A 72,089-nucleotide genomic window follows, 5' to 3' on the forward strand; every position below is an offset into this window, starting at 1 on the left:
GAAAAGATAGGACATGTCCTATCTTTTTCCCGGGTACGGAACGGTACGGTGCCGCACGTGTGCTGCACCGTACCGCTCCCGTAGGGTGCCGTGCGCCCATAGAAGTGTATGGGGGACGTATATCGGACGTATATACGTCGGCCGTATATACGTCCCCCATACGTTAGTGTGAATGTAGCCTTAGACAGTTTCTGCATACTCCTCCCCTCTCAGTAGACTTCTATCTTCCGTATATACTTGAGTATAAGCCGGGGTACCCAATTTTACCGTCAAAAACTGGGAAAACCTATTGATTCAAGAATAAGCCGAGGGTGGGAAATGCATTGGATACAGCCTCCCAGTGTATAGTCAGCAAGCCCTTGTAGTATATAGCCTGCCAGCCCCCTGTGGTATATAGCCAGCCAGACCCCTGTGGAATATAGCCAGACAGCCCCCTGTGGTATACAGCCAGTCAGCCCCCTGTGGTATACAGCCAGTCAGCCCCCTGTGGTATACAGCCAGACAGCCCCCTGTGGTATACAGCCAGACAGCCCCCTGTGGTATACAGCCAGACAGCCTCCTGTGGTATACAGCCAGACCGCTCCCTGTGGCATACAGCCAGACAGCCCCCTGTGGCATACAGCCAGACAGCCCCCTGTGGCATACAGCCAGACAGCTCCCTGTGGCATACAGCCAGACAGCCCCCTGTGGCATACAGCCAGACAGCCCCCTGTGGTATACAGCCAGACAGCCCCCTGTGGTATACAGCCAGACAGCCCCCTGTGGTACACAGCCAGACAGCCCCCTGTGGTATATAGTCAGACAGCCCCCTGTGGTATATAGCCAGACAGTCCCCTGTGGTATATAGCCAGACAGTCCCCTGTGGTATATAGCCAGACAGCCCCCTGTGGTATATAGCCAGACAGCCCCCTGTGGTATATAGCCAGACAGCCCCCTGTGGTATATAGCCAGACAGCCCCCTCTGGTACATTGCCAGACAGGCCCCTGTTTGCCCAGCACATAAAAAGTAAACGTACATACTGACCTTCCGTTGCCCCCGATGCTCCAGTCCCCGCGGCTCCCCTTCTCTCTTTTGTAACAGCCGGCAGAGGCGCGGCCATGCACTGTGCCAGCCGGCACAGAGTGCATGGCCGCGGTTCTGCCGGCTGTTAAGGCAGAGAGAAGAGGAGCCGTGGGGACCGGAGCATCGTGCCTGAAAGTGAGTATGTACTTTTTATTTTAGACCCGTGGTGGTGTCCTTCAGTACATTTTATGTGCTGAAAAACTCGGCTTATACACGAGTATATAATAATCTGATGTCGTAGAATGTAGAAAAGTGGAGATGGATGGGCTCCAAGGTGCAAATTTAATCCAATCTGCTCAGACTCCGATTGAGCAGATATTTCACAGTAAATGTCAGCTTTGCAGGAAAGAGGGAAAATCCTGATGAGAGGGTTCTGATGACAGTTTGTTATATTTACTGATTTATGCAAAACTTGTAGACAAGTTAGTAACTAAAAAAAAGGTTCTATATTGGATAACCTTCAATCTTGTGTCATTGCCCGTAAGGGCAATTTGGGGCAGTAAGCCAACCAAAGGTTCTTATGGACCAGTGGTTTTGTGTCCCAAATTGCGCTGTATTTTTCCCTTTGTGCATGGAGGGAACCTAAATACTTACCTTGGTCTGGAGCTCTTGGTTCCTGCGTAGTGTTTCAATGAAACTGATGTAGATCACCTCAGCTTCACTGCACATGCAATATAGACATGGCGCATGCGCAATGACGCTGGGTTGTATGATACCGGCTTCACTGAACCATCTCACTGGCACCAAGAGCACCAGGGATAAGACTAATGCACCTTATACTCTTTTCTAGGTAAGAATATCAGTTTATTTTTTCGTAACAGCCACAGTCCGGAATGTAACAGCGATTCAAGACACTCACCCAAGGCCCACAAGGACCTGTACTTGGTTTTGTCAGAGGTAGTTGGACCCTCTGTAGCACCGGGGATGATGGCACCCAGTTTTCACCAGAGCCCACCGCAAAGCTGGTTGGACTTGCGACTGTCCGCGGTGGCGGCCAAGGCGAGGTACAGAGTCGTGAGACAGTATTGTGGTCGAGGACAGGCAGGAGGTCAAGACAGACGGCACAGGATTGGAGTCAGATGCAAGGCGGGTTGGATTTGCTGCGGCGTGGTACTACCAGGTCGCTCCACAGACACGACTTTGTCCACAGTGGGGGCCAAGGCAAAGTACAGAGACTTTGAGCAGAATCGTAGTCAGGGACAGGCAGAAGGTCAGGACAGGCAGCACAGGATCAGAGTCAGGGATGGAATCGAGTTCACAACGGGAATTCAGAACACGAGCACAGGACATCAGGAACAAAGCTTTCTCTGAGGCACAACGCACAAAGATCAGGCAGAGAATAAGGGAAGAGGGTTGCTATTTATTAAGTACCAGGTGGCCATCACCAATTAGCCTTTAAACTCTACATAGCTGGCGCGCGCGCCTTAGGAGGCTGGACGCATCCGCTGAGCCGCGGGAGAAGCCGCTGGAGCACAAAGAGGTGAGTCAGACTGCAGCCTGCACGGAGGGGCTCACGGGTCACATGGGTAGCTTGAGCACCCTGACAGGTTTAGTGTCCCAAATCACCCTGACACTTTCTCTTTAAATTGTTCTTGAGCTCAAATATATATATATTATGTGTTACCACATATAACCGCACCAAGTTCTGATACAAGACTCTCTTGGGAGAACGCTTGGGGGTTAAAACGACATGTCATCAGCAAGACATTTTTCAGGATCATTTCAAACTCCTGCATCTTGCTCGGGGCCACTCGCTGAGTTAGTAACATATCCTGGGTACATTTTGGCAGGGCTAATGGAGTGAGCTACTGTATTATGGCGATTGTAAAACAACACTACTGTTCACCTCTTCCTAATTTACTGAAACGCCTATTCATCAACTTCTGTCAACACCTGATGAGCGACACAACCTAGAGCACTGAGCACGAAGAAAACTCTGCTCAATCACCAAGATGTGCTCCGGCAGAGGATATTCTGGCCACAGGGAAAGTACTGAATTCGTGGCAATCAACAAGATCACCGAGTGCGCCTGCCGTTACATGGAGCTCCATGAATCAGTAGGACCAGGACGTGTGAGGATGTAAGACCTTCCGCAATATCCTAAATGGAGAAAGTGACATTTGCCTGGTCCTACAGATCATGTATATTCTTTTCCCTGTCTGTAGGCTTTATGTAGATGTTCAAAAATTTTAGTAAATAGAGGAGAATAAAGAAGAGAATGGAGGCGCATCTGCACTATTTCACTAACTAACTCTTGGGTTGTAAAACAGCTTTGCCTATTATCTTTGTTACCTATATCCAGCAGTTTCATTGCTATACCCCTCAGATTACCTCAGTGCTGCAGGAGTGGCTTCCAAGAAAATGTTTGGTACTATCAACCGCGACAACCCAAAACAAAAAAGTTGCAGTATAGTAAAAGTGGCAAATAAATGCCAAAAACAAAATTTTCCGTGCACACCTAGAAAAAAAAATAATTTCAATTACTGTATATACTCGAGTATAAGCCAAGTTTTTCAGCACAAAAAAATGCTTATATTCGAGTCAAGAAACGCCTTCCGACGCCCGAGCAGCGTGTGGCTGATGTCACGATGCCTGAAACGGACCACATGGGGACACAGAGCCGATGCCGGAGCATCGCTGTGTAGAAGAGGACCTTTCAGGGGGACGTCGGAAGATGAGTACACATTTAGTTTTCTTCCTACAGGCATTATATTGGGGGCAGGGGCTGGCAGGTTATATACTGGGGAGGCAGGGGCTGGCAGGCAACATACTGGGGGGCAGGGGCTGCCAGGCTACATACTGGGGGGCAGGGGCTGGCAGGCTACATACTGGGGGGGCAGGGGCTGCCAGGCTACATACTGAGGGTTAGGGGCTTGCAGGCTATTTATTGGGGGGCAGGGGCTGCAGTTTAGCTGGCTTGCTATATACTACAGGGGACTGGCAGGCTACATACTACAGGGGCTTGCAGGATACATACTGGGGGCTGTGACCAATGCATTTCCCACCCTAGGCTTATACTGGAGTCAATAGGTTTTTCCAGTTTTTTGTGTTAAAATTAAAGGTCTCAGCTTGTACTCGAGTATATACGGTAATACAAAAGTAGTATAGATAAAAACACGGTCCTAATCAATTATACCCAATAACAATGAGGAATGGATATGTAGCTATAGGGCTGGAAATTGGAGGAACCAGGTACCGAAAACTATTACCCTGCCTGGGGCTACATTTGTCATAATCGGATTCTGAATGAACATGTCCTTCCTGTTACGCTACCTACATTTACATTATGTGCTAATTCACCTGTATGATCAGGTCCTGCGTCTAATATTACTTGCTATACCCCTCAGATTACCTCAGTGCTGCAGGAGTGGCTTCCAAGAAAATGTTTGGTACTATCAACCGCGACAACCCAAAACAAAAAAGTTGCAGTATAGTAAAAGTGGCAAATAAATGCCAAAAACAAAATTTTCCGTGCACGCCTAGAAAAAAAAATAATTTCAATTACTGTATATACTCGAGTATAAGCCAAGTTTTTCAGCACAAAAAAATGCTTATATTCGAGTCAAGAAACGCCTTCCGACGCCCGAGCAGCGTGTGGCTGATGTCACGATGCCTGAAACGGACCACGTGGGGACACAGAGCCGATGCCGGAGCATCGCTGTGTAGAAGAGGACCTTTCAGGGGGACGTCGGAAGATGAGTACACATTTAGTTTTCTTCCTACAGGCATTATATTGGGGGCAGGGGCTGGCAGGTTATATACTGGGGAGGCAGGGGCTGGCAGGCAACATACTGGGGGGCAGGGGCTGCCAGGCTACATACTGGGGGGCAGGGGCTGGCAGGCTACATACTGGGGGGGCAGGGGCTGCCAGGCTACATACTGGGGGTTAGGGGCTTGCAGGCTATTTATTGGGGGGCAGGGGCTGCAGTTTAGCTGGCTTGCTATATACTACAGGGGACTGGCAGGCTACATACTACAGGGGCTTGCAGGATACATACTGGGGGCTGTGACCAATGCATTTCCCACCCTAGGCTTATACTGGAGTCAATAGGTTTTTCCAGTTTTTTGTGTTAAAATTAAAGGTCTCAGCTTGTACTCGAGTATATACGGTAATACAAAAGTAGTATAGATAAAAACACGGTCCTAATCAATTATACCCAATAACAATGAGGAATGGATATGTAGCTATAGGGCTGGAAATTGGAGGAACCAGGTACCGAAAACTATTACCCTGCCTGGGGCTACATTTGTCATAATCGGATTCTGAATGAACATGTCCTTCCTGTTACGCTACCTACATTTACATTATGTGCTAATTCACCTGTATGATCAGGTCCTGCGTCTAATATTACTCAGCAGTGACATCTGGGATAGGTGAACGTGTGTCACTTCCCAAGTTTGTGCTCCTCCAGAGTTAGATACGCCTGATGCTTTATCACCCTCAAGTTCTACAGACTTATTATTATAGACCTAGTCAATCACTGAACTCTATGCCAAGGCATAAAGCCACTCGCTGCTCTTTTATGTATATATTTTGGCTCGTTGCGATGCACGGTTGGTGTATATGACTGTCTATTAGACGATTTATATGGCCTTTTAATATTTTACGTTAAAATCCCACTTCCTCGCAGGCTTGAAATTTCAAAAAGCCGTCAGCAAACCAGGAACCGTCAAAACTAATTGCAGAAATGTAGAATGTAATTAATTGAATCAGTGAAATGACATAGGAGAACACCTAATAAAACGTGGCTTTCTATAAATTCTCCCGTAATTTGTACCGACCTGTAGTAATAAAAACTGTTTAAAAAATTTACCAATTAAGAAAAAAATAAAAAACAATTTATAAAAGAAAAAAAAAGTAAATATACATTGATAACAGTAAGTCAATGTGTAAAAAGTCAATGTTTGATGTTCACTTATTTTTTCTCTTCCCTATTTAGGATTATGCCCAAACTGTTGGCAATATTCAAGTCATGAAATCTTTTTTCCTATCAATATAAATTTTGCCAGTAGAAAATTACACCTTCTTCAATCCACTTCTTACGTGCCATAAGTCCTGAGACCGCGATGATCAAAGGGAACCTGTCAGTTAATCTAACCCACTCTAACTAAACATATCCTTGAAAATTGCAATTACAGCACTACAACTATCCCTGTATTGTTCCTCCCTATGCCTATAAAGCTCAGTTTGTAAAGTTGACTTACTATCTATGCAAATGACCTTCCGGCATACACATGACATTCTTTCCTAGCCGCACCTCCAGCTCATACCCCTCCTCCCTCAGGAATGAGAGAGACACTGGCTGTGTGTGACTCGCTGAAGAGAATTCCTGAGGGATGTGTGAATAAGAGAGCTTATTTCTCTTCTGCGAGTCACACAGAGTGTCTTTTTTTATTCCTAAGGAAGGGCTGAAATGAGTTACACTCAGCTGAAGAGAAAGCAGGCCCCTAGTCAAAGAAGAAGCTAAAGGTGTGGCTGAGCTAAAAGAACATGAATATGCATAGATGGTGAGTACACGGTACAAACAGGCTGCAGAGCTTTACAGGCATTGGAATGAACAACATAGGGATAGTTGCACCCGCAGTCTTGAGAAAATGTGCGTTAGTATAACTGACAGGTTCACTTTAAAAAGTTAGAAGACAAAAACCATCAGTCGTATTTTGTATCTATTGTCAAAACATCACCTCCCCGCAGTTGGGCCTAACAACTACCAAAACTTCCTAATGACCCAACCAAACTGCCTACTCCACAGGGATTCTACCTTTGTAGTTTGCATTGTTACTGGGAGCCACATTGCTGCCTCTTCGTAGCCAGACAAAGCTCCATACATGTAATAAAATACTAGACACGGCTATTAATCAGGAACGGCACAGCCTCTGGACAAAAAACAGACTCTTCTAATTTCAGACTCCTTAAAGTCAACTCTAGTCTATTACATACTTATTCTTTTGTATTTTTCATTATTGTTTTAGTTTCTAAAACTCCCTTATCCTCTCGTTCAAAGACGGGACCATTTCTCGGTGGTTTTACTCTGCTTGGAGTCTGTCCATGTGGTTTTTCCTGTCTGACATGCAAAGCTCCCCTCCTTTACATCTAAATGTCTTCCAATCTTCTTTACATGTATTTTTATACTTCTCGAAATCTTCAGTTCACATCTGTTCTGTGTTTTTTTTCCCCCCACCTTTCCCTATGGTTTATCATTTTATTTTTTTCACACAGCCCACACATTAATACGTTGATTTAGGGTATTTTTGGGACTTTCGATATTTCCAATGGTCCACGAGGTCTTTCCTCTGTGCTACCCTGTTCTTGGCGTCCTTTTGAATATCTCTTGGGGGTTTCTCGTTTGGTTGTTTCTCATATACTTTGCGTTTTCTCTCTCACAACTACTCATGTTGAACGGGTCCTCTCTCAAAGCTCCACCTCTCGTTTTCTCTCTCCCTCTCACCACCATTTCCTCTGCCTCTGGATCGCTGCCATATATCTTAGTCTCTCAGTGGTGGATGCCAGTCGCACACACTGAGTTGCTATATATAGTTGCTGGAGGTTTATGAATTAATAACTGATTTCTTTACCCTCCAACAGAAATTAGTCACTTTAGAATGTCTCCCAGATTCTGAGAAGCAGACACGGGGTTGGCACGACTCCGTCTCACAGCTCCATGAATACATTACAGAGCAGCTTGGGTCCCAACACGAAGTTTAGGGAACAAACTACAGGGCAGGGTCACGGGCTATCCACATATGATGGGCAACCTTAGAACAAATGTTTTTGCTCAAGATGAACAAAAAGATTGAGTAGTTCTAGGTGAAGATATGGAAGTACATGTTTATCAAAGATAATAAACCACCTATGTCATAGGAAATTAAATTACCCAAAATAAGCTGATGGACCACATACTCTGTAAGGCACATTTCCTGTGGTGTTGGTGACCTCTCATGCAACTTTTCGTTAAAATGAGTCAAAATAATAAAAGGAGAGGAATAAGTATCAAGACATATCTGCTCTTTCTATATCGGTGTCAGACATGGCAGCAGGATCTTATGCAGGGACGGGCACCTACCAGCAGGGCACGGGGTCAGGAGAGTAGCTACGGCCTCTAACCCGGCATGCCACCCCACTCCTGTCCCCACCGCAGTGGCGGTGCTAAGGCGGGTCAGCATGAGCACGTCATATTCGTGGGCCTTCTTTGCGGAGGAGCCGCTCGGACCAAAAGTCATTCCGAGATGGCTAGAGAACTCCCACGGAGGATCGGGAACAAGGAGGAGGCTATTGTTGAGCTAATTTGACCATGTAGAACGGGTCACAGGCTGGGTCTGACGGTTTTTCCCTTGACGGCAACAGGAGATCACATGCCACACATCCCCCTTATATCGCCGCCTCACCCCCCCCCCCAAGTCTGCTCTTACCAACCAAAATATTTACGAGACATAATAACGATTAGCACAGAATTTCATAGAATTGTGCCCTTTCAAGCCTGAACAGGCGCAGGCTACATTATGCACAGGAATGGAGCTGGAACACCCCACTCTCTACGCCCAATTGGCATGAAGGTGAAATCAAGTAAATAATCGCAATTCCTGCAACTTTCACAAGGATCTGTGATTATTTTAGGTCGGATACTGCTGTACAAGTCCTTATAAATCTCAGGATAAGACTGTATGCGATAATGTCAAACTTTTTTCTTTTTTTCTTCTTTTTCACCAGAAAAAAAAAATTCCATGGGATATAATGAAATTTGCATGTATCAGATTTTGTTCCATTGTGTGGTCACTCGCAACAACATTATTATCTATGAGGGTGAGTATCCTGTGCCAAACGTCTGCTCTTAATAGTAAACTCCCCAGAGCGTAGACTTAAAATTTGGTGAGTGGGTGTCTGCTCGTTACAAAAAAAGCAAATATCAGTCCTGAATGACTTGTTGGTAAATGTTAATAATAACAAATATCCAGTATACATACGAGTACACGGAAGGTGGAAAATAGCATCTACTATTAGTCTGTGGCGGAGAATTATAAGTATTCATTTCAGGATTTTGCAGCAGAGCAAACACACTGAGAATCCACAAAGTATTTCTTACCAGAGGCCTAACCTCAAAAAATCCCCCATATCAAACGTGTTTATAGATTATTTGGACATCAGTGGAGACACACAATCTGGGTTGGCCTTACCCTGGGTGGTATGACCTGCTGACTACCACACAATACTTATCTAGCAGAATGGTGCCTGAATATTGGACACAAGCACCAAAATAATCCCATGATATAGAAGCAAAAATAGCAATTTAGACATTGTACAGACCACGTAAGGCCTTCGTGGTATTTTCTCTGGTCTTCATAAAACACAGTAGACACCAGCAGATGACTTGAACCCCAAAGCATCATTGATTGTGGAAACCTCACACTAGACTTCAAACAACTTGGATTGTGCCTCTTCACTCTTCCTCCTGACTCTGGGACCACAAACTTCCCATGATTGTGTCACCTACTCAACCAGAATAAGGGACCTTTTGAAATGCTTTGTAAAAGTTTTTTCATGGCTGTAACCACAATCATCAACATTAAAAGGACCTCCAAAGTCTTCTGAAGATGTCCTCGCAATGTATTCTGACGCAAGATAGAACGATCTCGTGTCTGCGCAAGAATTCCAGACAGCCAGGTGATGTCATTGAATGTCTGGCCGGAGAGCCATGGGAGCGGTGCATTACAATGAGGCGTGCATAAATTAGGTATTGGAGGATCCAGGAGGTGCCTGTCGGACGGGACCCTGAGCACCTCATGCTCATTTGAATATATTTAAAGGCTTATTTTCTCGCTCTGACTGAGGCAACGAAAAAAGGCTTGGTCATCCCCTACCGGTAACAAGGGTGCGTTATGGGACAGTCTACCACCAAGAAAATTGTGGTAGATGTCATTTAAGAGAAATAAACACTCTGTTTGTATTGATTCTATAAAAATATGAGTTTCACTTTTTACATGAATTACTGAAAATAACTTTTTTCTGATATTCTCATTTATTGAAAAGCAGTTGTACGTTACATGATTTCTACAGAACTGAAATCCTACCTGCTTGTTCAGTGTCTGCACATGTTACGCGTATGTAACACTTCCTATAGAAAGCGACAGGGATGCGCTGGTGAACTGAGTGCTCCAGCCATTTATTATAATGAAAACAAGGATCCCCAAGTTCTATGTATGAATAACCCACTAATGGCCCGACAAGAAGTCCACACCATTAACTTCTAAAAGAGCTTTGCACGCAGCTATTTCGCTCAGTACTATGATTGATGTCAGGGCCGTGAGTCTGTGGACCCTCTGGTCCACTGCGGGAGGTGGTACTAGCCGACACCTGGGACTGTAGTCTAAGTGGTACCTGGTCTTCGCCAGAGCCCAAAGCAAAGCGGAATGGTCTTGCTGCAGCAAGGTACCACCAGGTCGTTCCACAGGTGCGACTAGCCCGCGTTGGCAGGCAAAGTAGTAGTGCAGGAGACAGTCTATACCCGGGGAGACAGCAGGAAGGCACACTAGGACTCACGTCAGGAACGCAGGAGCTGGCACACGGAACAGGAACACAAGAACGGACTGGCACACGGATCAGGAACGCACTGGCACCCGGGACAGCAGGATACACAGGAATGCAGGATACAGAGGAACGCAGGATACACAGGGGAGCTTTCTCTTCAGGGAATGGCTTGAAGATCCGGCAACGGTCACAGGAAGGGGCAGGAATCTATGTGGGAAGGCAGCAGGCCAGCGCCAATTACCGGCGTGCTGGCCCTTTAAATCTTTGCGAGCTGGCGCATGCGCGCCCTAGAAGGCGGGACGTGCGCGCCGCAGAAATCGCCGCTGGAGCCAGGAAAGGCGAGTTCAGCTGGGCTCCGGGGGCACACAGAGGGACACGGGTGCGCCTGCAATCCGAGACAGGAATCGCGGGAGCACCCGTGACAATTGATTCTTTTATTTATATAGTGCACACAGATTATGCAGCGCTGCACAGAGTTTGCCAAATCAGTCCATGTCCCCAATGCGGCTCACAATCTAATCAACCAACCAGTATGTTTTGGAGTGTGGGAGGCAAGCGGAGGACCCGGAAGAAACCCACACAAACACAGAGAGAACATACAAACTCTTTGACCCTGGAACTTGAACCCAGGTCCCCAGCATCTCCAACATTTCACCAGTCAGGCCGCCCAGTTGTTAATAGGAAAATCCTCTTAATGTTATAAGTAGTGGCTCTGTGGACAAGCGTGTTGTTCCTAGTAACAACCAGCAGAACTATGATTGCAGCTCTGGAATATGCAACTACGGATTAAGTCAGTAATTGAATAAAATTATAAAATGACTCATGCAAACTTGAAACTGGTATCCCGAGTCATGCCAGCATACGCTATGAGTAACGCTACATTGTATCAGGGCCCCCTGTGTACCATTACTAGTCCTCAGCATTTGTCTCCCTCGGATGACCTTTGTCTGTAAGGAACAAGTAGAGTCCTGGCCAAGGCTGATGTACTATGACATTAAACCTGCCGCCAGCTAATACAGGGAGGACAAGACTATTGAGCTGTTACCGCGTACAATATGAAGTGTGAGCCCTCACCTTCACCCTGGCGCAGCCAAATAAACTCCTTCCAGCCCTGTAAATACTTTCAATTCCTTTTCTGGGATCTGGGTCTATTTTACTGAACAGAACCCAGTGCCAATTATTTGGAGAGCTTTACTAGGAATGTGTCATGTCCAGCTTGGGCACAGTATTGCACCTCGATTGGAGGCGCTTATTCCAGCCATGGAGCGGTGTTGGCGGTCTGTGACTCACACGCTCCGCGCTCGGAGGTTTGCACACATGTTTGGAGAATTAGCGGGTCACTTGTGACCTTACATGCCCCATTGCTACTACCCTAAGAACAAATAGTTCAACTATAGCGTAAACAAAATCTTGACTCTATCCAGTATTATACCAAACTCCCAAAAATTATACTTCGTTTTCCAAAGTCCACTTATTGGTCTGCGACCAATAGCACTGTCATAATTCGCTGGTTCTCTGAAAAAAAGGCAGAGCATGATTTTATTTCAGCCTTTTCTGAGCTGTAGTTTACCCTGCGTATAAGTCCTGTATCGTCTGGTCCATAGCTCTTCTGACACAGTTCTGGTGTCATTTAAAAGTGATAACCTATTTAGTTGTCACAGAACTGGAGATACTGGGCCACATTTACTAAAAACTGTGCAGTTTGCCTGTAAAGTGTACAGGGGGCGCCGAATCCACGTTCCTCATGAATTTGGCATTCCCTGCACTGCTCTGACAGAATGCACCACTTTTTGCTGCCTTTAACATGGGGCGTGCGACACAACCTGTCAGACTTTACATGATAAATGTGTTGCACGCCTATAAATTTAACTATGCAAATCTTCATGTCTGTGGCCCCTAGAAACACAGTCCCTTTGCCATGTTAAAGGTGATATTATTCTCTTTAAAATGACAGCAGAACTTTCTTTCTAGAAATAGACTACCATTGTTGGAAGTCTTTACAGCTACCATGTGCTTATAAACAATTACAATAACAAGAGGTGCTCATTTAAGGTAAGTCCCATTGTTAGAGATGAGAAATTGGGTCCAACGATTCCCAAGGTAATAAGGGTCACAAGAAATACATTTAAAAAACATATACAAAATACAAGACAATAATAATAATAGTAATAATAATAGTAATGCTATTATTATTATACAAGACCCTACTTTATACTTGGAGATACAAGGTTTTATCAATCATAAAGTCACTTGTTTACGAGTTGCTAATAACATGGCTGCATTTCTTGTAATTTTCGCAAAAATATGGCCAGGCAGTACATCACTCCAAAACTTTAATTCAATAAAGTATCAACTTTTTGGCTCTAACCTGGTCATTAAATTTGGCTTATCTTGTATTGTCCTTCAGACAAAAGAAATCTACACTTTGTAAAAGTAAAAAAGTTTCCTGCTAAAATGAGATCTCCACTTCAATGTATGGATTTCTGAGAGGCGACCGATCAGCTTCTCCCAGAAGTAAACTCCAAATCCTCGGACTGGTTTTACATAATTCCGGCTGTGAATCAATGAGGAACAGATGAGAGACATGAGCTCACGGCTTCTGCACTGCACAATGTGTGGCCTTCAGAGAGCGGCCGGAGGAAACAATAGATTTTAATATAAGTAGGAAACGCCTAAAAATAGTTCGTATTACAAAAAGAAGCAGAAAGGAAACAGCAAGATACAGATAAGTAATGAATCAGACTAATCTATGAGAATCATCTTGTTTCCAGAAAATACTGACTTTATCATGAATGTCAGACATTCTCACCCATGGAACAGATTCTTGAAGGATGACTTGCTCTGTAAAGATTTAGGAAGAGTTAAAGGAAATCTACCACCAGGATGAAGGATTGTAAACCAAGCACACTAACCCTATGACAGGAGCCTCTCTTCTTTTAGATTCTTTAAAATTATGCAAATGAGCCCGAGGGGCTCCAGGCTCCATTAACGGCTATGGAGCCCCTCAGACTCATTTGCATTACTTTTAAAACTTTTAAAAGTAGTTAAAAGAAGAGCGGATCCTGCCCGAGGGGGCACACCCCAGCACGTAGGGACGCTTGGTTTACAATCCTTCATCCTGGAGGTAGATTTCCTTTAACAATGGTCCAAAATTGATAGGGGGGTTGTCCTTCTTTAGGGTCAGCTGCCTTAGTTTTTAAAGCTTTCACTATGTCAATGATTGAAAACCGATGACCCCCAGTTACATACGGACCTCTGGTAATTGGTAATTTATTGTACTTTAGCCCAAGGCTACAATAAACAGCTGTAACAGTTATCACAGGTGTCTGTAATGAAGCTTTATTGTTAATCCTGGTTCTTATGACAATCCAACATTTTGAAAATCCAATTGTCAAAGAGACCAAAAATAAATTTGTCTGGAGTTACAATTATAAAATATACAGTTCCGACTTAGATACAAATTCAACTTGTATGTAGCCCGTGGACTGACTGTATTGGTGTCCAGAGGACACAAGTAAAGTAGAAAGAAGGAGAAGTTCTGCAGAACTCTGTGCTGGGTTGACCACCTTGGGGTAGTCCAAATGTCACATCCTCTTTATTCTTTGGGTCAGTAGAATCAACGAGATACCTAATTTTTCCTGATGGTCCTCAGGCAGCACATAAAACTAAGGTTTAAGCCCCCTAGGTACAACCAGAAGAGAGGAGGAGGTGAACGCTGAGAAACATGGCGCGCAGAGCCATAGTCCGGGAAAAGATAGGACATGTCCTATCTTTCTCCCCGGTCCGGAACGATATGGTGACGCACGTGTGCTGCAGCGTACCGCCCACAGCCGGCCAATGGGGGACATATATACAATGTATTTACGCCGGCCGTATGTACGTCCCCCAACAACCTTGTGAATGAGGCATTAGTCAGGGGATTTAGAAGAAGGCGTCTCCAGGAAAAATATTCTCCAATCCTTACCTATTATGAAGATAGCCACCGAATTCCTCACCATGGATGCCTCCTCCTGGGGTTGGGTGTGCCCATGTAGGATAACACTGGATACAGAAACAATGGTCTCAGCAGAAGAGCGGTGAGGTTGGCCTTGATACACTTCCAGAATCTTCTTCATGGTCAGCATTTGTTGATTCAGTCAGACAGACAATCTAACTACGGTCTATTACATCAATAAACAAGGGGGAACCAAAAGCACACATCTAAGCAGAGAATGCAGAAGTATAATAATGTGGGCCAAACACCATGTTGCTCATGTCTCAGCAGCTCTAAATAATAAGCTAAACTTTATTTACCTAAAATGTAAACTTTCCAGAGAGGCTACAGGTGAGTGTAGCAGCCTCTACGGGGAGCAATGACTGCCCCATGTCCCAGTAGCCTCTGCGATCCCTTCCTATCTATGCATGCTCCGTGTACTCCTCCTAATGCTCCTGTTGTTGGGTGACTCATCAGAGCTCTGCGCATGCGCAGGAGCTCTGGCATCAGTGCAGAACCGCATGCGTCTAGATTTCTAATGGAAGGTTTCCTTTGACGTTATGCATAACACATGTGACAGCAGAGGGAAAGGTACTGCCGTACAAAGGGTTTTCAGACATGGATAGCCATACCGGTCGGATGGTCGGAGTCAGGATTGGCGCACACAGATCAGATCAGTCACAAGAATGTGACTTCCTCCGACAGCTTGCCCTTCGGCTGGATACGGGACAGGCCATGGCAGGAAGTTCCATGGAAATTGAAAAGATCTGTGGATATTTCGATCCACACCATGGTAATTTTCTGTTTCCGGTCTCAACTGCAAAAGTAAAAAACTGAAACGGTACAAAACATGGGGACAGCCTTGGATCCATCTGACAGACATGTTTTGGTGCTAGAAGCTCTCCGAGGACATGCTCAGTGACGGCTTTAATGACTCAGGTTCCCTATTGATGCAGCAAGGTGTTCCCTTACTCATTCCGGTCAATATTTATTCTGCTAAGCGGTTTTCATTTTAGCTTCATTTACAAAACGCTCATAATATTATTGCTGGTGAGTTATAAATCATCAAGATCTGCCATAGGGATAGATGGACGGGGATGCTCTAACACCTTTCTCTTCAGTTGGGTCCGGTGATCTCATGGTAATCTCCTGTGAATCATAATTGTCATGGGTGCTCCTGCGACCCTCTTCGCTCCCCAGGACTCCCACTGTCTTCCTTAACTTGAGTCCCCGCCTCCTGAGGCACATGAACGCTGGCTTCAGGAGATATAAAAGGGCCAGCGTGCCGATAATTGGCGCTGGCCGACTGACTTTTCTGTTAAATGTCTGGCCTCTTCCTGTGTCCACTGCCGGATCTTTATGCTTCCATGCCTGAGAGAAAGCCATGTTCCATGCCCTTTGCTATGATCCTGATTTCCCGTTGTGACCTTGATTCCGTTCCTGACTTCGCTCCTGTGCTACCTGTCTTGACCTACCGCTACGCCCATACTCTGATCCTGTGCTGCTTGTTTCGACCGCCTGCCTGTCCGCAAGCACGACCTTGCCTTATGACTCGGCTGCCACCGTGGACAACGGCGCGTCCAACGGCAAGTCCAACCCGCTTTGCAGCCGGCTCTGGTGTAAACCGGGTGCCAGAACCAAACTGTAAATAGCTAAACTCCAACTATTGGTATTATGAGGTCCAGAGGGAACATATTTGCACTTAGTTGCACAAAACTATCAAAATGCATGAAATTTTGGCAATTTGGGAAACTTTTATTTTTTTTCAGAAAGGTATTTAACCCGCCCTTGTTTGCACACATTTTTGGAAATTACACTTAAGGATGTGTCTTACGCAGTATTAACCAACTTTATCCGTTTCAACGTTTTGGGGGCGTATGTCTGAATGTTTTTTTGATGTGCTCATGAAAGGATGTTTATAGAATTTTTTGGTTGGATGTTTCGGATGCTTGTGCTGTAATCTGTCATGTAACGGTTGCACTTGTTGGCTGCGTTTTACACAATATAAATCTTCCCTGCTGCCGGCTGCGCTGCCCAGACGAGATGCCGTCCTGTAAGTAAGTGTCATGGGTGTCATCGGGGATGTGTAAGGAATGCAAAGGATAAACAGCAGATGCTATATATACACTGCGTATACCGCTTCATCATCTGCATTAATGATACCCGTCACCTGCACACAAGGGATGCAGATGGGTTTTTGGGGATTGCAGTTATGGGTCAGTACAATCAGAAGAGAATCTCAGCGCGGAAACAGCAAAAAACTATTTTCATTGTGACTATTAAAACTCATTCTATTCTTTCTAAATTTCTTATTGCTGACTTTTCTCTAGCCCTTGATGTCTAACCCATTTTCTCCTGTGATGACAGATAACCCAGCAGGAGTTACATTCTATATACAAAATAACACAATGAGAAATGCATTTATCTTCTCCAGAATTAAGATCGTGTTTTATCAAGTGGTCAGTCTACAGAAATACCAATATTCTTTGGTAATGTCATTAACTGCTGATATTAACACCAATAGCACAGAAAATATGAAGTACAGACATTAACAAAAGCTCCTAAAGAACATATCGACCTGAAATTAGAAAATATTCTGGCAGCTGCTTTTTACTTGTACTCACTGCTGCCCCCTGCTGAGCAAAGTTAACCACATTGCTGTCTTACAAACGCAGCTAAGAACTATACAGGCAGTCCCCTACTTAAGGACACCTGACTTAAAGACAACCCATAGTTACAGACAGACCCCTCTGCTCACTGTGACTTCTGGTGAAGTTCTCTGGATGCTTTACTATAGTCCCAGATTGCAATAATCAGCTGTAAGGTGTCTGTAATGAAGCTTTATTGATAATCCTTGGTCACATTTAAGCAAAAAATTTTAAACTCCAATTGTCACTGGGGCCAAATTTTTTTTTGTCTGGATCTACAATAATAAAATATATAGTTTCAACTTAAGAACAAACCCCCGGACCCTATCTTGTACTTAACCCGGGGACTGCCTGTACATATACTATAAAAAACTAAATAATATTGCCAAATATGCAAAAGAATAAGGCAATTATAAGACTTCCTCTATTCTCAAGAATATAATACTGCCCCCTACGTACAGGAATATAACTACTATAATACTGCCCCCTATGTACAGGAATATAACTACTATAATACTGCCCCCTATGTACATGTATATAGCTACTATAATACTGCCCCCTATGTACAAGAATATAACTACTATAATACTGCCCCCTATGTACAGGAATATAACTACTATAATACTGCCCCCTATGTACAGGAATATAACTACTATAATACTGCCCCCTATGTACAGGAATATAACTACTATAATACTGCCCCCTATGTACAGGAATATAACTACTATAATACTGCCCCCCTATGTACAGGAATATAACTACTATAATACTGCCCCCTATGTACAAGAATATAACTACTATAATACTGCCCCCTATGTACAGGAATATAACTACTATAATACTGCCCCCTATGTACAGGAATATAACTACTATAATACTGCTCCCTATGTACAGGAATATAACTACTATAATACTGCCCCCTATGTACAGGAATATAACTGCTATAATACTGCCCCCTATGTACAAGAATATAACTACTATAATACTGCCCCCTATGTACAAGAATATAACTACTATAATACTGCCCCTATGTACAAGAATATAACTACTATAATACTGCCCCCTATGTACAGGAATATAACTACTATAATACTGCCCCCCATGTACAAGAATATAACTACTATAATACTGCCCCCTATGTACAGGAATATAACTACTATAATACTGCCCCCTATGTACAAGAATATAACTACTATAATACTGCCCCTATGTACAGGAATATAACTACTATAATACTGCCCCCTATGTACAGGAATATAACTACTATAATACTGCCCCCTATGTACAGGAATATAACTACTATAATACTGCTCCCTATGTACAAGAATATAACTACTATAATACTGCCCCCTATGTACAGGAATATAACTACTATAATACTGCCGCCTATGTACAAGAATATCACTACTATAATACTGCCCCCTATGTACAGGAATATAACTACTATAATACTGCTCCCCTATGTACAAGAATATAACTACTATAATACTGCCCCCTATGTACAAGAATATAACTACTATAATACTGCCCCCTATGTACAAGAATATCACTACTATAATACTGTCCCCTATGTACAGGGATATAACTACTATAATACTGCCCCTATGTACAGGAATATAACTACTATAATACTGCCCCTATGTACAAGAATATAACTACTATAATACTGGCCCCTATGTACAGGGATATAACTACTATAATACTGGCCCCTATGTACAAGAATATAACTACTATTATAATACTGCCCCCTATGTACAAGAATATAACTACTATAATACTGGCCCCTATGTACAGGATTATAACTACTATAATACTGGCCCCTATGTACAAGAATATAACTACTATAATACTGCCCCCTATGAATAAGAATATAACTACTATAATACTGCCCCCTATGTACAAGAATATAACTACTATAATACTGCCCCCTATGTATAAGAATATAACTACTATAATACTGCCCCCTATGTACAGGAATATAACTATTATAATACTGCCCCCTGTGTACAGGAATATAACTACTATAATACTGCCCCCTATGTACAAGAATATAACTACTATAATACTGCCCCCTATGTACAGGAATATAACTAGTATAATACTGCTCCCTATGTACAAGAATATAACTACTATAATAATGCCCCTATGTACAAGAATATAACTACTATAATACTGCCCCCTATGTACAAGAATATAACTACTATAATACTGCCCCCTATGTACAAGAATATAACTACTATAATACTGCCCCTATGTACAAGAATATAACTACTATAATACTGCCCCCTATGTACAAGAATATAACTACTATAATACTGCCCCCTATGTACAAGAATATAACTACTATAATACTGCCCCCTATGTACAGGAATATAACTACTATAATACTGTCCCCTATGTACAAGAATATAACTACTATAATACTGCCCCCTATGTACAAGAATATAACCACTATGCTACTGCCTCCTTTGTACAAGAATATAACTAATATGATAATACACCTTTGTAGAAGACCATACTGTAGGTACTTAAAAGAAATCTACCACCAGGACAAAGAATTATAAACCAAGCACACTGACATACTGGTGACTGCCCCCACTGACAGGTTCTGCTTTTCTTTTAGCTTCTTAGGACCTTGTTTTTTCCAATAAAAATGGTTCCCGGATTATGCAAATGAGCCTCAGGTGCTCCAGACTCTATAGATGTCAATGAATTTTGGACCCCCGAAGGCTCATCTGCATAATTTTTAAAACTTTTTTTTCTTAAAAACAATGGCATACAAAGCTACAAGAAGTGCAGCTTCTGCCAGAGGGGGCACACACCAGTATGTTAGTGTGCTTGGTTTACAATCCTTTATCCTGGTGGTAGATTTCCTTTAACACTATATGAAACTGTAATAGGGCTGTGTATACCAGTGTCAGAGTATTACTCCATGAAGGAGCTCAAGTTGTCACAGATACAGTATTCAAAGGTGTGTAGCCCAAACTAAGACAACTAGCAATAAAACCAACACATATTATATTGACTTGTGAGAAGGTGGGGGCTGATTTTATAGGACAGGAGTCTTAGTTGAGAGTGGTGCCCTTGTTACTCGCTTCTTTCAAAAAGCTGTGAGCCTTTGGCAGTCCATCACACAGACATATCAGATCTAAAGGGGTTCTGCCCCCCTCACCAATCAACCGCAATGTCCCTGTCCTCGCATTGGGCCAGGTGATGAACTTTGCTTGCAGTACCTTTCCCAGCCACTACGCAGCGTAGCACTGTACAGAAGTATCAAGCTCAGAGCAGACACTATCACGCGCTCCCTTGTTGGTCAGGTATGTGAATCTGATGATACATAATGGTACTGTATCCATTGCGTTCGGCTTACTGGAAAACTGTCATATGTTAGTGGTGACGTATTGCTAATATATATCCCAATCTACAAAAACATTTTTGGGTGACAACATATTGTCAACGCAGAGAAGAAAAAAGGATGGAGTAAATATGAGTTATTTTCCATCTGGTTCTGCTCATATACTATTTACATCTCTGCGGGGCCGCGAGACGACATCTTAAGACTCTTTTATAAATTTTAGCAGTAAACCTGACTTTGACCAATGGATGGAGGTAAAGGGATTAGGGATCCCGTCTACCAAATACCTTCATATTGTACATAGTGTTTGATCATGCAAAAGGTCACAACAATATGTCACCATCATTTCCATATAACTCACTTATACTCAGGGGATCCACCACTGGGAGATCCTCGCCAACAGAAAGAATTGGAGAAAATGTTTAATTTGAAGATGGGCTCAGAAAATCTAAACCGCGATACACGAAATATAAGAGATGATTGGTCACTAGTGTTAGGGGGGGCTGACCTCTGCAATTATGAAAAGAGGGTACCAAAATCCCTTCAAATTCTCTAAATGAAAGCACAACTAGTGGTTGGGTGCACCTGCCATGAGGTAAGTAGGGCCTCTTGTCTTAGGTTGACATCAACTTCAGAAAGTTGGGTCAGCATCAGTACCGTGTGCACCTCTGAGTATGCACTCAGTAGCATCTCTTTATACCTCATGTCAGCAAGTGTGGGAAGCAATGGATGGAGAAGCTGCTTAAAAACACCCACAGTAAATTACTTTGTTGGGTGAGGTTGAGGGGACGCTCTTCAATAATTTGGTTCACTCCTGTTCTATGGTAAAGAGACATTGAGGCACATTTATTTACTGGGCCACTGGAGTTCACAGTGACTCCCCGCACAGCGCATTATACATGGACAATGCACTTTCTAAGATCGTTCCCCCGATATCCTGCATGTGTCACTTCCCCACTCAGGTCCCCGGAGTTCACCTTCTTCTTCCTGGTGCATGTAAGTTCATTGTCCATGTATAATGCGCTGTGCGGGGAGTCACTAAGATCCTGCACCCGATATTCTGCATGTGTCGCTTCCCCACTCAGGTCCCCGGAGTTCACCTTCTTCTTCCTGGTGCATGTAAGTTCATTGTCCATGTATAATGCGCTGTGCGGGGAGTCACTAAGATCGTGCCCCCAATATCCTGCATGTGTCGCTTCCCCGCTCAGGTCCCCGGAGTTCACCTTCTTCTTCCTGGTGCATGTAAGTGCATTGTCTGTGTATAATGCGCTGTGCAAGGAGTCACTAAGATCGTGCGCCCGACATCCTGCATGTGTCGCTTCCCCGCTCAGGTCCCCGGAGTTCACCTTCTTCTTCCTGGTGCATGTAAGTGCATTGTCCGTGTATAATGCGCTGTGTGGGAAGTCACTAAGATCCTGCGCCCGATATCCTGCATGTGTCGCTTCCCCGCTCAGGTCCCCGGAGTTCACCTTCTTCTTCCTGATGCATGTAAGTGCATTGTCCGTGTATAATGCACTGTGCAGGGAGTCACTAAGATCCTGCGCCCGATATCCTGCATGTGTCGCTTCCCCGCTCAGGTCCCTGGAGTTCACCTTCTTCTTCCTGGTGCATGTAAGTTCATTGTCCATGTATAATGCGCTGTGCGGGGAGTCACTAAGATCGTGCCCCCAATATCCTGCATGTGTCGCTTCCCCGCTCAGGTCCCCGGAGTTCACCTTCTTCTTCCTGGTGCATGTAAGTGCATTGTCTGTGTATAATGCGCTGTGCGAGGAGTCACTAAGATCGTGCGCCCGATATCCTGCATATGTCGCTTCCTCGCTCAGGTCCCAGGAGTTCGCCTTCTTCTTCCTGGTGCATGTAAGTGCATTGTCCATGTATAATGCGCTGTGCGGGTAGTCACTAAGATCGTGCCCCCAATATCCTGCATGTGTCGCTTCCCCGCTCAGGTCCCCGGAGTTCACCTTCTTCTTCCTGGTGCATGTAAGTGCATTGTCTGTGTATAATGCGCTGTGCGAGGAGTCACTAAGATCGTGCGCCCGATATCCTGCATGTGTCGCTTCCCCGCTCAGGTCCACCTTCTTCTTCCTGGTGCATGTAAGTGCATTGTCCCACAAGACTGTCTCCTGCTAAGGTACCTCGACCTTGGCTGCAACCGCGGGCTAGTCGCACCTGTGGAACGACCTGGTGGTATTCTGCCTCAGCAAAACCATCCCGCTTTGCGGCGGGCTCTGGTGAAGACCAACTGCCACTTAGACTCCGGTCCCAGGTGTCGGCTAGTACTATCTCCCACGGTGGTCCAGAGGATCAACTGTTCCTGAATCGTGACATTAATTATATATATTTATAAATATAAATTGATTCCAACAATAAAATGACAACTTGAGACACTTGTTAGGTGTTTACTTTCAACACACAGTAACCAGGGGACTCCCTGTCACATTTCCCCACATGAAGGTATTGGAGCAATGTAGGAACCCAATTTCATGTTCTGTGTTCCAACTTTATCCCACAATCCATGAAGCTTGTCCACTATATAGAGAACAAAACATCTGTGTGCGGCGCCATTCCCTGTGCTGGTCATCGATACGACTTCCCATTTGTACTCTCTCTATTAATAATAATAAACTCTATTCATATAGCGCCATCATATTTTGCAGCTCTTTACCGATTATGGGGGGACATATACAAATAAAAGAAGACATTACAGAGTAAAAATATAGTCATATGCGCGGGACCCTTGGTAAATAAGCCCCATTGTCTTCAGGAGTTAATACAGGAGCTGACCAGTAGAGGGAACCCCAACTGCCATGAGGTAATTGGGTTTTAGGCTACATTCACACGAACGTATGGAGGACGTATATACGGCCAATATACGTCCCCCATACACTCCTATGGGCGCACGGCACCCTACGGGAGCGGTACGGTGCAGCACACGTGCGGCACCGTACCGTTCCGTACCCGGGAAAAAGATAGGACATGTCCTATCTTTTCCCGTAATACGGCGCCGTGCGCCATAGGTTGCTATGGAGAGGGGCGGGGGTGAGCTGCGCTCACCTCCCCCTCCTCTCCCCGTACACTGCCGTTGCCCGCTACGGTACGGTACGGGCGGGCAACGGCAGTGTGAATATAGCCTAAGAGCGGCTTTAGAAGAACAAGACCATGAAATGTCTGGGGGTCCATGTAAAGTTAGGCTGTGCCTGGATTGCTTGATTTTGGCTTACGGCAAGAAGTTCCTCCACAATATATCTCTGTGTATTCCTAATTATGTACAGCAACAATATCAATGCTGGATAAAGGTTCCCATTGTGTCGGCCACCACTGAGGTAGGACAGTAACAAGAGATGAAGGGGATCTTTTCTCTGTGAAACCGATAAATTAGGTGAATTTGTGGTGTTGAATAACCAGACGCCCTTTCGTTCTCATCTCCGGTAAGTAAGCAGGGACATTCCCCCAAACTTCCCCCGATAGCGGATGCACAATGCTGTGACCAGCCATGTCTTCTGCTCTTTACTGTAAGTTACAAGAATTATGGTCTCACTAACCATTGGAGTGTAGGAGACCCACAAAAATGATGGCTTACATAACAGCTATCAACAGAACTCTAGAAACTCCACTTAATTTTAGCATGTCCCTCGATTTTAGCTGCCATCTGCTTTAACAGAGCTTCCAGAACTGTCCAGACAGGACTAATCAACCTGAGCTGGATGACTCATACACAGCAGCTGAGGGAAGGTGCAGCAACTGATTACTTCTGCCTGGCAGGGACAACACAGTGATTACAACGTTCTCTGGATCAGCGCCTAATTAGAGTAAGAGGATAAGTGCTGGGGCAGCCACAAGAGAGCCTCATTATCATAATTTTATAATTCTTTTTTCAGCAAAAACACTCAGTCCATGGATGAAACAAGATATGTTTCTGCATCAGTGTAGCTACAGCCTTCTCAAGGTAGAATGCATAAAAAACTAAATGGTAGATTTCCTTTAAAATAAAATAGAAGGCAGAATTGCCTACCCCTAAACCCCTTTATAAATACTGTATATACTCGACTATAAGTCGAGTTTTTCAGCACAATTTTTGTGCTGTAAACTCTCCATTCGGCTTATACTTGGGTATATATATAAAACAAATAATAATAAACGGAGCACTCCCCTTTCTGACGGCCCGGGAAACTTCTCTCCTGTCTTCATGTGCACGGGTGCCGGCTCCAACCCCGCGGCAGCTTCGAGCGCACGGGCCGGCAAGTGCACAATTGTGATGTCAGCAGCGGAGTGGTGAGAACTCAGTTTATTTATTTTTTTTATGTGCTGGCTATACAGGGGGTGGCAGGATATATACTACACGGGGCTGGCTGGCAGGCTAAATACTAAAGGGCTTTCCCAGTTTTTGGTGTTAAAATTAGGTTTATACTCGAATTGCCCTATACTCAAGTATATACGGTAGTTAGTTTGTGTTGTTTCAATACATATTATCTCCTGCCAACAACAAAAAAAAATGATACTTCAGACTGTCTATTCTTTTAGCCTGCAATACGTCACCATGTGTACAGGCGAGCCAGATCCCAATCCCAGCTGTCACACGCCGTGAACGCTTACACATAAACAGTCTGTGCACACAAGTTAATAGCTCATTAATTCTGGCCTCATCTTCCTGACATGTTTCACTTAACGCGATTTCAAAGGTATAAGGACAGGGCATGGCTGAGGCCTGCACTCTCAGGAGACCAACCATAAATTTCCCCCTAAATGTAAAATAGGCTTGTCCCAACTAGTGTCAAAATAAGACGAGGTCAGAGCTCTTAAATCTATGGGACATGGATTACAATCAAAAAGAGGGCCCACTCCTGCTAAATAAATACAAGGCATCATCACAAAGACAGACCCTGAAACTTAACTCACCTGTTTTTCACTAGCTACTTACTCGAAACTACCCTAAGCGGTACCTGGAAATAGTCCCTGCTTAAGGGCTATTCCAGAAATATGCATAATTCATATTTAAATGGGTCATTAAAATATAAGGTATGAAGTGAGGAGAGCTTGACTTCTGTGTTAAACTCTCCGCCTCCTTGACTTTATACAACCAAATTACATCTCACTCCAAAGTTGATTTTCTAGACGATGCCACAGCACTGGGCCATGAAATATACATGATCTAAAAGGTGTACAGCTGCTTCATTACATACCAGTAGTGGTTTATTAGTTCAATTTCTGCTGACAGGTTCCATTTAACTATTAGTGAACCAGATCCACTAACTAGTGATCCAAATGACAACAAAGGTGAACCACTGCATCAGAGGATGGTTTTAGAAACTGTTGAGAACAAAACTCCATCGGACCACCATGTGGTCTGCCCAATGGCGTTCCTCAGGGAGATGCATAGGACTGGTAGTTTATCCGGATGCATTCCTCAATATTTGGGAATTGACAGAGGTCTCAAGGATCACAGAAAGAGTAGATATTACTAATGGATTACAAGCAGCAAAAACAAAGCATAACTCCCTCTGACCTAATACTCTGTGGCCCGGTGGAGAAGGAATGAGGTTTCACAAGACATAACAGCCCCTTGAGAGACAGACATATATCCTCTGGCCTCCCAGATAGGAAATCAATATCAGGCTTGTAGAAAACAACATTATGGAACGGTCTACAAAGAATTCAAGAGAAATTCCACCTTCTCGTTATGGACTTGCATACCTGGCAACCACCGCATATCATAGTATACAAATGGTACTTCCCATAGTAACTCATAGAGCTGCTGGGATTGTATCATATTGTCTTGTGCTAAATCTATGGAGCAGATTTGGAATGATTTTTTATTTTTACTGTATACATTGAGGTCTTCGGCCAGTTTCTCTGTATTCTGTGATGACACAATGAAATCTGCATTTACTCATTCCAATCACTGGAGTCACTTCTTACAGACATTGGGAGAAGATAACAAGAAGAGATACATGAATATACATATATATATTGCACAAGTTGTAAAGTTCCATATTATTTCCCTCTTTATATTTTCTGGAAGACGGGAGCAGGCGTTTACCCATATTTTGTAACCATCAGTAGCTAAGGTCCGGCATTGTGCCCTGTTCACACTGGCATCATGACTTCCATTTCTACTAAATCTATGATGGGTAAGACAACATATCTAATGTGCATGCCGTGCTATTCTGGGTTTCTAGTATGAACAGATCATTAAAGGGGTTTTACCACAAAGATACGTGATAGGGCCTAACTTGCTGATCAGTGCCGAGACTCCCACAGATCGCAAAAATTAGTGGTCCGACTGACCCCTCGTTGCTCCATGAGAATGGCGCATAACCATTCTGCTCCATTAATATCTATGGAGCCGACGGAGATCGGTGAGTGAAGTAGTCAGTCCTTTCTGTCAGCTCCACAGCGCACAGCCGGAGGAGACAGATAAAAACCGTGGGCACCGTGCAGAGAGGGGGTGGCACGGGTGAGCCCCCGATCTGCAATATGGGTCTCAGGAGCACCCATGACAAGATATTTGCCAAATCACACTAAAATCTGGGGCTAATTCTTTATGTGCTGCAAGGGTCCCAAAGAAATAACTTTTCGTGAGTGCAGTCCGTATGACATGCGGGATTACAAGGTGTCGCTAGGCAGCAGGACACTCGGCAGCCGATGACTGTTACTCCACTTCATAAATGAAGGAATTTCTGTTCCGATTTTATTTCAACGTTGCTAAAGCAGAAATTTCTACATTTCAAGGAATTCTCTAAATGTCTTACTACTGGAAATAATTTCCTCACACTCGCCCTGCACAAGGTGAGAATTTCACATACTGTTCAACCAGGAAGGACACTGATAAGTAAACCCAAGATACTACATAGTGTATAACCACATGTATGTGCTGCACTGATTGTGTCATACAGTCAGTGATGTCATGGATGGAGATAGCGCTCTATTATGTGAGAGCTACTACTGCTATAACCTCCGCTGCATGGGATTAGCCACAAACATTGTCATACACTCCGTGAATATGACCTTGTGGTTTCTTTCTCAGCCTAAATCATCTACCAGTGTCCACTGCTGATAACATGTTATAGGTCGATTTGTTGGGACAAGAAACACCTGGATCGGGGTATTATTGCAGCGGGTTTTATTGCGTGACTCCAGCAGGTGTATGCCACAGATTTTACAGTCCAAAGGGTTGAGGATAGAATGAATTTCTGTAGCGTATACGGACAAGTAATGACTTGAAAACACGGCCGACCACCAGGTCAGGAGTTATGGAAACAGCCAATGTGGTTATTGTATGTAAACAGAGTTATGGAAACAGAAAAACGCTGCTACAATGTTTCCACAGCTTTGGCAGTAATGGAAATAGCCTATGTCGCTCTGCTATGCTGTAACCCTTATTTACCTTTATGTGACTTAATACATGAAACCAACAGCAAATTGAAGGCAACACCAAACACCAAAAAAACATGCGTGAAAAACTGAGACACTTAATAAACTCTGACTGAAAACTGATTGAACGGTTTTTCACTGACCAAACCCTGATCGCACCCCGATCAGACTCTGACATGATTTGCAACACAAGTGTGAAAGGCGCCTTAATCACTGAATAAACCTTATAATGGCATTTTGTGGATGAAAGGTGCATCCCAGAGATGCTGACTTCTAGTAATATAAAATAACGAATAGTAAGTAAGGTAATGGCTACGAGTTTATCATATAGAAGTGTCATTCCTCTGCACAGTGGGGCGAAAGTGCGATCCGCGACCCTTAGTAAATAAACTAAGGGTCGCGGATCGCACTTTCGCCGTTTTGTTCGCTGTTTTGGAAATTTGTGCAGCTTTGACAGGTATTTAACAGGGGTTTGCCCAGGGATTGTGTCGCACGTGATCCGATTTCGGCGCAGCGGCGCTCCTTCCATGCGACAGAAATCTGGGGGCGGCCGTGGGAGGATCAGTCGGACTGATTCACACAGAGCGCGGGATATAAGTTTCAAATTGTGTCGCAGGACAATGCACTTGCATTTACCGGGAAGAAGAAGGTGAACTCCGACGGACCTGAGCGGGGAAGCGACACATGCAGAATATCAGGAGCATGATCGTAGTTAATCCCCGCACAGAGCATTATACATGGACAATGAGCTATCGGGGAACTTCGATGGACGGATAAGTAAGTGAGCCCCAGTCATTTACTGGAATCAATAAGACTTCAAAGCCATTCATACACACCCTGCAGAATGTTTATGCACAAAAACATTTACTGATGATTTTAAAATCAAAGGGGGGTGAAATCTATGTAATCTGCAGGCAAATCCAACCCCAGAATCTACACTAAAATAATTTTAGAATAACCAATGTGTACACTAAAGGCAGGTAACTCACACGATACGTAGCATACACTACTTCAGAGCTATAAGCAACAAATGGAGACAATGTGACCCGGGTCATCATCTTCAGCGTTTCCCAGGTATGATCACGTTCCTATTCTTATCAGCGCTTGTTATTTCGTGTCACCGGAAACATGCGCTATAAATATCCCATTGTAGAATAATGCTGACTGTACGACAGGCAACAACCACATTATTAACTCCAAAACCATAAAAAAAATTATCAGCACTGCGGCTTATGTTGGTGCTCTATAGACTATGTAAAGACATGTTTATGTGTATGTATATGTATACATACATTATAGTCCAAATGTATATGTTTGCCTCACTTTTGTGCAAAAAGTGTTGCACGCTTTTAGTTAATCTGGTCTGTTTTCACGATTTGCACAGTTACACCTTTTTTTTCTTGGTACTTTACTTCAAGCTGTTGCAACAGAATTGTGGCGAATCTTTAGGTGTACAATTTTCTAAACTGTCAGACAAAATGTAACCTTGAAAAAAAATGCATAAATGCACGTGCAAGCTCCAGAGACGTTCTTTTCAGAACAAACATAGACAAAAAACTGGCGCACACGCATTGGTATATGTGGGCTTATATGTTTGTATATTATTCACATTGCATCTTTACACTGTGGCACACATTTATTAAAGCTTTTGCGATAGTTTTCTGTCTTAACACTGAAAAGAACATGTAAACTGCTTGAAGTGTTTGCGCCAGTTGTGTTGCAGCCGAATTATTCCCAATGCGCCACAAAATTCTGATGCAGGGTCGGGCAGAGCACCACAGTTAATGAAGCGACTCAACAGAATTGTGTTGCACTCTCTATCTTATAGGTACACCAAAAAAAGTTGCAAGCTTCCTAGCAGTGCAGGGTGCACCATATTAAGACTTTTGATTAATCCTGTGCACTCCGAACACTCTGGGTAATCACATTTAATTAATTTAATTTACTTGCCATATACATTCATTTCTTAAATTGGATGTTATTAAATTATATGCACCTGTGTGAAGATATTTCCAATAAATTTATGTTGTCCATTAGAAATGAGATTGGTGTCCTTGGATACGACCACCTCTACTGGAGCAATTGCGTAAATAAACAAACAGTTTTTGCATGTGAAATGGCTAATAGGAATTACTGCATGTCATACAGCCATTCTGTGGTAATGAATGTTGAATTCATCAGGTCAGGCAGGGCTCAATAACACACGATTGCCCACTAATGCCAGAGAGCAGGGGTGGTCGTATAGATGGACAGCTATCTTGTTTCTAAGGGACAATATGACTATGTTTATGGGAAATTACCTTCATACGGGTCAATTGTTTTTAATAACATGCAATTAAATAAATGTATCTTTATGACAGATTAAATAGGAATGTCCAGATGAAAATACCTTTTCAATGTTTTTATGCAGATTAGCAGAGTTATCCCGCTAAGAGGCCACTGTCATTAGGAAGCACCACTGGCAAAATGGAACTTGCTATCCCTTGCCATTGATAACCAAGCTGTTTGACCATCTACGTGGAGCCCAGGTCTTCTCCAAACTGGAACTTTGTGGGGCCTACAACCTCATCCGTATCGGCGAGGGAGATGAGTGAAAGACTGATTTTAATTCTTATGATGGACACTTCGAGTACCTGGTGATGCCGTTTGGACTCAGTAAGGCACCAGCCGTCTTTCAGGAATTTGTTAATGACATCTTTAGAGACTTGCTATACACCTGTGTCATGGTCTATCTTGACAACATTCTGGTGTTCTCTCCGGATCTTGAGTCCCACGTACGGCAAGTCCTCAGTTGTTTAAGGACCAATCGCCTTTAAGCCAAACTTGAGAAGTGCCAGCGGAGTCTTCCTTTCCTCGGCTATATTATCTCCAACAGAGACCTCCAGATGGATCCGGCCAAGTTGTCCGTTGTTCTTCAATGGCCTTGTCCTGTAGGACTACGTGCAATACAAAGGTTCTTGGGCTTTGCAAATTAGCACTTCTCCTTCCTGGTATCTCCCATCATGGCACTAACCAAGAAGGGCGTCAATCCCCGACTCTGGCCTCAGCCTGCTGAAGAGGCCTTCTCTGAATTAAAGTCTGCCTTTGCCTCGGCTCCAGTGCTCACACGGCCAGATATCGAGAAGCCTTTCCACCTGGAAGTTAATGCCTCTTCAGTGGGAGCGGGAACGGTGCTTACCCAGAAAGGGCCCAAAGGCCGAACTCTCACTTGCGATTTCTTTTCAAAGACCTTCTTCTCACAGAGAAGAATTACTCCATAGGATACCGAGAATTATTGGCGATAAAACTTGCCATAGAAAAGTGGCGCCATCTTCTGGAGGGAGCTCATTTTCCCGTCTGCATATTCTCCGGTCTGCACAGATCACAAGAACCTCCTCTATCTCCAGACTGCACAGCGACTCAATCTCCGACAATCCCTCTGGTCACTCTTCTTTTCCCGGTTCAACTTCCTTATCTCGTGCCTCGGATGTTATTGGGTAAGAACCGGCTCCTTTGCATGTCATTCCTCCTGAACGGCTGGTTGTGGCTGCGCCAGTGCACCTGTGGCCGCTACCTCCTGGCAAGACCTACATCCGACCTGCTCTTTGGAAAAGGATTTTGACTTGGGGACATTGCTTACGTGTGGCTGGGCACCCTGGGGTGCAGCGCTATTGCCCTCATTTTCCCTATCTATTAGTGGCCAGATCTAGTCAAGGATGTCTCTGAATTCTGGTGATCCCTCTAACCAACTTCAAGTAAAATTGGACTTTTCTTCCATCTATCACAGGTGGAAAGAGTTAACCCACCTCTGGGCTGCTATCTCCGCCATTTTGTTTCTGCCCGTCAGGACAACTGGTCCAATCTGTTGCCCTGGGTGGAGTTTTCTTATAACTCGCTGAATTCAGCATCTGCAGGTTCTGCTCCATATTTCATCAATTGTGGACTGCATCCACGCCCTCCTCTTCCTCTGCTGGTGTCCTCGGATGTCCCTGCTGTTGAGTGGGTACGGGACCTGAAGTCCATTTGGAAGCAGACTCGCCTTTCCTTGTAACAAGCTCCAGGCTGACAAAAGACTCAGGCCTCTTCCTATCTTTTCTCCAGGTGCAAAGTCTGGTTGTCCTCCAGGTATGTCCGGCTAAGGATCCCTGGCTACAAGCTTGGCCCTCATTTCCTGGTCCCTTTGAGGTGCTGAGGCACATCAATCCAGTAGCCTACAAGCTGCGCCTTCCTCCCCCCATGCACGTCCCAAAATCCTTCCATGTATCACTACTCAAGCCAGTCATCCTGAACCGCTTCTCCTGGCAAGTGCCTCCTCCTGACTCCACCAACGTCTTTGAGGTGAAGGAGATCCTAGACATGAAGACTGTGAGAGCTAAGCGGTTCTTCTTGGTTGACTGGAAGGGATTCGGGCCGGAGTTCAGATCTTGGGAGGCCGAGGACCAAATCCTAGACCAGGAACTCCTGCAGAGATTTCTACAGCCCAAAGAAGAGGGGGAGGCCGAAGGTTGGGGGGATTTACTTTTACGGGTGCTCCCGTGACCCGGCTGTGGACATGCATTCCTGGCACTTAGGGCCAGCGCGCCGTTAATTGACCATTTTCCCAGAATATAAACCAGCCTCTCCCTGCCGGATCTTTGTGCTATATTCCTGTGACCCCAATTCCGTGCTGCCTGTCCTGATCTCCTTTTTTTGTTCCTGACGTTGATCCTGTTCTGCATGTGTCGACCTCCTGCCTGTCCCTGACCACGATTTGGCTTAACGTCTTTGTACCTCACCTTGGGTGCCACCGGGGACAAAGTCGCACCTGTGGAACGACCTGGTGGTACCACGCTGCAGCAAGTCCAACCCGCTTTGTGGCGGGCTCTGGTGAAAACCGGATGTCACTTAGATTCCAGTCGCAGGTGTCGGCTCACGTCATCGTCCGTGGTGGTCCAGTGGATCCTCTACCCCTGGAGCCTGACAATCGCCTGATATACCTCAGCCACTGTATCATGATGATAAATGGTTCACTTCATCTGGTTTTAATGTTGTGACCAATTCGTGTAATGTGCACCCCTCCTTTACACGTCATCAGCGGTAACATCTCCGTCACTTCTTCCACTTCTCACATATACAGAATTAACCACAAAAATTCCAACATCTATACCTGCTCAAGATGTTTCTGATTCAGTGACCCCCCCCCCCAACTTCATTTACTGCACATTAACACTGATAATGACTCCCTAAATGTTTACCTCAAGTACACTTACCTCAGCTCTCTTTACCTCACACATAAAAAGTTCAACATGTATATTATAGATTTTCCCCATATACAATGACTCCTACCTTCCTAAATATTTCACGGATTACACATTAATTTAGATCTGGTTACATGTAATATGCTTCTACATATCTAAAAATAAGCTTACATCAGCAAATATATACATGGCATGTATTCCTACACAGCTATGTCATATATTTATCTCAGCTGTAGTTGCAACAACTATACCTACATACTTACCTTATCCTTACCTTAGTGGTATTAACCACTGTATTCATACATATATGACTAAAATACACATAACACAGCCCCTATGTTACACATATCAATAATGAATATTAGGACTTGCTACATATTTACCTCACCTGAACTTACCTCACAGATTGTACTAAAAATACAACGATCTCTGCAGATTTACTCCATAAGCACTTACCTAAACAGAATTGACCTCACAAATACCACTACATATACAATGACCTGTCATACTTACTTCATGTGCACTTACCTTAGCTACATGTACCTTGTACAAATTGGTACACATATAAGAGCCAATTCATATTTACCTCATAAACACTTTCTTATCCTCAGCTAACCTGTATTTACCTTCATATACATATGACTCCCTACATATGTAACTATTATACACTTACCTTAGCTGTATTTGTCATAGATATGAATTCTCGTATTAGGAAACACATTTACCTCATTAACACTTACCTGATATCTACTTATCACACATGATTATATATATATATATATATATATATATATATATATATATATATATATATATATGTATGTACTGTCCACTAACCTTAGCTGTATTTACCTCATACATATTACTGTATAGATATATAACAACAGATTCACCTCATAAACTCGAACCTTATATGTCCTTATACATAAAATGGCCTCTTCATACTCATTTGATGTAGGTACCTTACACGTTAATACACATATTAAGACTCCCTATACACCTCCTATACACTTACCTTAGCTGTAAGTAACACATATACTGTATATACATACTAACTTTACCTGAAAATGATGCATACTGTATTACATCTATGGCAAAAATATCCCTCATATACACTTACCTCTGCTCCGATTACCACATATTTTAAACATTTTAATTATAGACACTTACCTCAGCTGTATTTACCTCATACTCCTATAGATCTATATAACCCAAACATATTTACATACTATTACCTATGCTTCACTTATGTAATACAACTTCCCCATGTTTCTATATGCATATTGACTTCATCTTACACATACCTACCTCAGCTTTAGTAACCTCACAAATATAACACCCACATAATGTACATTGCAGACACTTACCTCGGCAACATCTACATTGGATACCTTACAGCCACTTACCTCGGCTGTAGTAAAAACCCAGATTCCATTGATGTATAATGACTCCTCCATAAACTCCTCATGTGCACTTACCTCAGCTGTAGTTACTTCACAACTATAAGTCTATACATAAAGTATGTACATGATGGATTTTTACCTCAGCTGTAGTTACTACACACACTGTTTATTATAATGACGTCTCCATTGTGACATTACGTCAGCGCTTTGCAGTTAGGTCCAGGACTTACCTCACAGATTCATGTACGGCGCTTGGTCGCAGCGCGGGAAACTTCAGCACCAGTAAAATAACGATCCCCCGCCTGCGAGAAGCCGATCACGTGACAGACAGGCCCCGCCCCCTGCGCGCAGAGCGGGAACTTGTTGCCGCTCCTGGTTGTTGATGTGAGCTGTCTGAGGTACTGGAGGCCGGCGGCCATTAACGGGGGCGGGGCGTTATACAGGGGCGGGGTTATGTATAAGTATATAATGAGGAAAAAAGACGAAGATTGTAAGAAACTCACAGAGAGACAGCTCTGATAGATGGGGGTGTAGAGAGACAGCTCTGATAGAGGGGAGGTGTAGAGAGACAGCTCTGAGAGATGTAGAGAGACAGCTCTGATAGATGGGAGGTATAGAGAGACAGCTCTGATAGATGGGAGGTATAGAGAGACAGCTCTGATAGATGGGAGGTATAGAGAGACAGCTCTGATAGATGGGAGGTGTAGAGAGACAGCTATGATAGATGGGAGGTGTGGATAGACAGCTCTGATAGATGGGAGGTGTGGATAGACAGCTCTGATAGATGGCAGCTGTAGAGAGACAGCTCTGATAGATGGGGAGGTGTAGAGAGACAGCTCTGATAGATGGGGAGGTGTAGAGAGACAGCTCTAATAGATGGGGGTGTAGAGAGACAGCTCTGATAGATGGGGGTGTAGAGAGACAGCTCTGATAGATGGGAGGTGTAGCAAGACAGCTCTGATAGATGGGAGGTGTAGCAAGACAGCTCTGATAGATGGGAGGTATAGAGAGACAGCTCTGATAGAGGAGAGGTGTAGAGAGACAGCTCTGATAGATGGGGGGTGTAGAGAGACAGCTCTGATAGATGGGAGGTATAGAGAGACAGCTCTGATAGATGGGGGGTGTAGAGAGACAGCTCTGATAGAGGGGAGGTGTAGAGAGACAGCTCTGATAGATGGGAGGTATAGAGAGACAGCTCTGATAGATGGGGGGTGTAGCGAGACAGCTCTGATAGATGGGAGGTGTAGCGAGACAGCTCTGATAGATGGGAGGTGTAGAGAGACAGCTCTGATAGATGGGGGTGTAGAGAGACAGCTCTGATAGAGGAGATGTAGAGAGGCAGCTCTGATATATGTGAAAGGTGCAGAGAGAGCTCTGATAGATGGGAGGTGTAGAGAGACAGCTCTGATAGATGGGAGGTGTAGCGAGACAGCTCTGATAGATGGGGGGTGTAGAGAGGCCGCTCTGATAGATGGGGGTGTAGAGAGACAGCTCTGATAGAGGGAAGGTGTAGAGAGACAGCTCTGATAGATAGGGGTGTAGAGAGACAGCTCTGATAGATGGGAGGTGTAGAGAGACAGCTCTGATAGATGGGAGGTGTAGCGAGACAGCTCTGATAGAGGGGAGGTGTAGAGAGACAGCTCTGATAGATGGGAGATGTAGAGAGACAGCTCTGATAGATAGGGGGTGTATAGAGACAGCTCTGATAGATAGGAGGTGTAGAGAGACAGCTCTGATAGATGGGGGTGTAGAGAGACAGCTCTGATAGATGGGAGGTGTAGAGAGACAGCTCTGATAGATGGGAGGTGTAGAGAGACAGCTCTGATAGATGGGGGTTTAGAGAGACAGCGCTGATAGATGGGGGTGTAGAGAGACAGCTCTGATAGATGGGGGTGTAGAGAGACAGCTCTGATAGAGGGGAGGTGTAGAGAGACAGCTCTGATAGATGGGAGGTATAGAGAGACAGCTCTGATAGATGGGGGGTGTAGCGAGACAGCTCTGATAGATGGGAGGTGTAGAGAGACAGCTCTGATAGATGGGAGGTGTAGCGAGACAGCTCTGATAGATGGGAGGTATAGAGAGACAGCTCTGATAGAGGAGAGGTGTAGAGAGGCAGCTCTGATAGATGGGAGGTGTAGAGAGACAGCTCTGATAGATGGGAGGTATAGAGAGACAGCTCTGATAGATGGGGGGTGTAGAGAGACAGCTCTGATAGAGGGGAGGTGTAGAGAGACAGCTCTGATAGATGGGAGGTATAGAGAGACAGCTCTGATAGATGGGGGTGTAGCGAGACAGCTCTAATAGATGAGAGGTGTAGCGAGACAGCTCTGATAGATGGGAGGTATAGAGAGACAGCTCTGATAGAGGAGAGGTGTAGAGAGGCAGCTCTGATAGATGGGAGGTGTAGAGAGACAGCTCTGATAGATGGGGGTGTAGAGAGACAGCTCTGATAGAGGAGGTGTAGAGAGGCAGCTCTGATAGATGTGAAAGGTGCAGAGAGACAGCTCTGATAGATGGGAGGTGTAGAGAGAAGCCCTGATAGATGGGAGGTATAGAGAGACAGCTCTGATAGAGGGAAGGTGTAGAGAGACAGCTCTGATAGATGGGAAGTGTATAGAGACAGCTCTGATAGATGGGGGTGTAGAGAGACAGCTCTGATAGAGGGGAGGTGTAGAGAGACAGCTCTGATAGATGGGGGGTGTAGAGAGGCCGCTCTGATAGATGGGGGTGTAGAGAGACAGCTCTGATAGAGGGAAGGTGTAGAGAGACAGCTCTGATAGATGGGGGTGTAGAGAGACAGCTCTGGTAGATGGGGGTGTAGAGAGACAGCTCTGATAGATGGGGGGTGTAGAGAGACAGCTCTGATAGATGGGGGTGTAGAGAGACAGCTCTGATAGAGGGGAGGTGTAGAGAGACAGCTCTGATAGATGGGAGGTATAGAGAGACAGCTCTGATAGATGGGGGGGTAGCGAGACAGCTCTGATAGATGGGAGTTGTAGAGAGACAGCTCTGATAGATGGGAGGTGTAGCGAGACAGCTCTGATAGATGGGAGGTATAGAGAGACAGCTCTGATAGAGGAGAGGTGTAGAGAGGCAGCTCTGATAGATGGGAGGTGTAGAGAGACAGCTCTGATAGATGGGAGGTATAGAGAGACAGCTCTGATAGATGGGGGGTGTAGAGAGACAGCTCTGATAGAGGGGAGGTGTAGAGAGACAGCTCTGATAGATGGGAGGTATAGAGAGACAGCTCTGATAGATGGGGGGTGTAGCGAGACAGCTCTGATAGATGGGAGGTGTAGAGAGACAGCTCTGATAGATGGGAGGTGTAGCGAGACAGCTCTTATAGAGGGGAGGTATAGAGAGACAGCTCTGATAGAGGAGAGGTGTAGAGAGGCAGCTCTGATAGATGGGAGGTGTAGAGAGACAGCTCTGATAGATGGGGGTGTAGAGAGACAGCTCTGATAGAGGAGGTGTAGAGAGGCAGCTCTGATATATGTGAAAGGTGCAGAAAGACAGCTCTGATAGATGGGAGGTGTAGAGAGACAGCTCTGATAGATGGGAGGTATAGAGAGACAGCTCTGATAGAGGAGAGGTGTAGAGAGGCAGCTCTGATAGATGGGAGGTGTAGAGAGACAGCTCTGATAGATGGGGGGTGTAGAGAGACAGCTCTGATAGAGGAGGTGTAGAGAGACAGCTCTGATAGATGTGAAAGGTGCAGAGAGACCGCTCTGATAGATGGGAGGTGTAGAGAAAAGCCCTGATAGATGGGAGGTATAGAGAGACAGCTCTGATAGAGGGAAGGTGTAGAGAGACAGCTCTGATAGATGGGAAGTGTATAGAGACAGCTCTGATAGATGGGGGTGTAGAGAGACCGCTCTGATAGATGGGGGTGTAGAGAGACAGCTCTGATAGAGGGGAGGTGTAGAGAGACCGCTCTGATAGAGGGGAGGTGTAGAGAGACAGCTCTGATAGATGGGGGGTGTAGAGAGGCCGCTCTGATAGATGGGGGTGTAGAGAGACAGCTCTGATAGAGGGAAGGTGTAGAGAGACAGCTCTCATAGATGGGGGTGTAGAGAGACAACTCTGGTAGATGGGGATGTAGAGAGACAGCTCTGATAGATGGGGGGTGTAGAGAGACAGCTCTGATAGATGGGGGTGTAGAGAGGCAGCTCTGATAGATGGGAGGTGTAGAGAGACAGCTCTGATAGATGGGGGGTGTAGAGAGACCGCTCTGATAGAGGGGAGGTGTAGAGAGACAGCTCTGATAGATGGGGGTGTAGAGAGACCGCTCTGATAGAGGGGAGGTGTAGAGAGACAGCTCTGATAGATGGGGGGTGTAGAGAGACCGCTCTGATAGATGGGGGTGTAGAGAGACAGCTCTGATGTGAGAGGTGTACGATCACTAGGTACATGGGATTGTCTCTGAATACAGTTGTGATAGCGGAGCCTCGGAGTGGTGGGATGTGATGGATTCTTCTATCCCGCGTCTCCGTGTTTTGCTCCAGACATCCTGAGCGATAAAGACTGCGATGTCCATGGATCATATCGGGAAGTTTCCTCCATGTACTGCAGACGCTGCGGGGCTCTGATACTAATGAGGGGAAGTAGTGGACGGTTATATCGGATAGTATCGATTATACGATGGATATTATGTATCTGCTGAGGTTTTATATGGAGATATTCCGGCCTCTCCGATCTGATCCTATAGATCCTACGAGCGTAATCCCCTATAATAACAATTGTCTAATATCCTCGCAACATTGTTGCAATTAAAATCTTTATTCTTTTTCCTTCCAGTGTCCTGTTTTAACCCCGTAAAGAAAGAAAAAAAAAATTTGGATTCCTTCTGCGTTCTCCGTTACAAACGCCACAAATCTACAAAATTATCTACGGCCGTAAATCTTTACCAGACACGAAAATTCAGCCCGTCACTTTTCCCCTAATACCTTGAAACCCTATAAATCCACCCACAGACAAAATTCCAAAGTATCCTGCGTGTCGGATGCAATCCTCGGATACCAGACTGACACTAACTAGTGTGAAATTCTCGGATCCTTTCACCGAGTCAATGGGATAATCCTTGTAGGAATCAGACATCCCGATGCTCTTATATGGGAATGTCACTTATACCGGGATGATGGTGGGTGTTTTTTTTTCCCGACTTTTTTCCTAAAACACATTCTCCACATCATAAGAAATGAGGGGAGCGGGTGGGGGGGACCTGTAGGGCTCCTGGTATATGGTTAGGCTCTTTGAGGACCTGTGGTACAGTGGTTATATTGTTGGTCTTAGAAACACACGCTTGTGGTCGCCTCGTATCCCCAGCCACTTTGCAGCGTGACCACCCATCTGCCACAGGCAGCAAGTTTGTGGGAAGTTCTGCAAAGTACTTGCGGTGCTGTAGAGAGGGGGGCCGGGCTGCGAGAAGACCCACCTAATGAGACAAGGAGGGTGTTAAAGTGACAGGTGAGCCCCAGCTCCACTCCTCCGTACAGTATGTAAGCAGCGCTGGTGCGAGGTCACATGTCCCAACATCAATGAACCAAACATGACTGTTTAGCTCCGAAAAAGGGGAATGTGGCTTATGATGTCACAGTTTTGTCTTTATTAAGAGCTCACTGAGAAGGAATCCAGTTCTCCTCATACACAGCCAAAGGACACAGCTCCTTCCTGGAGTCCTGCTACATCACATCAGTCCTGGGATTACTACACACACAGCAGCCAGAGGAGCCGAGCCGCACACCACAAGTAAGTGCTGAGTATTGGGTCCTGTCTCTGGAGGTGGGGGAGTACTAAAAGAAAGCTACCCCTGCAGATGGGGGAGTACTAAAGGAGAGCTACCCCTGCAGATGGGAGAGTACTGGAGGAAAGCTACCCCTGCAGATGGGGGAGTACTGGAGGAGAGCTACCCCTGCAGATGGGGGAGTACTGGAGGAGAGCTACCCCTGCAGATGGGGGAGTACTGGAGGAGAGCTACCCCTGCAGATGGGAGACTACTGGAGGAGATCTACTCCTGTAGATGGGGGAGTACTGATGGAGAGCTACCCCTGCAGATGGGGGAGTACTAAAGAAGAGCTACCCCTGCAGATTGGGGAATACTAAAAGAAAGCTACCCCTGCAGATTGGGGAGTACTGGAGGAGAGCAACCCCTGCAAATGGGGAAGTACTGGCGGAAAGCTACCCCTGCAGATGGGAGAGTACTGATGGAGAGCTACCCCTGCAGATGGGGGACTACTGGAGGAGATCTACCCCTGTAGGTGGGGGAGTACTGAAGGAGAGCTACCCCTGCAGATGGGGGAGTACTGGAGGAGAGCAACCCCTGCAGATGGGGGAGTACTGGAGGAGAGCTACCCCTGCAAATGGGGGTCTAATGAAGGAGAGCTACCCCTGCAGATGGGGGAGTACTGGAGGGAAGCTACCCCTGCTGATGGGGGAGTAGTGGAGGAGAGCTACCCCTGCAGATAGGGGAGTACTGGAGGAGAGCTACTTCTACAGCTGGTGGAGTAATGAATGATAGCTGCCCCTGCATGTGGAGGAGTATTAGAGGAGAGCTACCCCTTCAGATAGGGGAGTACTGGAGGAGAGCTACCCCTGCAGATGGGGGAGTACTGGAGGAGAGCTACCCCTGCAGATAGGGGAGTACTGGAGGAGAGCTACTTCTACAGCTGGTGGAGTAATGAATGATAGCTGCCCCTGCATATGGAGGAGTATTAGAGGAGAGCTACCCCTGCTCCTAGGGGGAGTACTTAGGAAGAGCTACCCCTGCAGATAGGAAGTACTTTAGGAAGGATACATTTACAGCTGAGGGGGTATTGAATGATAGCTACTCCTGGAGATGGAGGAGTATTAGAGGACATATACCCCGGTGCAGGGAATGGATGGTGCATACTAGTGACTAAGGAGAAAAATGTTGCACAGTCACAGTGACATTTGTACTAGTTGGATATAATTAGATGGTGACACTATTGTCATTGTGTATTATGTGCCCTACAAGGAGAACAGACAGAGGGGAATGTGCGGATATTCACAATATGTTGTGGTTCTTCATCTACACAATATCTATCTGTAATGTATTTATCTGGATGTATATCCTATGTTTAATATTTATCTATTTCTATCAATTTGTCTATTTATTATTATTTATCTCTTATCTATCTATCTATCTATCTATCTCCTATCTATCTATCTATCTCCTATCTATCTATCTATCTATCTATCTATCTCATATCTATCTATCTACCTCCTATCTATCTATCTATCTATCTGTCTATCTATCTCCTATCTATCTATCTTTCTATCTCCTATCTATCTATCTATCTCCTATCTATCTCCTATCTATCTATCTATCTCATATCTATCTATCTATCTCATATCTATCCATCTCCTATCTATTTATCTCCTATCTATCTATCTATCTCCTATCTATCTATCTATCTCCTATCTATCTATCTATCTCCTATCTATCTATCTCCTATCTATCTATCTCCTATCTATCTGTCTGTCTGTCTATCTATCTATCTCCTATCTATCTATCTCCTATCTATCTATCGATCTATATCATATCTATCTATCTATCTATCTATCTATCTCCTATCTATCTATCTATCTATCTATCTCCTCTCTATCTATCTCATATCTATCTACCTCCTATCTATCAAATCTATCTATCTATATATCTATCTATCTCCTATCTATTTCATATCTATCTATTTCATATCTATCTATCTATCTATCTATCTATCTCCTATCTATCTATCTATCTATCTCCTATCTATCTATCTATCTCATATCTATCTATCTATCTATCTATCTATCTATCTATCTATCTCATATCTATCTATCTATCTATCTATCTCCTATCTATTTCATATCTATCTATCTCCTATCTATCTCCTATCTATCTATCTATCTATCTCCTATCTATCTATCTATCTATCTATCTATCTATCTATCTATCTATCTATCTATCTCATATCTATCTATCTATCTCCTATCTATCTCCTATCTATCTATCTATCTATCTATCTATCTATCTATCTCCTATCTATCTTTTATCTATCTATTTCATTTCTATCTATCTATGTGTGTGTATTTATTATTATAACAATCGGTTTCTTTCCTGTCTTTTTGTGTAGTTATTGTTGCTATTATTAGTCCTGGGTTTCCCATAGTTGGTCGGGTTTGCTGCGTTCCGCATGTCATACAGATTTCTCTCAGGTGCCGCGGTTCTTGCAGTGTATTTAGGGTCAGTAATGGATCCGTCTGCCCCCTCTCACCTCCCCGTGGAACGCGCACAAACCTCAGTCTGATCCCGTTCCATGTGCAGTCGGCATCCAAAACCCACAAGTTTTCCGAGCTAAAATAATCATTGTTTTTCATGCAGAGATTATAGAAATATTTCACTGTACTCCCCCACAAGTCTGCAGCCCGGAGGAGCTGTCACGCCTGGAGGATGGGGGTTGTTGTACATTGTGTAGTACCGCTGCTTTGGGTCGGTGTTGTCTGGTTTGGGAGAAGCTAAACGTTTAGGTTAAGGGTCGACATTAGGAAGTCACAAGACAATGAGGACAGACGATCCGACACAGAGCTGCCGTGTCGGGATTGGAGTCGGGATGAATGGATTGATCTGGATTTGCCATTAGTGTATTACCACTTAAAGTGTCAATATTTTCTACTATGTACGGAGATCCTGGCATCAGTATGCAGCACCGCCGGCCGGGGGGTACATACTTTAGATCCAGTGTCTACCTAGGCAGGACAGGGCAAGGTTAGCAAGTAAAGGCATCGGAAAAGATTCCACTACAGTACGAAGCCGTCTTTGTCTCTCTGGAAGTAAAAAAAAAAACAGATGCTACAAGAGCACCCCCTATGGGCATAAAATCATATCATCCGACAAAATTACTGTCCATCACACCGGTGGCCATAAAATGATCCAGATATCTCCATTGTATACATAACGTGACTTGTATGGTTTCCTGGCTGCATGTTATTATCATCAGGAAGATCGTGTCATAGGATTACGGATGGATTATATTATGTTAGACTAATAGCATTTCTTTTTGTTTTGTTTTTAGGTCTTTCTTTTTCTCTTATTTATTCTCGAAAAAGGAAATTATCTGCTAGCGAGTGCTGGAAATATTCCACAGGTGAGAGTATACACCGGCTCTGCCGCCTCCCACTATGCATCACACCGGTTATGACCGAGCTTTTTTACACTAACCCTAATGGAATAACTCCAATCATGCACCCTAAACGACTAACCCTAATGCACTAACCCTAACCCATGCACCCTAACCAACTAACCCTAATGCACCAACCCTAACCCATGCACCCTAAACGACTAACCCTAATGCACTAACCCTAACCCATGCACCCTAACCAACTAACCCTAATGCACTAACCCTAACCCATGCACCCTAAACGACTAACCCTAATGCACTAACCCTAACCCATGCACCCTAACCAACTAACCCTAACCAATCAACTCTAATGCACCAACCCTAACCCATGCACCCTAACCAACTAATCCTAACCCACGCACCCTAACCAACTAATCCTAACCCACGCACCCTAACCAACTAACCCTAATGCACTAACCCTAACCCATGCACCCTAAACGACTAACCCTAATGCACTAACCCTAACCCATGCACCCTAAACGACTAACCCTAATGCACTAACCCACGCACCCTAACCAACTAACCCTAATGCACTAACCCACGCACCCTAACCAACTAACCCTAATGCACTAACCCACGCACCCTAACCAACTAACCCTTTCCAATTAACTCTAATGCACTAACCCTAACCCACGTACCCTAAACGACTAACCCTAATGCACTAACCCTAACCCACGCACCCTAACCAACTAACCCTAACCAATCAACTCTAATGCACTAACCCTAACCCATGCACCCTAAACAACTAACCCTAACCCACGCACCCTAACCAACTAACCCTAACCCACGCACCCTAACCAACTAACCCTAACCAATCAACTCTAATGCACTAACCCTAACCCATGCACCCTAAACAACTAACCCTAACCCACGCACCCTACCCAACTTACCCAACCAGTTAACTCCAATGCACTAACCCTAATCCACACACCCGTATGCAGTAACCCTAGCATAAAAACGGTAACCTAATAACTATGTTCCAAGAGGGAGACGCCCTACCACCATGGACCTCGGTCTCTGATCACGTCTGTCTCTTCCATGCAGGTCTTGGTTACTCTCAGGATGTTGCGGAGTCTCCTTCCACATTGCAGTTTGGCCGTCTTCATCTTAAGTTGTTCTTTCCCCGCTGACGGGAGACCGACGCAGGGGCTCAGCGGCCGAGTGTAAGAGACCTGCTCTGTCCTCATTACTTAGTGTATGTCTATATATACAGTATATGTATGTGTTGCATGCAAACGTCCGATAATCTGCGTGCGGACCCACGCAGTGAGCGGATTGTTCCGCTTTCTATCCAGTTTGCCGTATTCTGGAATTCTTCAACTTATAGCATGCAACCTCTATGAATTATCTACACAGCTGGGAATTTGTTACAGTGTGACACGGCGAAATCTAGGACATATTTTGCTATGCACGGTCATAGTGCGGTGAGACACCGGGTGCCATAGACGTCAATGGGGACCGATATGCATATAGATTCCCATTACGTTTGTGTGAATGAGCCCTTAAGAGTAAATTCACATCAGAAATTTGTGCAAATGAAATAACACAGATGTAGATATTTTCGTAACAATCCGCCATGTTTGAATATATCCTAAGCAAGATCTCTCTCTTTGTCAAAACTGATACATTGTAACAGACTCTCTGTCCAGGTTTATATACAGACACACAGCAGATACTTGCACAAGGAGAGGAATTGAAACATCTATTATAACGTTGCAGAACTTCTTCCTATCCAACGCTGAGGTCATGGCTGAGGTCATGGCTGAGGTCATCTCTGAGGTCATCTCTGAGGTCATGGCTGAGGTCAGCCGGCGCAGCCTCCTTGTACATGTGATCACTTCTTATTGCGCCACACGTTATGATTATCGACACGTGCGCGTTGATATCAAACTCAGCCTCCCGGGCAAATCCGTCTGACACCCACATAAAGGGATTAATCCTACAGGACGGATCCTACAGCGCGGAATCAAGTGAGCACATGTAACTCTTTACAGGAGACGTGTAATTATATCTGCATGGGAGACAAGCCCCCGGCTACGCGCTCAGATAAACGCTGCATTGTTAAAAGGGAGGGAGAAGGGGTCAGACAATGCAACGGGGAGGAATACTACTCAGGCAGGACCCCGAAATCACCTCTCGAAAGATTGAATCTTTAACGAAGTTAACAAAGTTGAATGTAGTTGAAGTCCCCTGTTTAACCCTCAATGTATATGAGGGAATAACTACTAGAATACAGATATGGCTGTGTCTCGGTCGGTGGTCGCCTACAGGTAAAACTGTCTTGACCTCTGGGACCTCCACCAGTCCCGAGGCTAAAGGTGCAACATCTCCGTGACCCCTCCATTGCGTTCCTCCCCAGTTCTGCAAGAAGCTACAATGTAACCCCGACAAATGAAAGGTTCCCGAGAGGGCACAGAAGTATAAACCCTGTAGTATGAGTATACGGAAGGTTTATAGGAGCTGTAGGGGGCGTACATAGTCAGGCCTCAGTACGCCCGCTCTGGTATTCACTTTCAAGATGTTCATGTCAGATGTGAAAACGCTTCAGCTCATCCCACAAAAGCCATATAATAAAAAAACTCCGACATCCGGACCCATCGAATACAAGACGCCGCCGCTGGATTTACTATTGACCACATCCGACCTCAGTCATTGTTACTATGTAAAAGTTCTGCAACTTTCTCGTAGAATTTGTCCTTTTAATACCTTAAGGCAGATAATCCCTCGTAACATGGTCCGAAATCCAGGGGAGAGATTTGGGTTTTGTCTAATGTTGAATGTAAAGAAAATTATTATTTCTGTTAACTAACAGCAAGCAGAGATCTTAAAAATACAGATTTATGTAACATTACGTAGGGTATTGCTGTGATGGTTTAGATCTGTCGAATATGGATGTCCCCTTCTCGTCTAACGGCTCCTTGCTTCCTCTTGTGTAGGCGCCGGGCCGTCTCAGAACATCAGCTCCTCCACGATAAAGGCAGATCCCTCCAAGAACTCCGCCGGAGAATATTCCTACAAAGCCTCATAGAAGGGGTAAACACGGCAGAAATACGGGCAGCGCCAGATGAATCGCCACGACCGGTCCCCAGCGTCAAGAACTTTAACACCCTGCGGCTGGTGGGCGAAGAGGAGGCCGTCACAAGTCACCTGACTCAGGAGACACACAAACCTCCTAAAATTCATGGGAAGAAGAAGAAGGGGAAACCTGGAAAGAGGAAGGAGCAAGAGAAGAGGAAGAGGAGGGAGCGGTCAGCGTTAGAAAGTCTTCAAGACCCGCCCGGATCGGAGCTTTGGTGGGAAGAGCTGGGTATCAGGTCAGTAGTAAGAGCTGGGCATGATGGGTAATGGTTGGGTGGGTCCTACATTGGTGCATAAATAGGGGTGATGAACCTATAGGTGGAAGACTTTGGAAAATAAGGAGGATTTGAGTTGCGGAACTGGCCACCCACAACATTTACCACGAGGTTGACCAACAATCGCTAACCAATCAACCAAAATTGACAGGATAGAGCTGAGGTCTTCTGCATGTAATACAACCCATGGATGGGTTCCATCGACAATTTTAATTGAGTAGGATAGGCCGCCTAATTCTTGATGTCTAATAAGGGGTCAAGATGGTCCAAAAAGTTGGATGTCAACCTACGTGGTCCAGTGATTTCACAGCCACCTTTTTAGATTCTCATGGAGGTCTTTGGCCTCCTTAAGGCAGATTGTTCCCGAATCAGAGCTGTACATGAGTTATCTCGTAGAATCCAGGCGAGATCTTTCTTAAGCCGGAGCTTTCCATCCTCCCTCATCAACGCGTGGGCCAACGCTTTTTGTGAATTTCCGAGCAAACTGCAAATTTTACTGCAAGGCGGTGAAATTTAAGTGCATCCTGGACGAGCGAAAACCACCAGTAATACAGAGAGAGAGGGATGTAGTCTCCGAGGAGAGCCGAGACGTCTCAAGACATTCCTGCCTGCCCCCAAATATGTCGGGAACAACAAATTTACATCTCTGGATAATGGAAGATGTTCCCTGCTCCTCCCAGGACACTGGTTAAAGCCTATAGTGAGGGGATCCTTGTCTAGGCCTTCTAGGTAAGGGGGGGGGGACTAAGCTTAGGCCAAAAATTTTTTACTAAAAAGGCCACTTTCAAATGACGTATCAAAACTTTATTGGATTTTAGTTTAACACAAAAAGAATCTAATGAAAATAATTAATGTATCAATATAAAAAAGAATATCGAATAAAAATCTCAGGATAGAAAGAACAGAAAATTACAAAATAGAAGAAAAACACAACTCGCTGATCCCCGATACCTCCATGTATCACAGACTTCCTGTTGAATCTCCATTTCCTGTTCCGCCTTAATTGACAGGAAGTGACTCATCTCTGGCTGCAGCAGTGGATTTCCTTAACTTGTGATTGGCCGGAATGTCACAGCTCCTCCCCTTTTATTGGGAATATGATTTTCCGGAAATGGTTCACAAGTATCAACTCCCCGCACCCTCCAAAATCTCCATTAGAACATTTGATATTATACTATTATTATATATTATTACTATATACCAGTGATGGCTAACCTATGGCACTGGTGCCAGAGGTGGCACTCGTAGTCCTTTCTGTGGGCACTCGGCCATCACCAGAGATGACTCCAGGTATCTTCCTGCAGTCCCAGACAGCCCAGGACTTGCTGTGCACAGAGCTATTTTAAAGTGACAGCTGTACCAGGGACTATTTTCTGCTTTGTTGGTGTCCTCAGGTGCTGGTATCAATGAAAACTGTGACAGAGAAGGAAGTATAAATCACAAATTAAATTTCTGTGTTGGCACTTTGCGATAAATAAGTGGGTCTTTGTTGTAGTTTGGGCACTCGGCCTCTAAAAGGTTTGCCATCACTGCTATATACTATAGTATAAAATAATATTCTATCTTTTTTTTCTTTTTTTAAATGATCATTTTTTGCTATTATTACTTTATTGATATTTTAGATTCATTTTTATCATTTTTAGGTTGTTGGGTTTTTTTTAAATCCAGTGATATTTTATACTTTTTGTTTTGTCATTTTTTATTCTCCGTTGATTTCTTAGATTTATTTTTACCATTTTCAAGTTAATGTTTTTTTTTTCTTTTAATTTAATTTTTTTTTTTTTTATTACATTTTTTGTTTCTGTGATTTTATTCTCTTAGTTTTTGCTCTGTTTCTTGCATTTTGTTCCCGCGTTTTCGGCCTCACTTTAACCCTATTTTTTTTTCTCTTCTCTCCGCAGTTCGCAATGAGTTCGCAATTCAACTGGAGCTTCCACTTCTATTGAAGAGACATTACATGGAACAAAAAAAAATATATTAAAAAAAAAATTAAAAAATAAAAAGTGAGCGGGGAAGCAGCGGAAACAAAGCGAAAAAAGAAATTCTGGACTTGCACATTTTGTGATGTATTTATTTCCTGTAAATATCCAATGATCAGAGACCGTCCCCCGGACCCCACGTGCGCTGTCCCCCCGCCCCCCCCCCCCCCGCCGTCTGTAATACTGCACAGCCGCCCCCCCTTGCGGCCCCCTCCCCTTATTTATTGGTTGACTTCTGTATTTATTGTGTTATAATTTTTTTTTTTTTTAATCCTTGTGCTGCTGGCGTCCCGTTTCATGTTGCACTTTACGTCCAGAACTCGCCGAGATTTTATGTGTTTTTTTTTTTGTTTGATTTTTTTATTATTTTATTTTTTTTTATATTTTATTGAACATTATTATTGTTATTATTATTATTATTTTATTTTTATTTTTTTCTCTATTGTGCATGTATGAAATGTGGCGACTGGTGGAATTTGTACAGAATGTGTAATAAATCCAGTGTCCAAAGTAAGCAAAGCGCAGTCTGGTTCTGAAACAACCCCCCCACCCAACCACCGCGGGTGATCGGGGGCCAAATTTACAACCCACGTCCTCATAAACACTTGGTATTACAGGAAAAATACTGCGCTATTTATAGCAAGTGTGGACTGCGCTTAAAGGGACAGTACAAGTTGTATGTGGGGTGAGGATGGTGCACAGTATCGCCACCTATAGGACCTATAACCTCAGGCTATAGGTCCATACGTTATCCCCTATGCAACATAATAGTCAAATACTGATGCAGGGATCCACCTCTGATGGGACTCAGCTTTCCTAAGAACCTGATGGCATTTACAAAATCAGCATGTCACGTGCATTATATATCTGTACTTACTGTACATGAAGCAGGGGGCTCAGGATGAACACAACTTTAAACAAATTTAAGGGGGATTATAATTTGGATCTTATTCCCATTCAAATGAATAGGACTGAGCTGCAATACCAAGAACAGCCACTGTACAATGTGCCGCACTGTACAGTCATAATATTAATGTTAATATGATAGTAATTATTGATATCTTAGTATTGGAAAACCCCTTTAAGTTTTTGAACTTGCGGGGAATTATGAAAAAAAAGTGTTACAACTTTATAGTCACCACTAGGGGGAGCTCAGGAGCTAACTGTATACAGATTATACAATAAACCTGATATAAGGCAAGGCCTGTTCGCAGCTAATTCCCATTCAGTTGCAATACCAAGAACAGCCACTGTACAATGTGTGGCGCTGCACAGTAAAAATTAGGGGAATATTTGGTGTGCCCCCTAATATGATATTAATGATTGAGATCATAGTCATGGAAAACGCCGTTAAGTTCCTGAACTTCCAGGGAATTCTTAAAAAAAAAAAAAAAGTGCTACAACCCTATAGCTCAGTCACCACTAGGGGGAGCTCCGGAGCTAACTGTATACAGATTATACAATAAACCGGATATTAGGCGAGGCCTGTTTGCAGCTAATTCCCATTCAGTTGCAATACCAAGAACAGACACTGTACAATGTGTGGTGCTGTACAGTCTCTTCACCCAGCTAATTAGAGGGATATAAAGTGTGTAACCCCCTCCAATCTGATATTTATGATCAATATCTCAGGTGTGGAAAATCCCTTTAAGTTCCTCCATTCTCAAAAAAGTGCTGTAACCTTATAGATCAATCGCCACTAGAGGGAGCTCCAGAGCTAACTGTATACAGATTATATAATAAACCGGATATAAGGCAAAGCCTGTTTGCAGCTAATTCCCATTCAAATGAATAGGAATCAGCTGCAATACCAATAACAGCCACTGTACACTGTGTGGCGCTGCACAGTCACTCCACAAAGCTAATTTGGGGGAAACGGCGTGTGCAACCCCCCTCTTATCTGATATTAATGAGCACTATCTTAGTCGTGGAGACCCCTTTACTTCCTGAATTCTCAAAATAACCCTATAGCTCAGTCGCCACTAGGGGGAGCTCCAGAGCTAACTGTATACAGATTATACAATAAAGCTGATATTAACTTAGTATACAGTCATAGCTTACATTCCTCAAGTGTTGATTTAAGGGGGCATCTTAAAGGGGTTGTACAGCTAATTTCAAACACAGTGGCTCACCTGTCTGTCATGTCTGGTATTACGGCTTAGTTCTCTTATAATGAGGATGTTGACCCACAATACCTCACACAACCTGTGGACCTTCGTGGCGCTGTATGCATTATTCTAATTCCAAACAATCCCTTTAAGGATGAGATGTAATCTGAGCCAATTCTGAAGGAGTGTAAAGAAGGGATTGTGTCCTCACACTGCTGTGCAATTAGCTCTGTGCAATGTGCTTGCTCCACTGTCCTTATCTTCTCTGAGTAAAATCTGTAGCAGATTAATGGCTAAATACAGCAATCACAGAAAGCAGAGTATGAGGAGCTGTGAAGCGGTTGAACGCAGAAAGCACAGCAGTGTGAGGACTGGCCCCCATTACAATCCTGGAATATAAATCCATTTATCACAGTCCTGCTGCTACCAACTACATACACAAAGGTTGATTACTTGCCTCTCCAGGGACAATACCTAACACTAGATGCAGAGAGCCCAGAGCACAGCAGTGTGAGGACACATCCCCAGTACAATACTAGAATATAAATCCATATTTCACAGTCCTGCTGCTACCAGCTACATACACAAAGATTGAGTAATTGCCTTTTCAAGGACAATACCTAACACTGGCTGCGGAGAGCACAGTGCAAAGCAGTGTAAGGACACATCCCCAGTACAATGCTGGAATATAAAACCATTTTTCAAAGTCCTGCTGCTATAGGATGGATGGAACAGCTCTCCAGGACCATTATCTAATATTGTCTACAAAGAGCACAGAACACAGCAGTGTGATGAAAGTTTCACAGTCCTGCTGCCCCCAGCCAAATATACAAAGGTCTCACCACACATCCTTCCAGGGCCAATATCTAACACTGGCTGCAGAGAACACAGAGCAAAGCAGTGTGAGGTCTGATTACACATCTCTCCAGGGACAATACACAACACTGGCTGCAGAGAGCACAGAGCACAGCAGTGTGAGGTCTGATTACACATCTCTCCAGGGACAATACATAACACTGGCTGCAGAGAGCACAGAGCACAGCAGTGTGAGGACTGATTACACATCTCTCCAGGGACAATACATAACACAGGCTGCAGAGAGCACAGAGCACAGCAGTGTGAGGTCTGATTACACATCTCTCCAGGGACAATACATAACACTGGCTGCAGAGAGCACAGAGCACAGCAGTGTGAGGTCTGCTTACACTTCTCTCCAGGGACAATACATAACACTGGCTGCAGAGAGCACAGAGCACAGCAGTGTGAGGTCTGATTACACATCTCTCCAGGGACAATACATAACACTGGCTGCAGAGAGCACAGAGCACAGCAGTGTGAGGTCTGACTACACATCCCTCCAGGGCCAATATCTAACACTGGCTACAGAGAACACAGAGCAAAGCAGTGTGAGGTCTGATTACACATCTCTCCAGGGACAGTACATAACACTGGCTGCAGAGAGCACAGAGCACAGCAGTGTGAGGTCTGATTACACATCTCTCCAGGGACAATACATAACACTGGCTGCAGAGAGCACAGAGCACAGCAGTGTGAGGTCTGATTACACATCTCTCCAGGGACAATACACTACACTGGCTGCAGAGAGCACAGAGCACAGCAGTGTGAGGTCTGATTACACATCTCTCCAGGGACAATACATAACACTGGCTGCAGAGAGCACAGAGCACAGCAGTGTGAGGACTGATTACACATCTCTCCAGGGACAATACATAACACAGGCTGCAGAGAGCACAGAGCACAGCAGTGTGAGGTCTGATTACACATCTCTCCAGGGACAATACATAACACTGGCTGCAGAGAGCACAGAGCACAGCAGTGTGAGGTCTGATTACACTTCTCTCCAGGGACAATACATAACACTGGCTGCAGAGAGCACAGAGCACAGCAGTGTGAGGTCTGATTACACATCTCTCCAGGGACAATACATAACACTGGCTGCAGAGAGCACAGAGCACAGCAGTGTGAGGTCTGACTACACATCCCTCCAGGGCCAATATCTAACACTGGCTGCAGAGAACACAGAGCAAAGCAGTGTGAGGTCTGATTACACATCTCTCCAGGGACAATACACAACACTGGCTGCAGAGAGCACAGAGCACAGCAGTGTGAGGTCTGATTACACATCTCTCCAGGGACAATACATAACACTGGCTGCAGAGAGCACAGAGCACAGCAGTGTGAGGACTGATTACACATCTCTCCAGGGACAATACATAACACAGGCTGCAGAGAGCACAGAGCACAGCAGTGTGAGGTCTGATTACACATCTCTCCAGGGACAATACATAACACTGGCTGCAGAGAGCACAGAGCACAGCAGTGTGAGGTCTGATTACACTTCTCTCCAGGGACAATACATAACACTGGCTGCAGAGAGCACAGAGCACAGCAGTGTGAGGTCTGATTACACATCTCTCCAGGGACAATACATAACACTGGCTGCAGAGAGCACAGAGCACAGCAGTGTGAGGTCTGACTACACATCCCTCCAGGGCCAATATCTAACACTGGCTACAGAGAACACAGAGCAAAGCAGTGTGAGGTCTGATTACACATCTCTCCAGGGACAGTACATAACACTGGCTGCAGAGAGCACAGAGCACAGCAGTGTGAGGTCTGATTACACATCTCTCCAGGGACAATACATAACACTGGCTGCAGAGAGCACAGAGCACAGCAGTGTGAGGTCTGATTACACATCTCTCCAGGGACAATACACTACACTGGCTGCAGAGAGCACAGAGCACAGCAGTGTGAGGTCTGATTACACATCTCTCCAGGGACAATACATAACACTGGCTGCAGAGAGCACAGAGCACAGCAGTGTGAGGACTGATTACACATCTCTCCAGGGACAATACATAACACAGGCTGCAGAGAGCACAGAGCACAGCAGTGTGAGGTCTGATTACACATCTCTCCAGGGACAATACATAACACTGGCTGCAGAGAGCACAGAGCACAGCAGTGTGAGGTCTGATTACACATCTCTCCAGGGACAATACACTACACTGGCTGCAGAGAGCACAGAGCACAGCAGTGTGAGGTCTGATTACACATCTCTCCAGGGACAATACATAACACTGGCTGCAGAGAGCACAGAGCACAGCAGTGTGAGGACTGATTACACATCTCTCCAGGGACAATACATAACACAGGCTGCAGAGAGCACAGAGCACAGCAGTGTGAGGTCTGATTACACATCTCTCCAGGGACAATACATAACACTGGCTGCAGAGAGCACAGAGCACAGCAGTGTGAGGTCTGATTACACTTCTCTCCAGGGACAATACATAACACTGGCTGCAGAGAGCACAGAGCACAGCAGTGTGAGGTCTGATTACACATCTCTCCAGGGACAATACATAACACTGGCTGCAGAGAGCACAGAGCACAGCAGTGTGAGGTCTGACTACACATCCCTCCAGGGCCAATATCTAACACTGGCTGCAGAGAACACAGAGCAAAGCAGTGTGAGGTCTGATTACACATCTCTCCAGGGACAATACACAACACTGGCTGCAGAGAGCACAGAGCACAGCAGTGTGAGGTCTGATTACACATCTCTCCAGGGACAATACATAACACTGGCTGCAGAGAGCACAGAGCACAGCAGTGTGAGGACTGATTACACATCTCTCCAGGGACAATACATAACACAGGCTGCAGAGAGCACAGAGCACAGCAGTGTGAGGTCTGATTACACATCTCTCCAGGGACAGTACATAACACTGGCTGCAGAGAGCACAGAGCACAGCAGTGTGAGGTCTGATTACACATCTCTCCAGGGACAATACATAACACTGGCTGCAGAGAGCACAGAGCACAGCAGTGTGAGGTCTGATTACACATCTCTCCAGGGACAATACACTACACTGGCTGCAGAGAGCACAGAGCACAGCAGTGTGAGGTCTGATTACACATCTCTCCAGGGACAATACATAACACTGGCTGCAGAGAGCACAGAGCACACCAGTGTGAGGACTGATTACACATCTCTCCAGGGACAATACATAACACAGGCTGCAGAGAGCACAGAGCACAGCAGTGTGAGGTCTGATTACACATCTCTCCAGGGACAATACATAACACTGGCTGCAGAGAGCACAGAGCACAGCAGTGTGAGGTCTGATTACACTTCTCTCCAGGGACAATACATAACACTGGCTGCAGAGAGCACAGAGCACAGCAGTGTGAGGTCTGATTACACATCTCTCCAGGGACAATACATAACACTGGCTGCAGAGAGCACAGAGCACAGCAGTGTGAGGTCTGACTACACATCCCTCCAGGGCCAATATCTAACACTGGCTGCAGAGAACACAGAGCAAAGCAGTGTGAGGTCTGATTACACATCTCTCCAGGGACAGTACATAACACTGGCTGCAGAGAGCACAGAGCACAGCAGTGTGAGGTCTGATTACACATCTCTCCAGGGACAATACATAACACTGGCTGCAGAGAGCACAGAGCACAGCAGTGTGAGGACTGATTACACATCTCTCCAGGGACAATACATAACACAGGCTGCAGAGAGCACAGAGCACAGCAGTGTGAGGACTGATTACACATATCTCCAGGGACAGTACATAACACTGGCTGCAGAGAGCACAGAGCACAGCAGTGTGAGGTCTGATTACACATCTCTCCAGGGACAATACATAACACTGGCTGCAGAGAGCACAGAGCACAGCAGTGTGAGGACTGATTACACATCTCTCCAGGGACAATACATAACACAGGCTGCAGAGAGCACAGAGCACAGCAGTGTGAGGACTGATTACACATATCTCCAGGGACAGTACATAACACTGGCTGCAGAGAGCACAGAGCACAGCAGTGTGAGGTCTGATTACACATCTCTCCAGGGACAATACATAACACTGGCTGCAGAGAGCACAGAGCACAGCAGTGTGAGGACTGATTACACATCTCTCCAGGGACAATACATAACACAGGCTGCAGAGAGCACAGAGCACAGCAGTGTGAGGTCTGATTACACATATCTCCAGGGACAATACCAAACACTGGCTGCAAACACCACAGAGCACAGCAGTGTGAGGACATGACTGCAATACGCTTGAAGCTGCAACCCTGGTATATAAATCCATATTTCACAGTCCTGCTGCTACTAACAACATAGCTTTCCATAGCTGGCCATTAGCTAATAGTGTCTACAGAGAGCACAGAACACAGCAGTGTGAGGACAGCTTCAAAGTCAGGCTGCTACCAGCAACATATAAGAAGGTCTGACTACACATCCCTATAGGGCTGCAGAGAGCACAGAGCACAGCAGTGTGAGGTCTGATTACACATATCTCCAGGGACAATACCAAACACTGGCTGCAAACACCACAGAGCACAGCAGTGTGAGGACATGACTGCAATACGCTTGAAGCTGCAACCCTGGTATATAAATCCATATTTCACAGTCCTGCTGCTACTAACAACATAGCTTTCCATAGCTGGCCATTAGCTAATAGTGTCTACAGAGAGCACAGAACACAGCAGTGTGAGGACAGCTTCAAAGTCAGGCTGCTACCAGCAACATATAAGAAGGTCTGACTACACATCCCTATAGGGCTGCAGAGAGCACAGAGCACAGCAGTGTTAGGTCACATCCTCAGTGCACTTGGAGGAGCTAATCTGAGTAGTGTGTACTAACAACATACCTAGTTATATTGTAAGACACAACTACTCCCACCTTTCTTACACGATGGGAGTTATATCTCCATCACAGCCAGAAACTACTGACCTGTCAGAACCCCCCACTGGCCCCTGCTAGAAGTTTAACTCCTTCCTGACTGCAGCCCACCCAGGTAGCCCGGGCGGGGACCTCCAGACATGTTTGCACAGGTGCCCTGGCGGCCTGGAGGTCTGTGGACTCTTAAAGTGACGGAGCAGCCAGCCGTTTCCTGACTGCTTTGCACGCTGCTTCCAGATCAGAGCCCAGCAGGGTCGGTACTGACCACAGAGTGACTTATCTCTCATAGAGCACAGGCGGCCATTCAGCACAACTTCTCCTTTAATAAGTCTCATGGTTCCAGGTCACATAATGTTCCTTTATAAGAGGCTCCAGGATACCCCCCCCCCCTATATTTGTCTAACATTGGACCCAGCACCGGCACCAGAACATGTGTCATCCTTATAGTCCACCTTTATCTACTTTTAGGTTGTATTAATACATGGAAACCATCAGCAAGTTGCTGTGTGCAGTCCTAGGCTGTGGTGGATGGATCGGATCTTCTTATCTAGTAGTAGGAGTATATAGATCCCCCACACTCCTCATACAGGAGCCATTCATGGACCTTTAAAAGGTCCTCTACAGGTCCTCATCCACAATCATGATGATCCCTCCCAGGGCCTGTGATAGTCGTCCCCTGGCTATAAGGATCTACTACCGATCCCCCACATCCATACAATGGAATTCCTTCCGGTCCGGGAGTTCTATACGGAATGTAAGAATTTATCAATCTTAACATTCGCCATCAAACCGACAAACTCGGTGACCTCCCGAATTCTCCATTATTAGGCACAGATGATCCATCAGCTCCCCCTGCTGTTCACTAACATAATTGCTCTGTCCCGTGTCTTTATCACCAGGTTTTACCCGATTGAACTACTTTACCCCCTCAGGTCGGGGATGAAATGTTCCCCCTTCATGTGACGTCTCCTCCAAAGTCATGTGACAATGAGCTGAGAAGAGTCATTTATTGTCTAAGATGAGTTTAGAAACAGCAGGAGGAGGCTCACTTCAGACATCTCTAACTTCTATTCCATAGCACCTAGAAAGGGGCTGCTGATGTGGTATTAAAGATAAATAACTCATCTTTTAGATTGCATCAGCTACAGAACCAGAGATACAGGCGGGTAAATACATTGGGGCAGATTTACTTACCCAGCCCATTCGTGATCCAGTGGCGCTGGATTCGGGTCCGGACGGGATTTATTAAGGTAGTTCCTGCGCCGTCCACCAGGTGGCGCTGCTGCGCTGAAGAGCGTCGGAACGCACTGGAATACACCGGCTCAGGCTGAGTGAAGGTAAGTGCAGTTTTCGCGTCACATTTTTTTAAAAAAATGCGGCGGTTTTTCCGAATCCGTGGGGTTTTCATACGGCCACGCCCCCCGATTTCCGTCGCGTGCATGCCGGCGCCGATGCGCCACAATCCGATCGCGTGCGGCAAAATCCTGGGGCAATTCAGGGGAAATCGGCGCAAATCGGAAATATTCGGGTAACACGTCTGGAAAACGCGATTCGGGCCCTTAGTAAATGACCCCCATTGTTTATGGGTGCGTCCACGCGTTTCCGTTAATGCTGCTCCGTTATCAGCTTTGAGGTGGTTTTAGGTGCAGGTTTGTTAATTGAACGGGTGTCTTCTGAATCGGGACCCTCAAAAAATATACATACTACTTGTTTACTTATCTACACACATACACACATCTATACACTCATGCATGCCCCTTTATACAGTGATATATACATTTATACACTTAGGGCGCGTTCACACATTGCGTTTTCGTTGCGTTTCAAATGCATTACAACAGCTGAGGAGAAGTGATTTGCCTAATTACATAGCTATTTATATTTGTTAACACTATGTTAACACACATGTTAACGAAACACATGTGTGGACGCATTGTTAACACATGCATTAACATTGAGTTTACAATGCGTTTTGTGAACAAAAATGTTAACAGTAATGTAATTAGGCAAATCACCTCTCCTAAGCTGTTGTAATGCGTTTCAAACGCAACGAAAACGCAACCAAAACGCAACATGCCCTCACACAGATCTGTCACAGTAGGGAAGTAGAGATGAGAGTTTTTTAGTCCTGTTGTTCTGATGTTAGATATCATGGTGAACAATATGCAGCATAACATGTATGTAATTGTGCACATCCTCTATATTTTACTGGGTCAGTTCTGATGCCGGGGCCCCCTGACACCGCGGGCCCCATAGCAGCTGCTATCGCTGTAGTTACATCCTTGTCTATAGCACAGAACCACAACTGAAAGATTAGATTCTTATCTTTAATATGACACCAGTTGCATGTTTTTAGCCAAAGACAGTGGTATTTGAAGTGACCCTCCCCCACCAGCCTCTATAAACTTGACTCATCTTAGGTAAAATCTGACTCCTCTCAGCTCATTGTCACGTGACTTTGGTGGAGATTCTATAGAGGTAAACGAGAGAGATTTCACATAAAAGTGGGAATTCTAAAAAAGGTCATGTGATGTCACACAGGTGCACGGCTCGTTATAAGACACCGTGTAATCAAATGCCATACACCTGTGTGACATCACATGACCATTGACTGGTAAACATAGAAGCTTCCTATAGAGTGACAGCAAGCAGAGATCTAAAAAAAACCCCACTAAGGAATCTATACAGAAAGTATTAGGAAAATTCAATAACTTTTCATTACACAAACGATATTAATTATTTTCTGTAATGTGCTGAAAGTGGACAATTCCTTTAAAACTTTACACTAATTAGTTAGTATCTTTGTTACTCTCTTTGTCATTTTCTTTGATCTTTTCGTTCATTCTATTAGTTTGCAACAGTGAAACCATCAGCCAGTGGCTGTATATAGGCGACTGTACAAGTATATAATAGGAATATAAAAGAAAAGCTCAGAAACCATCAGCCACTGGGTGTTGACGGATTCGTTGCTCTGAGGGCGCGTTCACACGTTGCGTTTTGACCTGCGTTTTCATTGCGTTTGAAACGCATATACAACAGCTGAGGAGAGGTGATTTGCCTAATTTCATCACTGTTAACGCATGCGTTAACAAAACGCATCGTAAACGCGACGTTAACGCATGCGTTAACAAAGCGTTAACGCATGCGTTTTGTTAACGCATGCGTTAACATTGCGTTTACAAGCATAAACGGTAATGTAATTAGGCAAATTACCTCACATCAGCTGTTGTACATGCGTTTCAAACGCAATGAAAACGCAACCAAAACGCAACGTGTGAACGCGCCCTCAGGGTGAAGACACACGTGGCGTTTTTAGGCCGTTTTTAGTTTTCAGATTGTAAAAAACACATCAGTTTTTTTAAAATCGTAAAAAACGCATGCATTAAAAAACCCATCCGTTTTTTTAAAAAACGCATGCGTTCAGAAAAACGGACAAAAACGCATGTGTTTTCAAAAAACGGATGGGTTTTTTAATGCATGCGTTTTTTACGATCTGAAAACGCACTAACTAGAAAGAGCCCAAAAACGGCCCAAAAACGCCACGTGTGTCTTCAACTTAAGGCTGGTGCCATATGTAGCGTTTTTTCTGCGCTTGCAAACGCAGACAAAGTCGCACCCACTAGGGCGGGCCTCAGCCCGATCGCATCGGCGTTTCTATGGAAACGCCTGCAATCGGGGACGCGCCGCCGGTGTTTCGCGTTAAATTAACGCAAAACACCGGCGGCTCGTTCCCGATCGCAGGCGTTTCCATAGAAACGCCGATGCGATCGGGTCGAGGCCCGCCCCCGTGGGCGCGACTTTGTCTGCGTTTGCGCCGGCCTAAGTGATATGTAGAGACTTTGACTGGCCAATTAGCACACAGCCGAGTCTTGTTGTGATTGGACTTTAAGCTCCTTTTAGCCCAGTTGGTTCTATTATGTCGCAACAGAGAAACCATCAGCAAGATGCTGTTGACGGATCTACAATTATATTTAATTGTGTGTCATAGCGTCATACTCTAAGGTCGCGGTCACACGTACCGCTAGGCGTCCGTTCATAACGCGGCCCTAGCGCACAGGGGGCGGTCCCTGGAAACGCATGTGCGTTCCCCCTGTGCACTAGCGTCGCGTTATGATGGACGCCTAGCGGTACGTGTGAACGCGGCATAAGTGAATTAGCATGGGGAACCATGATAAGTTTTATATTCCAAGCCACACCCTTCTCCCCGCCCACTAAGGGGCGGCTCTTTGTATAATGTGCTAAAATTGTTGTGTTACATAATATCTGACCATTCGGTGTATACAGCACCTATAAAGACCTAAGTATCTCCATGGCAACTGACTACAAAACATGCAAGACGTAGTCTGATCCACTGGTTACGTGCTACTAAGTATACAAGGGGCAGAGAGAGGGCAGTAACACATAACTGCCTTGTCAGACTACACACAGCTGCTTGTAGTCTGTTACCATGGAGACACATAGCACTATATCGTACAAAGAATGTAAAAAAAAAGTGTGGGGGTGGGGTAAACAAAAACTTATAGACGTTATCTGGTTAAATAATTTATTTTGCAGCACATTTATTCCTGTTGTTTATATCACACAGGACGTCATTAAATATCACAAAATGCAAAAAAAGTTTTATTAAAAATTGTATTTTTTTTTTTTTGCTTTGCTGGTCCTTGGCACTGCCGTCAACTTGACCTAAACAGCGATGCCCCAATTATTTGAGGGGCAATCATAAAATTGTGCAACTTCACAAGTCGTATTGGAGTCGAATGTTTGTTTAAAAGGATTGTCAATAAAGTTCATTGAAGTAAACACAGGAAGTGATCACACAGGCCTCAAAGAATGGGCCTATTTTTAATAAAACTTTACTGACAATGTGCTACAGAACACCCTTAAAGGGGATGTCTGTTTTAGTGGACCAGGATCCAACAAATCAGGCGTAATCCTCTACAAGTCTGCACCGTGATAAGCAAAGTCACCCAGTACACAGCACCCAATACTTGTTCTATATGAGGGAGGGGAAGCCACACTTTATTTTGGCTGTCCAGATAACAGGGGTAACTCCAGTGCATCTAAGATATGGGGGTGCCCAGTGTGGACAACCCCTTTAAGACATTTGAAATGGTTGTGGCCTCCAGTGGGAGGAGCTTGTGTATCCACAGTCCACATCCTGGTGGGGTTGTAGATGTTGGCTTCTCTTTGACTTGCCCCTTTAAGGAGGGTGAGGTAAGTACATGGAAAATAGTGTCATGTTGTTGCCCTCGGTTGGGGGGCCCCGTACATACTCGCACACCCCAGTAAACACACAGTATTTGAGGAATATGCGGTGTCTCCCCACGGTGTTGGGGTTCATGTCCCGGCTCAGGATGTAGATGCCATCGTTGTGTAGGGTGCAGCTGACGCTCAGCCCCGATTTTGAGGTATTGACTTTAAGGCAGTTCCACTCCCTGGAGTCTGTGTTGTATGAGTGTACACTCAGGGAATCCTCGCTCTCTCCAGTCCGAGAGTCCCGTCTGAAGCCACCGACCAGGAACAACGTCTCCTCTATAGACACCATCTGCTGCTTCCGCACGTGGTGCCGGCAAATGTCAAACACCGACCACTCATCTACTGCAGGACAGTAACGCAGCACATTCATATTCCGACCTGTGCCGGGAGAGGACAGACACCATGTTACTGATATGTTATGTCATGTATGTACACAGTGACCGCACCAGCAGCAGAATAGTGAGTGCAGCTCTGGGGTATAATACAGGATGTAACTCAGGATCAGTACAGGATAAGTAATGTCATGTATGTACAGTGACTGCACCAGCAGCAGAATAGTGAGTGCAGCTCTGGAGTATAATACAGGATGTAACTCAGGATCAGTACAGGATAAGTAATGTCATGTATGTACACAGTGACTGCACCAGCAGCAGAATAGTGAGTGCAGCTCTGGGGTATAATACAGGATGTAACTCAGGATCAGTACAGGATAAGTAATGTCATGTATGTACACAGTGACTGCACCAGCAGCAGAACAGTGAGTGCAGCTCTGGGGTATAATACAGGATGTAACTCAGGATCAGTACAGGATAAGTAATGTCATGTATGTACACAGTGACTGCACCAGCAGCAGAATAGTGAGTGCAGCTCTGGAGTATAATACAGGATGTAACTCAGGATCAGTACAGGATAAGTAATGTCATGTATGTACACAGTGACTGTATCAGCAGCAGAATAGTGAGTGCAGCTCTGGGGTATAATACAGGATGTAACTCAGGATCAGTACAGGATAAGTAATGTCATGTATGTACAGTGACTGCACCAGCAGCAGAATAGTGAGTGCAGCTCTGGAGTATAATACAGGATGTAACTCAGGATCAGTACAGGATAAGTAATGTCATGTATGTACACAGTGACTGCACCAGCAGCAGAATAGTGAGTGCAGCTCTGGGGTATAATACAGGATGTAACTCAGGATCAGTACAGGATAAGTAATGTCATGTATGTACACAGTGACTGCACCAGCAGCAGAACAGTGAGTGCAGCTCTGGGGTATAATACAGGATGTAACTCAGGATCAGTACAGGATAAGTAATGTCATGTATGTACACAGTGACTGCACCAGCAGCAGAATAGTGAGTGCAACTCTGGAGTATAATACAGGATGTAACTCAGGATCAGTACAGGATAAGTAATGTCATGTATGTACACAGTGACTGCACCAGCAGCAGAATAGTGAGTGCAGAGTATAATACAGGATGTAACTCAGGATCAGTACAGGATAAGTAATGTCATGTATGTACACAGTGACTGCACCAGCAGCAGAATAGTGAGTGCAGAGTATAATACAGGATGTAACTCAGGATCCGTACAGGATAAGTAATGTCATGTATGTACACAGTGACTGCACCAGCAGCAGAATAGTGAGTGCAGCTCTGGTGTATAATACAGGATGTAACTCAGGATCAGTACAGGATAAGTAATGTCATGTATGTACACAGTGACTGCACCAGCATCAGAATAGAGAGTGCAGCTCTGGGGTATAATACAGGATGTAACTCAGGATCAGTACAGGATAAGTAATGTCAGGTATGTACACAGTGACTGCACCAGCAGCAGAATAGTGAGTGCAGCTCTGGGGTATAATACAGGATGTAACTCAGGATCAGTACAGGATAAGTAATGTCAGGTATGTACACAGTGACTGCACCAGCAGCAGAATAGTGAGTGCAGCTCTGGGGTATAATACAGGATGTAACTCAGGATCAGTACAGGATAAGTAATGTCATGTATGTACACAGTGACTGCACCAGCAGCAGAATAGTGAGTGCAGCTCTGGGGTATAATACAGGATGTAACTCAGGATCAGTACAGGATAAGTAATGTCATGTATGTACACAGTGACTGCACCAGCAGCAGAATAGTGAGTGCAGCTCTGGAGTATAATACAGGATGTAACTCAGGATCAGTACAGGATAAGTAATGTCATGTATGTACACAGTGACTGCACCAGCAGCAGAATAGTGAGCGCAGCTCTGGAGTATAACACAGGATGTAACTCAGGATCAGTACAGGATAAGTAATGTCATGTATGTACACAGTGACTGCACCAGCAGCAGAATAGTGAGTGCAGCTCTGGGTATAATACAGGATGTAACTCAGGATCAGTACAGGATAAGTAATGTCATGTATGTACACAGTGACTGCACCAGCCTCAGAATAGAGAGTGCAGCTCTGGGGTATAATACAGGATGTAACTCAGGATCAGTACAGGATAAGTAATGTCAGGTATGTACACAGTGACTGCACCAGCAGCAGAATAGTGAGTGCAGCTCTGGGGTATAATACAGGATGTAACTCAGGATCAGTACAGGATAAGTAATGTCAGGTATGTACACAGTGACTGCACCAGCAGCAGAATAGTGAGTGCAGCTCTGGGGTATAATACAGGATGTAACTCAGGATCAGTACAGGATAAGTAATGTCATGTATGTACACAGTGACTGCACCAGCAGCAGAATAGTGAGTGCAGCTCTGGAGTATAATACAGGATGTAACTCAGGATCAGTACAGGATAAGTAATGTCATGTATGTACACAGTGACTGCACCAGCAGCAGAATAGTGAGCGCAGCTCTGGAGTATAACACAGGATGTAACTCAGGATCAGTACAGGATAAGTCATGTCATGTATGTACAGTGACTGCACCAGCAGCAGAATAGTGAGTGCAGCTCTGCAGTATAATACAGGATGTAACTCAGGATCAGTACAGGATAAGTAATGTCATGTATGTACACAGTGACTCCACCAGCAGCAGAATAGTGAGTGCAGCTCTGGAGTATAATACAGGATGTAACTCAGGATCAGTACAGGATAAGTAATGTCATGTATGTACACAGTGACTGCACCAGCAGCAGAATAGTGAGCGCAGCTCTGGAGTATAACACAGGATGTAACTCAGGATCAGTACAGGATAAGTAATGTCATGTATGTACACAGTGACTGCACCAGCAGCAGAATAGTGAGTGCAGCTCTGGGTATAATACAGGATGTAACTCAGGATCAGTACAGGATAAGTAATGTCATGTATGTACACAGTGACTGCACCAGCATCAGAATAGAGAGTGCAGCTCTGGGGTATAATACAGGATGTAACTCAGGATCAGTACAGGATAAGTAATGTCAGGTATGTACACAGTGACTGCACCAGCAGCAGAATAGTGAGTGCAGCTCTGGGGTATAATACAGGATGTAACTCAGGATCAGTACAGGATAAGTAATGTCAGGTATGTACACAGTGACTGCACCAGCAGCAGAATAGTGAGTGCAGCTCTGGGGTATAATACAGGATGTAACTCAGGATCAGTACAGGATAAGTAATGTCATGTATGTACACAGTGACTGCACCAGCAGCAGAATAGTGAGTGCAGCTCTGGAGTATAATACAGGATGTAACTCAGGATCAGTACAGGATAAGTAATGTCATGTATGTACACAGTGACTGCACCAGCAGCAGAATAGTGAGCGCAGCTCTGGAGTATAACACAGGATGTAACTCAGGATCAGTACAGGATAAGTAATGTCATGTATGTACACAGTGACTGCACCAGCAGCAGAATAGTGAGTGCAGCTCTGGGTATAATACAGGATGTAACTCAGGATCAGTACAGGATAAGTAATGTCATGTATGTACACAGTGACTGCACCAGCAGCAGAATAGTGAGTGCAGCTCTGCAGTATAATACAGGATGTAACTCAGGATCAGTACAGGATAAGTAATGTCATGTATGTACACAGTGACTCCACCAGCAGCAGAATAGTGAGTGCAGCTCTGGAGTATAATACAGGATGTAACTCAGGATCAGTACAGGATAAGTAATGTCATGTATGTACACAGTGATTGCACCAGCAGCAGAATAGTGAGTGCAGCTCTGGGTATAATACAGGATGTAACTCAGGATCAGTACAGGATAAGTAATGTCATGTATGTACACAGTGACTGCACCAGCAGCAGAATAGTGAGTGCAGCTCTGCAGTATAATACAGGATGTAACTCAGGATCAGTACAGGATAAGTAATGTCATGTATGTACACAGTGACTCCACCAGCAGCAGAATAGTGAGTGCAGCTCTGGAGTATAATACAGGATGTAACTCAGGATCAGTACAGGATAAGTAATGTCATGTATGTACACAGTGACTGCACCAGCAGCAGAATAGTGAGTGCAGCTCTGGGGTATAATACAGGATGTAACTCAGGATCAGTACAGGATGAGTAATGTCATGTATGTACACAGTGACTGCACCAGCAGCAGAATAGTGAGTGCAGCTCTGGAGTATAATACAGGATGTAACTCAGGATCAGTACAGGATAAGTAATGTCATGTATGTATACAGTGACTGCACCAGCAGCAGAATAGTGAGTGCAGCTCTGGAGTATAATACAGGATGTAACTCAGGATCAGTACAGGATAAGTAATGTCATGTATGTACACAGTGACTGCACCAGCAGCAGAATAGTGAGTGCAGCTCTGGAGTATAATACAGGATGTAACTCAGGATCAGTACAGGATAAGTAATGTCATGTATGTACACAGTGACTGCACCAGCAGCAGAATAGTGAGTGCAGCTCTGGGGTATAATACAGGATGTAACTCAGGATCAGTACAGGATAAGTAATGTCATGTATGTACACAGTGACTGCACCAGCAGCAGAATAGTGAGTGCAGCTCTGGGGTATAATACAGGATGTAACTCAGGATCAGTGCAGGATAAGTAATGTCATGTATGTACACAGTGATTGCACCAGCAGCAGAATAGTGAGTGCAGCTCTGGGTATAATACAGGATATAACTCAGGATCAGTACAGGATAAGTAATGTCATGTATGTACACAGTGACTGCACCAGCAGCAGAATAGTGAGTGCAGCTCTGGGTATAATACAGGAGATGATGTAGTATTACAGTAAAGCATCTTGTACCTCGTGGGGTGTATCCTCCGATCACATAGATCCTCCCTAAACTTTCGCAGGCTGAGAACTCCACCAGGGTGTCTGGGAGGGGGGCAGCGAGGGTCCACGTGTTCTGTGCAGGGTTATAGGACTCCATGGTCTGTAAGGAATGACCTCCCACCGCAAAAAGAGAGCCATTCACTGCCAGCAAGCGGAAATTGTACCTGGAGGGGAGAGGATGACAATATATTATACACCTTCTGTAACGAACATTGTGTGCGAGTCCCTACAGGAATCGGGGGGGATCAGTCAGGACAAGTACAATGGGGGGAGCAGGACCCCCGGCTACTAATCATTGGCAAAGCCAGTACTTACACCCCACAGACTCGTATCCCCTCTTTCTCTAGGTGGTAAAAATCTCTACTTACTGCAGCAGGTTTCTACAGCAATCAGAGGAGAGGGGGTGCAGAGAGCACAGCAGTGTGAGGACATGCTCCCTGTACAATCCTAGAACATTAATCCAAATATCACAGTCCTGCTGCTACTAGCAACATACACAAAGGTCTGACTACACATCTCTCCAGGGCCAATACCTGACATTGGCTGCAGAGAGCACAGAGCACAGCAGTGTGAGGACATGCTCCTTGTATAATCCTAGAATATAAATGCATATTTGACAGTCCTGCTGCTACTAACAGTGTACATAAAAGGTATGACTGCACATTTCTCCTAGGACAATAGCGAACACTGTCTGCAGAGAGCACAGCAGTGTGAGGACGCCTAGAACAATCCTACAATACAAATCCATATATCACAGTCCTGCTGCTACTAACAACATACACAAAGGTCTGATTACACATCTCTCCGGGGCCAATACTGCATGTTCACACCTGCTGCCGGTTTCTGACAGCAAGCAGAGATATCTCAGAGGTGAGCAGCTGGAATTCACAAGTGATGATACAGAATAGCTCTCCAGCTTCTCAGTGTGGCGCCTCCAGGTGGCTGCAGTCTGTAATAGCATAACAGTAACATGTGACAAACTCCTCTCTGCTACATCGGCAGTGGTGTCAGATACACAGGGTCCTTGTATGGACATGAGGTGCTCCTGATGAAGCCCCTGGGACTCCACATCTGGAGACCTGCGGCTGCTCCTTACATGTGGGTGGAGGGGGACGAGGCTCCTCAATGCAAAACTCCAAATAAGGGAGCGGGACAGATCCCTGGCTCCACCGCATCTGCACAGCATCAATTAACCCATTCTGGCTATCAGGATGTAGCAGTGCTGAGCGTCTGTCTCTTACTGTGATGGGATAATGCAGTGAGGTACCTGCTGCACGTGACAAACCCAACACTGCTACACCTCCCGAATATCCATCACCTGTATATCAGGCAGAACTGTGGCGGCTGCTTCTATATGGGGTGCTGCAGCTGATATTTTGGGGGGATACTATCATTGGGGGCACTGTAATGGTTACTGATATAAGGGGCACTGCTGCTTACATTCACACGGAGAGGGGGACACTGTGCCGGACACGGAGAGGGGGACACTGTGCCGGACACGGAGAGGGGGACACTGTGCCGGACACGGAGAGGGGGACACTGTGCCGGACTTTTGTGGGATACCTCTTCTGGTTCATGGCCGGCTCCTCGCTCCAGCACCCACTGCTGGGGTTATAGGAGTGCATCGCGCTGACCTCCTGCCCGTTCTCCCGGGTGCCTCCGGCCACATAGAGGTAATTATTTAGGACGGTGGCCCCGTACCCCTGCACCCTCAGCATACTGGGAGGAGCGGTCCCGGGCAGCACCCTCCAACCGCCTCCTTCATCCGAATATCGGAAGAGCAGCCAGGAGTTGGCTCCCTGGTGGGACAGCACCAGTAGGGCCGGAGCCCCCCGCAGTCTCTCCTCCAGGACTCGTTCCTTCAGGGACTCGGGGCTGTCCTGGAAGTCGTCTCTCTGCAGCACGGCGTGGTAATGTGTCGCCATATAGCTCAGGGAGGCCGCCGCCAAATCCCACTGTCCGTGGAGCTGGGAGACGAGCCAAAGGTCCAGGCAGGTGTCAGGGGACAGCGAGGACTGTAGCAGGGACAGCAGACCCTGGACCTGCAGGTAGCAGGCGGCCTCCACCAGCGCCTGCAGGGGGGCCTGCACCATGGCGTCGAACTCAGGCGCCTCCAGATCAGGGTCCAACGTCTTCACTCCACGTTTGGGGTCTTGGGGTGGGAGGCAGTCTTGGAGTGGGCTACCCATGATGTGGCGCAGGACGCCCTCTAACCCCTCGTGGCTGAGTCCATGCAGGGTCACCACCTCTGCGCTGCTCTCACGCATCCCCGAGCGGAAGAGGGCCTGGAAGAAGCCACTCTGGGCCACCAGCTGCTCCCGGGGGACGCTGTACGACCGCGAGCCCAGGAGGATCTGTACGTGGTCCAGTGATGACATCACACCGGCCGCCGCGTCCTGAGAGTGACATCACACACCTGTCAATCAACACAGGGAGGTTATAAGACTTACAGTACAGACTGACACCTACCTAGCGACTGCACGACAATACAAGTACAGGGGTCTTAGCAGGGGTCCCCCGTATACATTAGGTAACACGGTTTGCGTTTGTGATCACAATATTCAGCACATTCCCTCAATTTTTGGGCAAAAGTGGCTCAGATTCTCTTGTACGGATCACAAAGAGCCGGCAGAGCCCCCTCCCCCGCTATACAATGTAATGGGGAGGATACACTGTCATCTCTGAGGGGATACAATGTATCAGCACTGACATTCCGTGACCTCGCCCGCCCCCTGCTCCAGGGCATGACCCCTGCCCCTTACCTGCTCTATGATACAGGATCTATAAGTGAATGTCACAGGCGGGCATCTCCCTGGCATCTCCCTGGCACAGCAGATCCCAGCACTTCCTGCACACAGCAGCCCCGCCCCCCACATCACAGCCCGCCCATGGCACCGCCCCATAGTCACACCCCCTCTATATATCCCTATACACCAGGGACAGCTCCACATATCCAGCCTACAACCCCCATCATGTCACATCACCCAATAACTGGACCTCCAGCGTGTTGTATCTCATCCTATCCTGTGTGATACTGTCTGCTGAGCTGTGTATCTAATCCTATCCTGTGTGATACTGCCTGCTGAGCTGTGTATCTAATCCTATCCTGTGTGATACTGCCTGCTGAGCTGTGTATCTAATCCTATCCTGTGTGATACAGTCTGCTGAGCTGTGTATCTAATCCTCTCCTGTGTGATACTGTCTGCTGAGCTGTGTATCTAATCCTATCCTGTGTGATACTGTCTGCTGAGCTGTGTATCTAATCCTATCCTGTGTGATACAGCCTGCTGAGCTGTGTATCTAATCCTATCCTGTGTGATACTGTCTACTGAGCTGTGTATCTAATCCCATCCTGTGTGATACTGTCTACTGAGCTGTGTATCTAATCCCATCCTGTGTGATACTGCCTGCTGAGCTGTGTATCTAATCCCATCATGTGTGATACTGTCTACTGAGCTGTGTATCTAATCCCATCCTGTGTGATACTGCCTGCTGAGCTGTGTATCTAATCCCATCCTGTGTGATACTGCCTGCTGAGCTGTGTATCTAATCCCATCATGTGTGAAACTGTCTGCTGAGCTGTGTATCTAATCCCATCCTGTGTGATACTGCCTGCTGAGCTGTGTATCTAATCCCATCCTGTGTGATACTGCCTGCTGAGCTGTGTATCTAATCCCATCATGTGTGATACTGTCTGCTGAGCTGTGTATCTAATCCTATCCTGTGTGATACTGTCTGCTGAGCTGTGTATCGAATCCCATCCTGTGTGATACTGCCTGCTGAGCTGTGTATCTAATCCTATCCTGTGTGATACTGTCTGCTGAGCTGTGTATCTAATCCTATCCTGTGTGATACTGCCTGCTGAGCTGTGTATCTAATCCTATCCTGTGTGATACTGTCTGCTGAGCTGTGTATCTAATCCCATCCTGTGTGATACTGCCTGCTGAGCAGTGTATCTAATCCTCTCCTGTGTGATACTGCCTGATGAGCTGTGTATCTAATCCTCTCCTGTGTGATACTGTCTGCTGAGCTGTGTATCTAATCCTCTCCTGTGTGATACTGACTACTGAGCTGTGTATCTAATCCTATCCTGTGTGATACTGTCTGCTGAGCTGTGTATCGAATCCCATCCTGTGTGATACAGTCTGCTGAGCTGTGTATCTAATCCTATCCTGTGTGATACTGACTGCTGAGCTGTGTATCTAATCCTATCCTGTGTGATACTGTCTGCTGAGCTGTGTATCTAATCCTATCCTGTGTGATACTGTCTTCTGAGCTGTGTATCTAATCCCATCCTGTGTGATACTGCCTGCTGAGCAGTGTATCTAATCCTATCCTGTGTGATACTGCCTGCTGAGCTGTGTATCAAATCCTATCCTGTGTGATACTGCCTGCTGAGCAGTGTATCTAATCCTATCCTGTGTGGTACTGCCTGCTGAGCAGTGTATCTAATCCTATCCTGTGTGATACTGCCTGCTGAGCTGTGTATCTAATTCTATCCTGTGTGATACTGTCTGCTGAGCTGTGTATCTAATCCTATCCTGTGTGATACTGCCTGCTGAGTTGTGTATCTAATCCTATCCTGTGAGATGCTGCCTGCTGAGCTGTGTATCTAATCCTATCCTGTGTGATACTGACTGCTGAGCTGTGTATCTAATCCTATCCTGTGTGATACTGCCTGCTGAGCTGTGTATCTAATCCTATCCTGT

The 72,089-nt window shown here is 45.2% G+C and overlaps 3 protein-coding genes across 8 annotated transcripts in view; 2 read left to right on the forward strand and 1 right to left on the reverse strand.

The window, feature by feature from the left end:
* The first annotated feature begins 34,848 nt into the window (after window positions 1–34,848).
* PTHLH (parathyroid hormone like hormone) lies at window positions 34,849–49,557 on the forward strand. 6 transcript variants are annotated; one of them, XM_072144999.1, is made up of 7 exons: window positions 34,849–34,950; window positions 39,350–40,018; window positions 40,165–40,300; window positions 43,627–43,698; window positions 44,776–44,894; window positions 46,668–47,045; window positions 48,986–49,557. In XM_072144999.1, the coding sequence occupies exons 5-7, from the start codon at window positions 44,794–44,796 to the stop codon at window positions 48,993–48,995; spliced, it is 489 nt and encodes a 162-aa protein (XP_072001100.1). In that variant the 5' UTR covers window positions 34,849–34,950; window positions 39,350–40,018; window positions 40,165–40,300; window positions 43,627–43,698; window positions 44,776–44,793; the 3' UTR covers window positions 48,996–49,557. The 6 variants fall into 6 exon arrangements, with proteins under 6 accessions (XP_072001100.1, XP_072001101.1, XP_072001102.1 ...); XM_072145000.1 differs by having other exon boundaries at window positions 39,350–39,692; window positions 40,149–40,300; XM_072145001.1 differs by having other exon boundaries at window positions 39,350–39,692.
* Window positions 49,558–61,432: 11,875 nt separating this feature from the next.
* On the reverse strand, window positions 61,433–70,263 carry KLHL42 (kelch like family member 42). Its single transcript, XM_072145010.1, has 4 exons — window positions 70,143–70,263; window positions 68,944–69,796; window positions 67,351–67,544; window positions 61,433–62,530 (listed from the first exon to the last, which is right to left on the reverse strand). The coding sequence occupies exons 2-4, from the start codon at window positions 69,756–69,758 to the stop codon at window positions 62,097–62,099; spliced, it is 1,443 nt and encodes a 480-aa protein (XP_072001111.1). The 5' UTR covers window positions 69,759–69,796; window positions 70,143–70,263; the 3' UTR covers window positions 61,433–62,096.
* The window catches only part of MANSC4 (MANSC domain containing 4), a 20,480-nt gene continuing 10,401 nt past the window's right edge, over window positions 62,011–72,089 (forward strand). Inside the window, exon 1 of the mRNA XM_072145012.1 lies at window positions 62,011–62,110. The gene's annotated coding sequence lies outside the window, so the exon portion shown is untranslated. The remainder of the gene's footprint in view (window positions 62,111–72,089) is intronic.

The sequence above is a fragment of the Engystomops pustulosus genome, chromosome 4 (genome assembly GCF_040894005.1).
Source record: "Engystomops pustulosus chromosome 4, aEngPut4.maternal, whole genome shotgun sequence".
In the NCBI taxonomy this organism is placed as follows: domain Eukaryota; kingdom Metazoa; phylum Chordata; class Amphibia; order Anura; family Leptodactylidae; genus Engystomops; species Engystomops pustulosus.

Excerpts from the sequence above, each read along its gene's own strand:
- PTHLH (XM_072144997.1), top strand. The coding sequence starts at position 44,794 with ATGTTGCGGAGTCTCCTTCCACATTGCAGTTTGGCCGTCTTCATCTTA. Across the intron at positions 44,895-46,667 it reads CAGGGGCTCAGCGGCCGAGT|GCGCCGGGCCGTCTCAGAAC; the intron begins GTAAGAGACCTG and ends CCTCTTGTGTAG.
- KLHL42 (XM_072145010.1), bottom strand. The coding sequence starts at position 69,758 with ATGTCATCACTGGACCACGTACAGATCCTCCTGGGCTCGCGGTCGTAC. Across the intron at positions 67,545-68,943 it reads CCGGCCATGAACCAGAAGAG|GTACAATTTCCGCTTGCTGG; the intron begins GTATCCCACAAA and ends TCTCCCCTCCAG. Across the intron at positions 62,531-67,350 it reads CGGAGGATACACCCCACGAG|GTCGGAATATGAATGTGCTG; the intron begins GTACAAGATGCT and ends CTCCCGGCACAG.